Below are 71,600 nucleotides of genomic sequence, written 5' to 3'. Positions count from 1 at the left end.
TGGGTGACAGAGTGAGACCCTGTCTCAAAAAAAAATAATAAATAAACAAACAAATAAATGAATAAATAAACAGAAAATAAATTTTTGTTGTTTAAGCTACCCAATCTGTAGTATTGTGTTAGGGCAGCCTTAGCAGACACTAACACTGATTATTTCTCTTGGGAAAACTGAGGAAGTTTCCCAACTCCTTGCTCAAGCTCCGGATCTCAGTTTAGCTGGAGGTTCTTTCTTAGGGATGGCTGGCCTGAGGCCAATGGCTGTGGCCAAGGAGAGCCAAGCCACAGCAATTTCCACGTTTGGAACGCTTGTGGTTTGGGAAATACATTTCCTGTAAGCCTCATTTGAGCCAAATACACAGCAATGTGCCATTAATATATTTAGCTAACTGTTTAATTGGGCTATTGGCAACAGTTTCAAAGGAGTCAGATTGAATAACAACAGAATATGTCTAACTATCAAAAAAATTATAATGTGTCAGCATGCAGGCACTGCGAGGGTGCTGCCAAGTCTGTCATCAACATGCGTCTATCTGAATTGCTTTCTTTAGGTGGGGACCTTGTTTTGTTTTTCTAAAAGAATGCTGCTTTTAATTATGTTCAGTTTTAAAGCACTGCGAAATATCAAGGAGAGATCTCAAATATACTAACATTTCTGCCCTTAAGCTCTCCTCCTACACAGTTGGCTGTTCTGCCATTTGGACGGGCAGCTCAGTCTTGCAGGAAGATCAATTAGGGGTCTATTTATTGCTTCTATGTACCCTCTCTCACAGCAGGCATCAGGGCCCAAAGTGTGTCCCCTAGAGCTGGCTAGCTCAGCCCTGGAGACATCGCCTGCATAACCTTTGGCCATCTCATTCCTAGCACCCCTGTGGTATGGTTTGAAAGTTTGTTCTCCTCCAAAACTCATGTTGAAACTCATGTTAAATTGCTAATGTAACCGTATTAAGAAGTGGGCCTTTTGGAGGTGATCGAGTCATGAGGGTGGAGCCCTCTTGAATGGGATTAGGTGCCCTTATAAAAGGGCTTGGTGGAGGGAGTCTTTTACTTCTCACTTTCTGCCATTCGAGGACACAGCATTCCTTTCCTCTGGAGGATGCAGTGTCAAGGTGCCATCTTGGAAGCAGAAAGCGGCCCTCACCAGATATCAAACCTGCTGGTGCTGTGATCTTGGACTTTCCAGCCTCCAAAACTGTGAGAAAGTAACTTTCTGTCCTTTAAAAATTGCCCGGTCCTAGGTATTTTTGTTATAGCAGCGCAAAACAGACTAACACAACTTACCTGGAGACACTCACCCCTATATCCAGTGAAACACCAAGTCATGTTGATTCTCCCTCTCTTTGTGCCAGTCTCCCACTCCCCAGCCCCTTGGCCCTCCAGATTTAGCATGGCTACGGTGGACACTTCCCTGTCCCTGCTAGCACTCTATTTCATAAGTGCACAGCAAGGTCTCTGCTTTGCTTTCTCCAAAGCTGTGCTATGCAGCATAGTGGCCACTACCACATATGATTATATAAATTAGAACAAATGAAAGTGAGATATAAATGAAAAATTGAGTTCCCCAGTGGCATCGGCCACATTCCAAGTGCTGAGTAGAAACATGTGGCTAGTGGGGATCATATCAAACAACACAAAACATTTCTATCATCACAGAAAGTTCTATTAGACAGTGCTGCTTTTAAATCTCCAAGGTCACTCAGCTATGTGCACATGCAACCCAGATATGCATCGGGTCTCACACCCCTGGGGGCTCCCTTCAGCCAGTGGGGGATGGGAGTTGGTGGTAAATTCCTCATGCTCCCTGTCCTCCAGTGGGCAGTTCTGTTTGGTTGCTTAGATGCTCCTCAGTGGGATTGAGCTCCAGGGACCCCCAGGAGTAACTTGCTCCATGGCACACCCTTTATTGGCTCATCTCCCTTCCCTGTCACTCTTTCCCTGCGTCTTCACTTGTGCTTCCTGAGATCACCTCCCAAATGAGCTATGTGCATCCAAGTCCTTGTCTGTGGTCTGCTTTTAGGGGAGCCCTGGCTAGGACACCCCTGAATTTGTAGGTTTTTCTCTACCTGCAATGCCTCTGCCTCAGTGTGGACCCCTACCTTCCTATCTGGGAGATGGTGACAGCCTCCTAATGGGTCTCCCTGCCTCCTCTCTTACCTTCCACCAGTTTCCATAGCAAAACCAGAGGACAACAAATAACACAAATGTGAACCACCTCTACCCCATGCTTCCAGTTCATATATTGAAGTCCTAATGTCCAGTACCTTGGATTGTGACTGTATTTGGAGGAATGGCCTTTATGGAGGTGATTAAAGTTAAATGAGGTCATTGGAGGTGGGCCCTCATCCACTATGACTTGTGTCCTTATAAGAAGAAGAGATTTAGGACAGACATGAGCAGAGAGAAGACCACTGAGGGCACAGGGAGAAGGCAGCCATCTACAAGCCAGGGAGAGAGGCCTCAGGAGAAACCAACTCTGCTGGCACCTTGATCTTGGACTTCCAGCCCCCAGAACTGTGACAAAATAAATGTCTGTTGCTGAAGCTTCCCAGCCTGTGGTACTTGGTTATGGCAGCCCTAGCAAAATGATGCATGCCCATTGCCCTGAAGACAGTGGCCAGATTCCTTAAAATGGTTTTTGAGGCCTGGGTCATATTCAGTTCTAACTTACACCCAGCCTCTTCCCTCCTACCTCTGAGCAACTGGGAGCAACTAATCCACAGCCAAATTATCAAAAGCAATTAGCCAAAAATCACTCATCTGTCTAATGGTCAATTTGCCCAAATCACAAGATCTTAAACAGAGCCTTGGGCAGTTCATGCAAGAACCAGGACTAGAGTGAGGTAGGGGATTTGTAGTTTTCAGTAAAAAAGTCCTATATGTGTTTTGTTAGATTTATCCTTAAGTATTTCATTTTTCAATGGGAAGGCAATTGTAAATGGTATCATATTTTTAATTTCAATGTCCATGTGTTCATTACTAGCATGCAGAAATGCAAAAGATTTTTGTATATTTATCTTGTATCCTGCAAACTTGCTGAACTTACTTATTCTAGGAGCTTCCTTTTTTTTGAAGATTCCTTGGGATTTTCTAAATGTAAACAAAATCATGTTATCTGCAAATAGGGACTGTTTTATTTCTTTCTTTCTGATCTGTATGACTTTTATTTTCTTTTCTTGCTTAATTGCTCTTGCTATACATTTCAGTACTCTGTTGAATAAGAGTGGTGAGAGCAGACATCCTTGACTTTTTCCCAATCTTAGGGAGACAGTATTTGGTCTTGCACCATTATGTATAATGGCAGTTGTAGGTATATTGTACATGTTCTTTATCAAGTTGAGGAAGTTCCTCTCTACTTCTAGTTCTATGAGAGTTTTTTTTTTTCTAATATGAATGAATGTTGTATTTTGCTAGATACTTTTTCTCTATCAATTGATATGACCATGTGACTTTTTTCATTGTTAGCCTGTTAATATGGTGGATTTCACTGACTGATTTGCCAATGTCGAGTCAGCCTTACATATCTGGAGTAAACTGCTAAGTCAAAGTGTATTTTTAAAAATATATTGCTAAATTCTATTTGCTAATATTTTATTAAAGAAGATTTTTGCCCTCATATCTATGAGGGTTATTGATCTGTAGTTTTCTTTTTGTTGTACTGTATTTGTCTGATATTGGTAACAGTGAAATATTAGCTTAATAAAATGAATTGGGAAGTGCCCTTCTCTTCTATTTTCTGGAAGATATTATATAGATTTCATAGTATTTTCAAATGTATTTTCTTTAAACTTTTGATAGAATTCTTCAGTGAAACCATCTGGGCCTGGAAACTTCTTTTTTTGGAAGGTTTTAAATTACAAATTCAATTTTATTAATAGTTAAAGGGTTATTCAAATTACCTATTTCACATTGTTTGAGGTGTGACAGTCTGCACTTTTTAAGAAATTGGTTAAATTTGTGTATATAGAGTTGTTCGTAGTATTCCTTTATTATCATTCGTTTGATGTCTGCAATGTCTGCAGTGACTCTTTGATTCACCTTTGATGTTGGCAATTTGTGTCCTTTTTTTTTTTGAGATGGAGTTTCACTCTTGTTGCCCAAGCTGGAGTGCAATGGTGCAATATTGGCTCACTGCAACATCTGCCTCCCGGGTTCAAGCAATTCTCCTGCCTTAGCCTCCTGAGTAGTTGGGATCACAGGTGTGCACCACCATGCCCAGCTAATTTTTTTGTATTTTTAGTTGAAACGGGGTTTCACCATGTTAGCCAGGCTGGTCTTGAGCTCCTGACCTCAGATGATCCGCCCGCCTTGGCATCCCAAAGTGCTGGGATTACACGTATGAGCCACTGTGACTGGCTTGTGTCTTTTTTTGTTTTTCTCAGTCTTCCTAGAAGTTTGTCAATTTTATTGATCTTTTCAAAATACTAGCTTTTGTTTAATTGATTTTCTCTATTGCTTTCCTTTCAATTTTATTGATTTCTATTTGCATCTTTCTTCTGCTTTCTTCAGTTTTATTTTACTCTTTTTTTCCCCAGGTTTTTGAGATAGTAGCTTGGACTATTATTTGAGAATTTTCCTTTTTTCTCATGCAAGGATTTAGTGCTAAAATTATCCCTTTCAACATTGCTTAACTGTGTGCACTGATTTTATTATATTGTATTTTCATTTTTGTTGAGTTCAATGCATTTTAAAATTTCCCTTGAGACTTCCTCTTTGACCTATGATTTTTTAGAAGCGTGTTATTTAGTTTCCAAATATTTGGAGATTTTACTGTTTTCTTTCTGTTATTGATTTCTACTTTGATTCCACTGTCATCAGAGGACACACTCTCTATGGTTTAAATTCGTTTAAATTTATTGAAGTTTGTTTTATGGCATAAGATATAGTCTATTCGGGTATATATTTTGGGGACACTTGAATGTATATTCTGCTGATGTTGGATGGAGTGTTCTATAAATGTCGATTAAATCCTACTGGTGGATTTCTCAATAAGTGGTACTGTTGAGTTCTTCTAAACCTTTGCTGATTTTTCTGACTAGTTGTTTTATCAATTGTTGAGAGAAGGTGCTAACATCTCCAACTAGAATGGTGTATTTGTCTTTCTCCTTTCAGTTCTAGCAGTTTTTGCTCCACATATTTTATAGCTCTGTTGTTTGCTTTATACACATCTAGGATTGCTATGTCTTCTTGGTAAATTGACCGTTTAATATTTATGTGGTGTTCTTTTCTGTCTCTAGTAATTATTTTTGCTCTGAAGCCTACCTTATCTAATATTAATATATAAGATATATTGCTTTTTTGGTTCATATTTGCAGGATACATATTGATCAATTCTTGTACTTTTAACTTACCTACATTGTTATATTTGATGAGAGTTTCTGTAGAGAGCAAATAGCTGTGTTTCTATGCCAGTCTCTGTCTTTTAATTGACATATTTAGACTACTTATATTTAATTTGACTATTTATATGTTAGGGCTTAAGTGTGCCATTTTATTTTTCACGTTTGTCCTCTCTGCTTTTCATTTATCTGTTTTCTTTTTCCTGCCTTCCTCAGGGTTACCTGAACAATTTTTAGATTTCCATTTTAATTATCTACAGTGTTTTTGAGTGTATCTCTTTGTATGGCTTTTTTAGAAATTGGTCTGGATATTACATTACATACACCTAATTTATAACAATCTACTGGTGTAAACATTTCACCAGTTCAAGTGAAATGCAGAAACCTTTCCTCCCTTTTTGTCCCTTCAGCCACGCACTTTATAATACAATTGTCATAAATATTTCTTCTATGTACAATTAGAAACACATAAGATAGCATTATAATTTTTGAATTGGCCATTATTCATAATTTAGAAAACTCAAGAGGAGAAGAAAAACATTGTGAACCTACTCATATTTTTACTCTCTGTTTTGTTTTTTCTTCCCATTGTTTCAGATTGCCTCCTTTTATGAGTTTCTTTCTGTTGAGGGAACTTCCTTTAGCCATGCTTTCAAAGTGGCTCTGCTCTTGGCAAATTATTTCAGTATTCCTTCACCTGCTAATGTCTTGATTTTCCTTCACCCTGAAGGATAATTTCTGCTGTAGAATTTTTGCTATAGAATTTTGCATTGACAGTTCTTTTCTTACAGCACCAGAAAAATGTTGTGGCTACTTCCTTCTGGGTTTCATGGCTTCTGATGAGAAATCCAAGGTCATCTGAATTGTTTTTCTCCATGGGCAAAATCTTGTTTCTCTCACTGCTTTCAATATATTTTTCTTGGCAGTCTCAAAGAAAGAAAGAAAGAAAAAAAAAGGGCCGGGCACAGTGGCTCATGCCTGTAATCCCAACACTATGGGAGGCAGAGACGGGCGGATCACTTGAGGCCAGGAGTTCAAGACCAGCCTGGCCAACATGGTGAAACCCCAGCTTTACTAAAAATACAAAAGTTAGCCGGGCTTGGTGGTGTGTGTCTGTAATTCCAGCTACTAGAGAGGCTGAGGCAGGAGAATCGCTTGAACCTGGGAGGCGGAGGTTGCAGTGAGCTGAGATCACGACATTGCACTCCAGCCTGGGTGACAGAGCAAGACTCTATCTCAAAAAAAAAAAAAAAATTTTTTTTTCTTTTCCTTTAGTTTTCAGAAGTGGATTGTGATGTGTCTTGGTGTGGATTTATTTGGTTCTATTCTCTTTGCAGTTTGCTGAGCTTGTTGACTCTGTAGGTTTATGTTTTTTGCCAAATTTGGGAAGTTTTCTACCCTGATATCCTTGAGTGACTTTTCAGCCCCATCCTCTTTCTTCTTTTCTTCTGTGACTTTAATGTTAGATTTTTTGCTGCAGTCCCAGAGGTCCTTGAAGTTTTGCTCCAGTTTTGAGAAGTCAATTTTCTCTCTGATATTCAGATGAGGTAGTTTATATTATTCTGTCTTCAAGTTCACTTACTCTTTCCTCTGTCCTCTCCTGTATGTGGTTGAGCCCAACCATTGAGTTCTTTAATTTCACGTATTGCATGTTTCAGTACGAACATTTGCAGTGGGTTGTCTTTGATATTTTCTGTATCTTTGTGAAGACTCCATTTCTTTGTGGAGAACTTTTTAAAAAATTTTTTATTTCCATAGGTTTTTGGGGAACAGGTGGTGTTTGGTTACATGAGTAAGTTCTTTATTGGTGATTTGTGAGATGTTGGTGCAACCATCACCCGAGTAGTATACACTGCACCTAATTTGTAGTCTTTTATTCCTCACCCCCTTCCCACCCTTTCCCCGCTGAGTCCCCAAAGTCCATTGTGTCATTCTTACGCCTTTGCATCTTTGTAGCTTAGCTCCCACTTATGAGCAAGAACATATGATGTTTGGTTTTCCATTCCTGAGTTACTTCACTTAGAATAATAGTCTCCAATCCCAGTTCCTGCGAATGCCATTAGTTCATTCCTTTTTATGGCTGAGTAGTATCCCAGCATATATATACACCACAGTTTCTTTATCTACTTGTTGGTTGATGGGCATTGGGTTTGGTTCCAAATTTTTGCAATTGCAAATTGTGCTGCTATAAACATGCGTGTGAAAGTATCTTTTTCATATAATGACTTCTTTTCCTCTGGGTAGACACCCAGTAGTGGGATTGCTGGATCAAATGGTAGTTCTACTTTGAATTCTTTAAGGAATCTCCACACTGTTTTCTTTCTGGAGAACTTCTATTTATTCATTTGTTTCAAGTGTATAATTGTTTGGGGAAGTGTTTTTATGATGGCTGCCTTGAAATCTTTCAGTGACTTTTAGTTTTTTGCCAGGGCTTCTTGGTAGATAATTCTAATATCTCTGTCATTTCAGTGTTGTCATCTACTGATTATCTTTTTTACATTCAAGTTGAGATCTTCCTAGATTTTGGTATACTAGGTGATTTTTGATTGAAATCTGGACATTTTTGTATTATGTTATGAGATTCCGTATCTTATTTGAATCTTCTGTTTTGGCTGGCTTCCTCTGATCCTATTCCAGTAGGGGATGGGAGGGTACCACCTCACTATTTCCAGGTGGGGTGGAAGGCTAGGTTCCCCATTTGATCTCTGTTGATACTCAAGAGGGGAGGGGCTCCTTGTTACTGCTGGGCAGGAGGTCAGGGGGCAGCCCCTCGCTAGGCCTCCACTGATACCTCCCTGGCTGGGAGGGGAGGAGTGCCTCATCTTTGTTCTATACTTGGTCTCCAATGACACCATGGGCTTGGTGGCCTCATTATCACAGGACAGTGGTGAAATTTCTGACTCTGAGATAGTGGGAGGTGCCTCATGACTGTCTGATGAAGTCCAGGCTCTCTATGTAGTTTCTCTTTTTTTGAGACAGGGTCTCACTCTATCACCCAGGCTGGAGTGCAGTGGCATGATCTCAGCTCACTGCAACCTCTGGGCCCCCCAGGTTCAAGTGATTCTCTTGCCTCAGCCTCCCAAGTAGTTGGGATTACAGGCGTGTGCCACCATGCTTAGCTAATTATTTTTTTTTGTAGAGATGGAGTTTCACTATGTTGGCTAGACTGGTCTCGAACTCCTGGCCTCAAGTGATCCACCTGCCTTAGCCTCTCTAAGTGCTGGGATTACAGCCGTGAGCCACCGCACCTGGCCTCCATGTAGTTTCTATTGATGCTGTAGGTGATGGGGGCTGTTTCCCACCCTGGAGGGGATGAATTCCATATTTGACCTCCTCCGCTATCACCCTAGGAGAGGGTGGGTGCCTCATTACAGCCTGGTAGAGATGATGGTGTAGTCACCCCACTCACCCTTGGCTGACATGAGTGGGGAAGGACATAGTGCTGTTCTCTGGTGTTTGGATGGAGGAGAGTGGCTATTGTTAAAACGATTCTGCCTCGCCCGGTTGTCCTTTTCCTATTCCTTTGGTGGAAAGAACCAGCTTTTGTTGGTGATTTTTTGTCTCTGCCTAGTGGTGTTTCTGGATTGCTGGCTTCTTCAGTTCCAAGTCCAGGATATATGAGGCAAAAAGAAAATGTAGAAAACCCACCACTATGTACCTTGGGTCCCAATGTCCTTGGCCACCCTACCTTCTTCTCTCCACCCTTCAGAATCTCATGATTATTTTATGTATAATCGCCAGGGTTTTTAGTCGTGTTTATGGGAACAATAGGAAAAAGCATGTCTACTATATTTTCCTGGGTATGTAAGTTCATAAATAATATTTCAATGTAATATTAAAAAAATCCAAGTTAATGCAAAAAAAAAAAAATCCAGAGTGAGCAAAATGCATTTTAAATAAAGACAGAAACAGGATTATTGATTTTTCCTTTTCCCTCATGCTCCAATATGGCTCGTCACAGCATTGTTACTGATCATGACTCTATTTAAAACATTTTCGGCCAGGTGCAGTGGCTCACACCTGTAATCCCAGCACTTTGGGAGGCCGAGGTGGGCGGATCACCTGAGGTTGGGAGTTCGAGACCAGCCTGACTAACATGGAGAAACCTCATCTCTACTAAAAATACAAAATTAGCCAGGCATGGTGGTACGTGCCTGTAATCCCAGCTACTCAGGGGGCTGAGGCAGGAGAATCGTTTGAACCTGGGAGGTGGAGGTTGCGGTGAGCCGAGATTGTGCCATTGCACTCCAGCCTAGGCAACAAGAGTGAAACTCTGTCTCAAACAAACAAACAAACAAACAAATAAAAAAAGAAAAAAACATTGTCATTTTGTATATCATGAATTTTTTGCATTAATTTTGATTTAAAACACATTGCATTAAAACACTTCTCATGATTTTTGTGTGTGCCCCCTAAACTTCATATCCGAGGCAAATACCTCACTTCCCTCACTTGAACTTCTCTGGTTTATGCGGCCTTTGAAATGACCCAGTCTGGCACGGCAATGGCCTGGGCCTGGCTGGGAGCATGTGTTTGTGATGGGTCCAGCTACCCAAATGCTGGTCAGGAGGCCTCCCTTCCGATGCCCTGCCTGAGGGCTGTGGCCATAGCAGCCATGTTACAGGAGGCTTTGGGGGCACATTCCCAGTTGTTTTGAAGGCAGAAGGCAGGCACGTGGAGGCGGCACAGGGATGGCCCCTCCCTCTGGCTACAATGAGACCCAAACTTCAAAAAAAAAAAAAAAAAAAAAAAAATCCTCAAAGCCTGCCAAAACGATTTGCAACACAAATTGCTGAAACTTCCTAAGTAGAATAGAAACAAATATTTAGTGAATCAATTACCTGGTAAATTGGTCATTTGGCGAGTTGATTTTCTATGCATTTGTGAGTTCCCCTAGAGAGGGCATTGTGGACAGAAGCCCGAGGTCATCTTCAAGGACCTCGCTGTCCTCCAAATGGCACCCTTCCTGAGCCTCTGTCATTTCACCTACACCCGGACAGGCAGGCAGCAGGTAACTTCAGAATGTCCAGTGGGTCGTGAAGGAAATGAAGGGACACAGTGACAGTAACAGAGAAGCAGGGAGGTCAGGGAAGCCTCTCCAAGGAGCTGACTTTGAGCTGGAGATGGAGCCAGCCACGAGAAGAGCTTTCCCGGAGGAAGGAGCCGCAGGTGCGAGTGAAAGAGGTGGCGTGGGGAAACCCAACCTAATGTGAACTCTGCCTTGGCCACTGGTGAGCTGTGTGCCCTTGGCCAGGGCATCCAGCCTTCGGGATTCTCAGTTTTCTCATCTGTTAAATGGGGATAATAATACCCACCTGTAAGGGCTGATGTGAGGAGAAAAGTGTTATGGGTCAAGCATGAGCTGTTATTCATTATTTTTTATTTTTATTTGTTTGAGATGGAGTCTTATTCACACCCAGGCTGGAGTGCAGCGGTGCTATCCCAGCTCACTGCAACCTCCACCTCCTGCGTTCAAGAAGTTCTCCTGCCTCAGCCTCCCAAGTAGCTGGGATTACAGGCACCCACCACCATGCCTGGCTAATTTTTTTATTTTTAGTAGAGATGGGGTTTCACCAAATTGGCCAGGCTGGTCTTGAACTCCTAACCCTTAGGTGATCTGCCCACCTCAGCCTCCCAAAGTGCTGGGATTACAGGTGTGAGCCATCATGCCCAGGCTGTCATTCATTTTTAAATTCATGCAATCAATAAATATTGAACTTTCCTACTAAGCACGAGGTAGCATTCTAGTTACTGAACAAAAAAGGCAAAAATCTCTGCTCCCATGAAGATAAAGGGAAAGACAAACAATGAATAAAATAAACAAGGAAAATATGTGACCTGTCAGGCATCAACTCATGAAGGGAGGAAATGGACCAGGGCAGAGCGATGGGAGAGGTGGTGAGAGTCTGCAAGTCAAAACAGGGCAGTCAAGGCTGGGTGCGGTGACTCATGCCTGTAATCCCAGCACTTTGGGAGGCCGAAGTGGGCGGATCACCCGAGGTCAGGAGTTTGAGACCAGCCTGGCCAACATGGTGAAACCCGTCTCTACTAAAAATACAGAAATTAGCTGGGAATGGTGGCACATCCCTGTAATCCCAACTACTCAGGAGGCTGAGGCACAAGAGTCACTTGAACCCGGGAGGCAGAGGTTGCAGTGAGCCAAGATCACGCCACTGCACCCCAGCCCGGGCGACAGAGCGAGACTTCATCTCAAAAATAAAATAAGGTGGTCAGGGAGAGCCTTGCTAAAGAGATGATATCAGAATGGCAGTCTGCAGGAGGTGGGGCTGTAAAAATACTCCAGGATGGAGGAAAAGCAAGCGCAAAGGTCCTGGGGCAGGAATGTGCCTGTTGAGTTTGAAGGAGGCAATTGTGAAGGGAGCAGAATGAGCGAGCGGAAGGGAAGCAGAAATGAGCCCAGAAAGGCCATGGTATTGGTTTGTATGGGTTTTTCTCAGAGTGAGGTGGGGGCCACAGCACGATTTTGAGCAGAGGATATACATCATCTGACTTAGGTTTTTTTTTTTTTTTTTTTTTTTTTTTTTTTGAGACGGAGTTTTGCTCTTGTCTCCCAGGCTGGAGTGCATTGGCGCCATCTTGGCTTACTGCAACCTCCACCTCCTGGATTCAAGGGATTCTCCTGCCTCAGCCTCCTGAGTAGCTGGGATTACAGGCATCCACCACCTCACCTAGCTAATTTTTGTATTTTTAGTAGAGACGGGGTTTCGTCATGTTGGCCAGGCTCATCTCGAACTCCTGACCTCAGGTGATCTGCCTGCCTCGGCGTCCCAAAGTGTTGGGATTACAGGCGTGAGCCATGCGCTCAGCTCATTTTCTTACTTAAATATTCTTTTTACTTCAATAGCTTTTGGGGTACAAGAGGTTTTTTGTTACATGGATGAATTATGTAGTGATGAATTCTGAGATTTTAGTGCACCCATCACCCAAGTAGTGTACATTGTACCCAATACATAGTTTTTATTTCCTGCTCCCCTCCCACCCTCCACCTTCTGAGTCTCCAGTTTCCATTATACCACTCTGTAGGCCTTTGCATACTCCTAGCTTAGCTCCTACTTACAAGTGAGAACATAATGGTATTTGGTTTTCCATTCTTAAGTTACTTAGAATAATGGTCTCCAACTCCATCCAAGTTGTTGCAAAAGACATGATTTCATTCCTCGTTATGGCTAGTATTATTCCATGGTGTGTATGTACCACATTTTAAAAATCCACTCATTGGCCAGTGGGCACTTAGGTTGGTTCTCTGTCTTTGCAAGTTTGAGTTGTGCTGCAATAAACATACGTGTGCATGTGTCTTTTTCACAGAATGAGTTTTTCCACCTTTGGGGTAGATACCCAGTCGTGGGATTGCTGGATCAGTCTGGCTGCTGTGCTGTAGTGAGGTAAGGATGAGCAGAAGCAGGGAAATTTGAGGAGGTAGCTGTGGTGGTCAGGTGAGAGATGCTGCAGGCTTGGACCAAGGTGGTCAAGGAGGTGGTGAGAAATCGAATCCTAGATGTACCCTGAAGGCAGATCCAGTAGGATTTGCTAGTGAATCAGCTGCGGGGTGTGAGAGAGCCTCTGGGGAGAGAACTTGTCCAGCCCTTGGGAGGCAGCCCCCGGCCCTGTGAGCCCCCGGTGGTGGGTTCTTGTGCCCCTGGTGGTGATGATGACAACTTGTCCTGATGCTCCAGAGATAAGCCACAGAACAGAAAATGTGGTAACAAGTGACTCTAATTGCTTCTGGTGTTTGCATCAAAGGAAAACCCAGCTCTATTTATAAAAAATACATTAGAAGGAGCCGCTCTGTGGGCACAGCGAGCAGCGTGGGAGAGCAAAGAGCACGCCGTCATCTCGGTGCCTGGCTAATGCAGGTGAGGGGTCGAGCTGCAGGCTGATCCTCACAGCACCCCCAGCCCTCCAGGGAGCCAGAATGGGATGCAGATTGGAAATAGGGCAGGGGCTTAACCCGCATTGCTCCTTCCAGGCCAACTTCCTAAGCTTCTGGGACTACAAGCTGCAGACCGTCAGCTGCACTGCTAGCTGGAGACTGTCCTCGGCCACAGGGAACTGCTCTGCCCAGGTGTATCCACTCTGGGAGGCAGCCTGGGCTGATGTGGATCTACAAAAGCTGGGGCCCTTAGTCTCAATTCAGGGCAACCCTGAACTGCCGTCCAACTCTGGGACTTAACACACGACTGACAGCAGCCTCGTGTGCAGTCACACTGCAGGCCAGCGTCTCCCTCCCAGACTTCCTCACTTCTGTGCGGAGTCATTCCTGACAACATTCCCCATAAACCTCACCCAACCCCCTGGCTCAGAATCTGTTCCAGAGCACCCAATTTAAGGTAGCAGGAGTGCCATGGTTTCTGCTATTTCCACTTGGGGGTCCTCTGGGCAGTTCTTACCCCACCTGGCCAGGACTGAGTCCATTGATCTCCCTACCCCTCCTCTGGACTTTCTTACATCATCTGCCCAGTGACCCAAGCCAGAGGCGGCTGTTGACCTGAGACATTGTTTCCTGGCCACGTGGGACTCTTAATGCAAAGCGCCTGACATGGCAGCTGGCTTCAAGTGAGCAGGAGAGAAAGCAAGAGAGACAGGAGAAGGCCAGCATGAGGGAAGCCAGGGGCTTTTCTAACCTCATCTTGGAAGTGACATCCCATCCCTTTTGCAATGTTCTATTTATTAGTAGTGAATCCCTGGGCCAGCCTACGTGCAAGGCTGGGGGGCATATAAGGGCACAAACGCCTGGAGACAGGGTTATTGGGGGTCACCCTGGAGGCCAGCCACTGCACGTAAGCACTGCCCTTGCCCTGGACATAGCCCCCGCAGCCACCTTTACTCAGTGAGCCCTGTATACTCAGTGAGCCCACCCCCGGCCCGTCTGATTGGTCCAGGATGCATCCCTGACAGTAAGCTGGGCCAATCAGACTTCAGAATGATGCTGTTCGGACCCCTGAGCACTTGAATAAAGACTTGAACCCCAGGGAGCCCTGCCGTGCACATGTGGCCCCATGGAGAAGCAGGGAACGCCAGTTTGCAGAAAGGAGCCAGAAGCCGACACAGGAAGGGCAGGGAAGTAAGGCATTGGAGTTCAGAGAGGGATGGAGACACCACCAGAAACAGTTCTGACCCGGGCCTATGTCCCCTGAGATGCTCTGTTCTCACGGGAAGCTACTACTTTTGTCCCAGATATTTTGAGTGGATTTTATTCCTTGCAATCTTGCCCGGTGGTCCTTTTCCTATTCCTTTGGCTGGAAAGAACCAGCTTTTGTTGGTGCTTTTTTGTCTGTGCCTGGTGGTGTTTCTGGATTGCTGGCTTCTTTGGTTCCAAGTCTGGGATATATGAGGCAAAAAGAAAATGTAGAAAACCCGCCACCACTATGTGGCAATGAAACAGCCTTGAGAAAGAATGATATTTTCTCTGTTTGTTCCCTTTCTGCCCTTCTCCTTGTGCTTTGGCAAGACTTTTTCTGAAAATGTCAGCCCCTGGCTCAGCTGAGCAAAGGGAAAGGCAGGCTGGCATTTGTGGGCCTCTCACTGTGTACCAGGCTGGCCACGGGCATTATCTCAGATGATGAGGCAGGGCTGGTGTTGCTCCATTTCACAGAGATGGCAAAGTGAGGCTCAGAGGGCTTAAGGGACTGGCTCAGAGGTGGTTGAGCTGGGACACCTTCCCAGGATGGTCTGACTCACAAGCCTGGGTCATTTTATTCTGCCAGACTCTAGCACTACCACGGTGCCATCTGTCTATGATTGGGGCTGGGTGTTACAGGCGGCACAAAGAAGTGTTTGTCACTGCTTAAGGGGGTTGTCTTCTACCCCTTCCCTCCATAATAAAGGAGAATAGTCACTCCCAGGGGCTCCAGGCTTCTCTGAGGTCCACCACCCTCACCCCCAGAATTTTGTCTCATTCATATCTCCCCTCAGTCAATGCCTTGCTCCAAATGCCCTTTGGGAATAATACGTTTCCAGAAAGTGATTTCTTGTATCTACTTTACCTCTCTCATGATGCAACTGAAATTTCAGGCAACACCACTGGGTCAAGGTGGAGAATGTACTGGCCCTGGAGTCATATATTAATGGAAATGAGTCTAAGCCTTGTTCTCACCTATTGTAACCGCCCAACGGGTTCTTCCTGCCCTCTGCACAAACAAAATCAATTCACAGCATTGCAGTAGAGAAAGAGTGTAATTAATGTGAGGCCAGCAACACCACGTGGGAGACAGAGTTATCACTCAAACCAACCTCCTGGAAGGTTCCTGGTTTAGGGGTTTTTCAGAGGTAGTTTGAGGGAAGAAGTGGGGGTGGCTATGCAGTGGGTGCCCACTACCGATTGGCTGGGATGGAGATGAAATCTTAGGGAGTCGCAGCGTACCGAGGCGGGCCGATCACTTGAGGTTGGGAGTTCGAGACCAGCCTGACCAACATGGAGAAACCCCGTCTCTACTAAAAATACAAAATTAGCCTGGCACGGTGGCACATGCCTGTAATCCCAGCTACTCGGGAGGCTGAGGCAGGAGAATCGTTTGAACCCGGGAGGCAGAGGTTACAGTGAGCTGAGATTGCACCTTGCACCCCAGCCTGGGCAACAAGAGTGAAACTCTGTCTCAGAAAAAAAAAAAATCCCAAAAGGCCAATCATAGGTTCTGCGATAGCGACGTTTTCTGCAGGAATAATTGAGGAAGTTGTGTATCTTGTGACGTCCGGAATAATGGCTGGCAATCGTTCATGTCTACACCTTAACAGAATTCAGGTTTCTCTATCCTCCTGGCCTGGTGGTCTTTCATTAGCTTTATAAAGACGGTCGAGTTCTGGGGAATGGCTAGTATCATTTAAACTATAAACTAAACGTCTGGCCTCTTGAAGGCTAAAGGCATGAGGGGGTTGACAACATCAGATCTCCCCCACTGCCATAATTTTCTCACTAATACAATTTTTGTAAAGGTGGTTTCTCTGTGAGCTGTGGAACTATGATCTAAGATCTCACCTTGCTGAGTCTCGCTTTTCTCATCTGTAAAATGGGAATATATGTCTTACCCACAAAGTTTTTTAAGAAATAAGTAATAAGTAAAAATAAACTGCATGCATGGAACATATACATGGCAGTTGCTTTTGCTATTATTATAGTTTCTTCTGCCCTGGGGGTTCCTGATCTGGGGACCCCTGTGCCTGTCTCTGTGTGGACCTGATGTTCTCAGTCTGGCTGCTGCAGCCGAACAGACCCCTGACCCCTTTGAAACACCTCCTCAGCAAGTTGAACCTCTCTCTGGGAATTTCAGAGTGGGTTCACTAGCTATGAGGCCTCTGCTTGTTGCTAGATGCAGAGAAAACAAATATTGTTTTAGAAACATTAATAATTGAGAAGTTTTCAGCAGAGAATTGGCCAGCATTAGGGGAATTGAAAATTAAGACTAAGACACTACCTCAAGCTGATTTCCTGATGAATAATTCATGGAGCCGATGCCCATGAAGACCTGGAGGAGAAAATACCTTCTGTGCCTGTCCTTCCCACCACTGCCACCACACCATCACCTCGACGTTTCCCTGACTCCTCCATGGGGAAGGGGAGATCTGGGGAGTAGGAAGAGCTGGCAACACAGCAGAGCTTTGATTTGAATTCTCATCACCATTTTGCCTGCATGTGGCTGTGTGGTCATTGATACTCAGTCTCTCTGATTTGGAATCCTGCCTCTGAGTGTCACTGACTGTGACTCTTTGAGATTCAAATGATGGAAGGGACCTTGAGCAGCCACTGAGGCCTCGGTTCCCACGGAGAACTGTACCCTAGAGTATAGAATGGTGGTCCATTCCGTTTTTCAGACCTCCTCCTTCCTTCCTGACTTCAGCACACATTCCTTGCCTGTCTGCTCTGTGCTGAGTACCGGGGGTATTTTCTCCCCTAGTGGAGAAAATGGTGAAGGACATGGACAATTACAATCCAGGGTGACTTGGACAAAGGTAGAGATAAGAAGGTGGTACAGTGAGAGTGCAGAGAATAGGATCCTAAATTCAACCTGGGGTGTAATCAGGGAGGGCTTCCTGTGGGAAGTGACATTTGCATTGAGTCCTATGGAGAGAGACAAGTTGGAAGAGAAGGGAAGAAGAAGAGTGTTACAGGTAGAGAGAACAATGTGTAAAACACCCCTGAAGAGAGATAAGGAAAAGGGACTGTACTGGGACCCGGGGCATGTGTGGGAGGACCTGGATAAGGGGCCGACTCCTGCAATGCCTTAAAATCAAGTTAAAGTATTTGCATTTGGACTTTACCCCGAGGGCAATGGGGAGCCATTGAAGGATTAAGCAGGGTGCTGGTAACACCACTGGATTTGTTTTAGATAGATCCTGAAACTGTTGTGTGGAGGGAGAACTTGGTAGTTCTTGTTTTCTGGTATAAAGCTCCAGGGTGTTGGTTTAAACCTTTCTCAACCTATTCAAGCTGATTGCATATCATCTTTTCGGAGAATATCATTTTTCATGTTTCTGAAGTCCATCCAGTCTCAAGCTGCTTTCTTGTTTCTGTTCATCCGTCACATCTATTTTCTCTAGAGAGCAAGAGTGAGCTTGTGGGAGGCTTCCAAGAAGAATACCCCAACTCACCTCTTTTCCTAGTTGTCAGCTCAAACTTATTTTGCCAGTTTGGGGGTAGGAAGACAGATAGTCTACATGAGAACTGGCTTCACAGGCCAGACTTACTAGGTCTCAAACTGGTAGCCCCTGTGACGAATCTGGACCTATGGATATGTTTTCCTGGAACAAAACAATGTTTTGTTTAGGAAAAAAGTTGGAAATAATCATTGCTGTGGACCTAATTGTGTCCCTCTGAATTCCTATGTGGAAGGCCCAACCAGAAATGTGATGGTATTTGGAGAGGGGGATTTAGGGAGGTAATTAGATTTAGATGAGTTATGAGGGTGCGGTCCTCATGATGGGGTTAGTGCCCTTATAAGAAGAGACACCAGAGAACTTGTACTCTCAAGCTCTTTCTCTCTCTCTCTCCCCCTCAACTCACCACCATATGAGGACATAGTGAGAAGGTGACCGTCTGCAAACCAAAACAAAGAGGCCTCACCAGAGACCAACCCTGCTGTGCTGGCACCTTGATCTTGGACTTCTCACCTCTAGAATGGAGAGAAAATCAGTTTCTTTTGTTTATTTAAATCACCTAGCTGTTATAGCAACCCAAGCTGACTGTTACAATAATCACTACCTAAAAATCAGGAGATTTCTCATAACAAGCCTAGATTTCTGCTTTCCTGGAAATAGCAGACATGACAACACTGATAGTATCTTTCTGTGCTGGGTGGTAGCTGCCCCTTTGACAAAGCCTGCATGTTCCAGTTCACCACAGTCCCCACCACTCCCTGTTGCCTCCCTGTCCTTAGGCTGCTGGCAGCTGCTGTCTGTCATCATCCTCGCACCACCATTTTTCTTCTACAAAGCAAAGAGGAAAGCGGACCATTTCTTGATGTCCACATCTCTATCAAAAGCAGAAAATTGAAAGATAGACCAAGAAAGCCACCTATTTCAAGACAAAAAGGAGAGTGCATATTTCTTGGTGGAAATAAAGAATAGTCAGAGTTTAATATGTAAACCAAATGTGACTAGGTTGAAAGAATGCAACTGAAGGTGCTTTTCTGAGTCTATCTGGCTGGGGTCATCACTCACTCATGTTACCTGCTTGGGCCTGGGTGCTTGTGAGTTTTTGGGATCTGGGTTTGAGCCTCAGTTGGGACTGATGGAATGTGGTTTCAGAATGCCAAGTGGCAGAGCCATCTTTTCCAAAGGGTTTCCCTAGATCTCTGCAGCTCAGGGAGGTGGCCTGGGGCTCCATGAGGGGAACACATGTGGGGAGTGGAGGTGTGATTGGCTCTGCTCCCAGTCTCACCTGCCCCCAGGTAACTCTGCTTCTGTCTGGGTCTGCTTTCATTTATGGCAGTGGTAGGGAGATGGCTCAATACTTTAAAAAATGCTTAAAGTCTGTTGATCTACTAAAACCTCTTCATGCACCTCTGGGGATAACTAAAGTCCAGGGAAAGGGACTGACCTACCCATCATGACTGTGTGTGTCCAGTGTGGAAACAGAGCCTGTCTCTGCTCTTTCCTGCCCTCCTCTTTGCTCCCTTCTCTGCCCAGGCTGGGTAAGATGCTCCTCCCCTTGGTGCTCATGTCCTTCCTGGAGCTGCAGGATCTCACTTACTGCCCTAATTACCCAACTTCCTCTTCCTCCAGACCGGGGTTGCAACTCTAAGGCTTCCAGGACACACAAAAATTAGGTAGTTGGGAAAGAGAGCTCAGCTCCAGCTGCTGTTGCCAGGGAGAATGGGAAGGGAGTCTCCAGATTTCAGTCAGCTAGCAGTTTAGATCCTTAGGTGAAATCTCTTATGAGCTGATGCATTTGGACTTCTGGCCCAGGCTTTAAGCAACTTGAGGGCAGAGATACTATAATTCTTATTTGGTTCTTGCCATCTGGCACACAGTGCACAGGGTTATACACTCAGTGAGTGCTGAATGAGTGAAGGAGCTGAATTCCTTCATTTCTCAAGTTCCCATTTCTTCACTCAACAAACATTCATTGACCTTCACTTTGTGCCAGGCCCTAAGCTAGAGGCTGGGGGTTGGGGAAGGGACAGAAAGACAAGTTAACAACCTGAGCTATGAGCTGCCCCTGCGGAGATTCATGCCAGTCTGGGATCCATTGTAACAATGGCTGCCATTGGTTGCAGGTCTACTATGTGCATTGAGTCAAGCATTTTGGACAAATGATCTTGTTTACTCCTCACAACCCTAGGAGATACTATTATCATCCCCATTTTATAGATGATGACACTGAGGCTTAGAAAGGTTGGTTAAGACACACGTTCCAAGGCATACAGCTAGTGTGTGGCAGATCCAAGATTGTGCTGAGGGATTCTGAACCCAAAGTCTATTCTATTTGACCACTGTGAATTCCAGGATTAGAACGAGACTATGCTTTGCTCATGTGGTTAATGTGATATGTATGTGAAAGGTTTCCACCAGAAAGAAAGAGACTCTAAACTTGGGCACAGTGGCTCATGCCTGTAATCCCAGCTACTTGGGCAGGAGGATTGCTTGAGGCCAGGAGTTCAAGACCAGCCTGGGAAGCATCGGGACACCCTGTCTCTACAAAAAATAAAAACAAATTAACCGTGCATGATGGTGCATTCCTGAAGTCCCAGCCACTCTAGACGCTGAAGTGGGAGGATCGCTTGAGCACTGGAGTTTGAGGCTGCAGTGAGTTATGATTGCACCACTTCACTCCAGCCTGGGTGACAGAGTGAGACCCTGTCTCTATTAGAAAAAAGAAAGAAGGCTGGGCATGATGGCTCACGCCTCTAATCCCAGCACTTTGGGAGGCTGAGGTGGATGGATTGCTTGAGTCCAGTAGTTCGAGACCAGCCTGGGCAACATGACGAAACCTAGTCTCTACAAAAAATACAAAAATTAGCTGGGAGTGGTAGTGGATACCTGTAGTCCCAGCTACTTGGGAGGCTGGTGTGGGAGGATCACTTCAGCCTGGGAGGTAGAGGTTGCAGTGAGCTATGATTGTGCTACTGTACTCCAGCCTGGGTGAAAGAGTGAGACCCTGAAAAGAAAGAAAGAAAGAAAGAAAGAAAGAAAGAAAGAAAGAAAGAAAGAAAGAAAGAAAGAAAGAAAGAAAAGAAAGAAAGGAGCCGGGTGTGGTGGCTCACACCTGTAATCCCAGCACTTTGGGAGGCTGAGGCAGGCAGATCACAAGGTCAGGAGATTGAGACCATCCTGGCTAACACAGTGTAACCCTGTTTCTACTAAAAATACAAAAAATTAGCTGGGCATGGTGGCATACACCTGTAGTCCCAGATACTTGGGAGGCTAAGGCAGGAGAATTGCTTGAATCTGGGAGGTAGAGGTTGTAGTGAGCTGAGAATGCGCCACTGCACTCCTGGGCGCAGAGCGAGACTCCGTCTCAAAAAGAAAAAAAAAAAGAAAGAAAAGAAGGCAAGAAAGAAAGAGAAAGAAAGAAAGAAAGGAAAGAAGGAAAGAAGAGAGAAAGAAAGAGAGAAAGAAGGAAAGAAGAGAGAAAGAAGGAGAGAAAGAAAGAAAGAGAGAGAGAGATTCTGGGCAGGTTTCCACAAACCACAACTGACAATCCATTAAGAGCAGGTGGCCCTAGGGAATTCTAGTGAGCCCAAGTGCTAAGTCTGTCAACAGTCATTTTATGACCTTTGGAAGTCATCAAGTTGCTAAACTTAGAGTGTGTACGTGTGTGTGTGACAATTCCAACTTCCACTGGCTCTCATTTGATCATCTTTTGTGTTTTAAGAACTAACATTACAATCAAGGTTTGACTAGTCTCTATTGGATAGCCTTTGCAATGTTCAGATTCAGCTCATTCATTCAAAGGTGTTTATTGAGCATCTACTGTATGCAAGGCGTGGTTCCAGATGCTTGGGACACAATGATGCCCCTATGGTGAAAAGCCATAATTCTGTGTTTTAGGGGTACAGAGTGAGCAAAAGAGGCACAGTTCCTGCCCTTGTAGAGTTAAAGGCTCCTTAGAGAGGCAGGTTTTAATCAAAGAATCACACCAATAAGTGTAAAGTTATAACTATAATGAAGTGCTATGGGAGAGAGGGTCGTGGTACTCTGAGAATGTATTCAGGGGGATTGGATCTATCTGGGGGGAAGGGACATGGGAGTTGAGGTCTGAGTCCAAGAGACATGGGAGTTGAGTTGAGGAAGAGTAGGAAGTAACCAGGTGAAGACGGCAGAGCATATTCTAGCTAGGTGAACTGCTGGTGCAAATGCTCTGGGGTGAGTGGGTCTGAGGAGATGATGAAACCACAGAGAGTGAAAGGAACATGTTTGTGATGAGGCCAGAATGGCCATTGTCTTAGGTTATTTTGTGATGCAATAACAGAAAATCTGAGATGGCTAAAGAAAAGTGATTAATTTAGCTCACGATTCTGCAGGCTGGGGAGTTCAAGGGCATGACCCTGGCTTCTGGTGAGGGCTTTTGTGCTGCCTCACAATATGGTGGAGGAGGTTAAAGGGGAAGTAGACACGTGTGAAGAGACAAAGCCTAAGTGGCATCCTGGCTTTATAATAACCTACTCTTGAGGGAACTGATCCAGTCCCACAGGAATTAATCCAGTCTTGCCAGAGCAAGAAGTCACTTACTACCAGAGAGCAGCACCAAGCCATTAATGAAGAATCTGCTCCCATGACCAAAACATCTTCCACCTGGACCCACCTCTTAACATTGCCACACAGGGGATCAAATTTCAACATGAGCTTTGGTGGGAATAAACAAACTATATCCAAATCATAGCAGTCACTGAAGGCTGGAACCTTGGTGGTCATGGTGAGAATTTTGTTCTTTTACCCTGAGAGCAAGGGAAGGCCATCAGAGCCTTATCAGTCAGCTTTGGCTGTGTAACAAAAATCCCAAAACACAGTGGCTTAAAACAACCACCTCTTATTTAGCTCAGGAGCCTGTAGTTCAGCAGTTGGGGCTTGGCTCAATTGGTGGTTCTTCTGGTCTGGGTCATGCTCAGCTGACCTTAACTGGTTTTTGTCCATTTGTCCATGGTCAGCTGGTGGGTCATTTGGGTTGGCTGGTTTATGATGACCTTGACAGGAATAGGTTGGTAGTTTGGGGGTGGGACTGGGGTCTCTCTCCATGTGGCTTTTCATCATTTAACTGGCTGGCCCCGGCTTGTTCTCAAAATGGTTGCAGAGTTGGAAGACTGTGGAAGCAGAAGCTGCAAGGTCTCTTAAAGGATAAACTCAGAACTGTAGAGCATCACTTCTGCCACTTTCTATTAGTCAAAGCAAATCACAAGATCGGCTGAGATTCAAGGGATGGGGAAATAGACTCCTCTTCATGGGAGGAGTTGGTGGGTATTGGGGCCATTTTTGCTAGCTACCCCAAAGGTTTTACGTAAAAGGGTGATTTTATTAGAGGCTAAAAAAGTCCCTTTAGATCCTGTGGGAGAATGAATTGGAGCAGTGTTTATAGCAGATACTGTAATTGCCTCCCTCAGTATCCATTTCTTCCTCCATTATTAGTTACGGAATGGCAACTTTAATTCCTACACATTGTTTCCTAGAATAAAGACCAATGTTTCTTACCTCCCTTATAGCTAGGTATAGCTGTGTTGTGTGGGACTTTTAGGATGTCTCCCTAAAAAAGGACAGTCAAGATTTTCTTATCCTTTTCCTCCTCACGCTTGTCTTGAAAACAGATGTCTCGGATGGAGCTTAGGCAGCCATTTTATACTACACGGAAGAGGACTTCATCCTCAGGATGGTGGAATGGAGAGTTGGAAGGAGCTGGGTTCCTGATCATCTTGTGGAGCCATCATGCTACCTTGGACTGCCTGGCCAGGATTGCTGCTAGTGGCTCACAGCTGCCCCTTCTCTAGAGAATTGCTCCTGGCTGGATGGGAGCCATTTTACCTGGGAGGTTATGGTTCCTCCACCCAGGGCATGAGGGCACGAATGGCTGTCTCTTTTGACTGAAGGTAGAATCAGCTCTGTGGGCAATTCACACCCCGGAGATCCTGTGGAATCAGGCTGAGGCCAGGGTCCAGCCAAGACCACAACATTGCTTAACCCCTTTTCTTTCCCATCCTGCTTGCCTCCCTGCCCTTCTCCTGGGAACCCTCCCTCAATAACTCTCCCAAGAATCCCCACCTCAGGTTCTGCTTCTAGGAGACTCAACCGAAGATACCCTCCTCCTGCTTCCCTGCCATGATGAGACATTGAAAAAGAACCTGGCATAGCCAGCAAGCTCCTGGCTCACAATAGGCCGTATTTGGCAGACTCCATCTATTTCATCCACTGGTTTTGGAGTGGGGACAAGAGGAGAGGTCAAGAACCCGAATCCAACAGAAATCAAGCACTGCAGTGTGAAGAATATGAAAGATAAGCCCCTTCCCAGGTGGCGATGCAGGCCAAGAGACCACTTGGGAAGAGGCCTCTGATTCATTAAGCATGGGAGATCCATCGGCCAAATCCCTCTCTTTCCTGCCTGCCTGCTCCAGGCCTGTTTGAAGTCCAAGGCTGCTGCGGTCCTCTGGATGGACAGCATTGATAAGCAACTCTCTCCCCAGCCCAGTTAATAATCCAGGAGCAGGTGCCTGCAGCCAACCCATCATTCCAGCCCTCCTGCCACCCCGAACGCCAAGCTAGTGGACAGGAAAGAAAAAATCGCCACGCCGGCTTGAAAAATGGTCCTTACTTCGAGTTCTTGCTGGGTCCTCTGTGCTGCCATGGGAGAGAGCCAGGCTGAGATGTATCTGCTGGGTGCACAGCCAGGGGAGGATAGAGAGGCCCTGGGGCTTGCCGGCATGCACACTGAGCATTGTTTAACCTTTATTTTGGGGTAGTGGGCTGTAGCCAATGAAGAGCAAGCCCAGGAGGACCCGGCTGTCTTCCTCTGATGCAGCTATTGATCCTTCACTCATGTGCTCACTCATTCATCCATTCGGGAATCACTGATGCTGCTGACACAGAAGTGGGCCTCCACCCCTCAGGGAGGCGGACACATACACCCTCATGTACCAGGCAGTGAGAGCCACTACACTTGGCCTGAGACAGGAAACGGTTAACTGGGGACTCTGGGTCTGGGCGTGACCTATTCCCTGGGTGTGCTGGGGACCTTAAGTGCCCAAAGCAGAGAGGGAGGGTAGAGACGATAATGGCTAAGATCATGGACTCTGGGGCCAGGCTGCCTGGGTTCAAATCCCAGCCCTGCCACTTACACAGAATTAGCCTCTCTGTGCCTCAGTTTCTCTATGTAAAAGGGAGACTGATACAAATCACCCTCATATATGGTTAAAACAAAAACCAGAGCCAAGTGTGTGGCTCACACCTGTAGTCTCAACACTTTGGGAGGCCCAGGCAGTAAGATGGCTGGAAGCCAGGGGTTTGAGACTAGCCTGGGCAACATAGGAAGACAAAATAAACCATATACAAAATTAGCCAGATGTGGAGGCATGCACCTATAGTCCTAGCTACTTGGGGAGGCTAAGGTGGGAGGATTGCCTGAGTCCAGGAGTTCGAGGTTGCAGTGAGCTGTGATCACACTGCTGCACTCCAGCCTGAGTGACAGAGTAGGACCCTATCTGGAAAAAAAGAAAAAGAAAAAGAAAAACAAACAAAAAAACCCAAAAAACACCAGAAGTCTGAAAAATACATAGTGTAGGCAACTAACGTTACAGCCAACTTTAGAAAGTGATTCGGCAGTTTCCTGTAAAGTTAAACATACCACGCCACCCAGAATTCGCACTCCTAGGTATTTCTCCAAATGAAATGAAAAATCTGTTTGCACAAAAACCTGTTCGTGAATGTTTGCAGCAGCTTCATCATCTCCCCAAACTGGAAACAACCCAAATGCCTTCCAACTGGAGAATGGATACACTATGGAACACCACGCAGCCAGGCACGTAAACAATATGCGTGAGTCACAGATGCATTATGTACGCTAAGTGAAAAAAGCCAGGCTCAAGCGGCTCCGTCTATACTGGATGAGTCCATGTATATGACATTCTGAGTCAGAAAACTGGTCCATGGTTACAGAGATGGGAGGAAGGCTAATTATAGAGGGGCATGAGGGAATTTATGGGGAGTGATGGAACTGTTTGGTATTCTGATCGTGGTGGGGGATACATGACTGTATGTGTGCGTGTGTCAAGAATTATAGGCCTAGGCCGGGTGCAGTGGCTGACACCTGTAATCCCAGCACTTTGGGAGGCCGAGGCAGGTGGATCACCTGAGGTCTGGAGTTCGAGACCAGACTGGCCAACATGGTGAGACCCCGTCTCTACTAAAAATACAAAAATAAGCCAGGTATGGTGGCGGGCGCCTATAATCCCAGCTACTCGAGGGGCTGAGACAAGAGTATTGCTTGGACCCGGGAGGTGGAGGTTGCAGTGAGGTGAGATCATGCCACCACACTCCAGCCTGGGCGACAGAGCGAGACTCTGTCTCAGAAACAAACAAACAAAAAATCATAGAACTGTACATGAAGAGGTGAATCTTACTGTGTGTAAATTATGCCAGGCAGAGGAAATAGCATGTGCAAAGGGCACAGAGGTTTGAAATCAGGTTTGAGATGGTGCATGGGAGCAAGTGGCAGGAAGTGAGGCAGGGAAAACTTGCTTGGGTCTGTTTGGGGAGGACCTTGAATGCCATGTCAATGCTGCTTTGGATGGTGGGAAAATGTTGGAAGTTTTTAAGCAGTCGAGGAATATAAGCAGATATTTGCTTCAGAGAGATGGCTCTGTTCTCTGTTTAGAAGCAGAAGCCAGGTCAGGCACAGTGGCTCACGCCTGTAATCCCAACACTTTGGGAGGCAGAGGCAGGTGGATCACCTGTGGTCAGGAGTTTGAGACCAGCCTGGCCAACATGGTGAAACCCCATCTCTACCAAAAATACAAAAATTAGCTGAGTGTGGTGGCAGGAGCCTGTAATCCCAGCTACCAGCTACTAGGGAGGCTGAGGCAGGAGAATTGCTTGAACCTGGGAGGCAGAGGTTGCAGTGAGCCTAGATCGCACCACTGCACTCCAGCCAGAACAACAGAGTGAGACTTTGTCTCAAAAAAAAAAAAAAAGCAGAAGCCGTTGGGCACATGGGTCTGACCCTGCCTTTAGAAATGTTTTTATTTGTGTTATAATTTTTTTGAAAGAATTTGAATTTGTGGCCAGTATTTTAGAACCAGGAGATTTTACTCAGAATTCTGGATTTTTGGCCTCTCTTTAGAGAAGACATGGGCTTCCCAATTTGCCACCTCCACTTCCTCCTCATTCTCTGTCCCCTTCCAGGCCCTGCAGGGGTGTTGGTTTTGACCCCTGGGATTGAAAGTGAATTCCAGGAGGAAGAGATCAAAGTCAGTGACATCTCTCAGTCCTGGTCTGAACACTTTCATCACCTGGGGAATTTTATTAAAGACCGGTGCACAGGCCAAGTTGCTGGGAGGAGGCTGTGCACTTGTACTTTGTAAATGCTCCCCTCCACCCCTGGTGACCCTGATGCACAGCCGGGGTTGAGAACCACTGTTCTAGGGGGAGGCTAAGGCGGGCTGGGGGTCAGCAGTGGAGGTGGAGGGGTGTTTAGGGATTGATGGGACATTGGGCTGAGGCAGGGGGAGGAGGACTCAGGCATGATGTCCTGGCTTGGACAAATGCAGCCTGATGGTGCCATCTGCTGAGAAGGGACATGAAAGAGGCAGTCAGGGGAAGGTGGTCAACTCAGTTTTGGCCATGCTGTGTCTGAAGAGCCCATCGCCTCCAGGCTGAGGGGGTCCAGCGTGCAGGTGCCCAACACCGCTCTGCCCATAACTTCGCCTCTGTGTGTTCTCCTTTCTCCTCTGAGATGGGGAAGCTAGGGGAGGTTCTTAGGGAAGGGAAGGGCTATGTTGGGGGGAGATGAGGTGGCCAAGCTTCCCCCAGAGCTGCCTACAGAACACAGGGGTTCCTTTGGTGTTAGGGACTGAACTTTTGTGTCCCCATAAAATTCCTATGTTGAAATCTATTCCCTCAAGCTGATGGTATGAACAGTTGGGGCTTTTAGGAGGTGATCAGGTCATGGGGGTGGAGCCCCTGTGAATGGGATTAGTGCCCTCACAAAAGAGGCCCCAGAGAGCTCCCTCACCCCTTCCACCATGCGAGGGCATGGTGCAAAGATGGCAGTCTAGGAGCACAGCTGGGCCCTCACCAGACACCGAATCCACTAGCACCTTGATCTTGGACTTCCCAGCTTCCAGAACTGTGAACAATGAATTTCTGTTAGTAAGCAACCCAGTTTATCGTATTTTGTTGTAGCTACCCCACATGACTAAGGCTCTTGGGTGGAGGTGGGAGGCCTTTCTCGACTGCCCTGGGTCATGGGTGCTCAGGCCTTGCTGAGTGACTTTGTCTGGAGGAAAGTGGGGGAGAATGTTCTCAAAAGGGGTGCTTTTATTTGAGAAGCAGAGACTCGCCACACCAGACATGTGGCACCCTCACACCCAGAACCAGCAACTCCTTCCTCAAACCACAACTCTCTGCCAAAACATCTTACCTCCCAGCAGATACAGTGGCTATTTTTTCTTTGCTTTGGTCAATAACTTTTTCTCCATTATTAGCAGTGACTAGCCTTTCTGTGCTTGTGAGTGAAGCAAGACAGAAACCATTGTGCCCATTTTACCCATAAGCAAGAAAAATGATACACCATGGAATATTATGCAGCCATAAAAAAGAGATCATGCCCTTTGCAGGGACAGGGATGGAGGTGGAGGCCATTATCCTTAGTAAACTAAGGCAGGAACAGAAAACCAAATACCGCATATTCTCACTTAGAAGTGGGAGCTAAATAATGAGAACACATAGACACATAGAGGGGAACAGCACACACTGGGGTCTATCGGAGGGTGGGGAGTGGGAGGAGGGAGAGGATCAGGAAAAATAACTAATGGATACTACACTTAATCCCTGGGTTATAAAATAATCTGTATAACAAACCCCCATGACACACATTCACCTCTGTAACAAACCTGCACATCCTGTACATGTGCCCCTGAACTTAAAAGTTAAAAAATAAAAAGGAAAAAAAAAGAAAAGGGAAAGAAATACATTACATTAGTACTTATCCCTTGCTGGGTACTTGATATACATTTTCATGTAATCCACATAACCATCCTAGGTATGAAATAGGGGTTACTGTCCCCATTTTCCAGATGAGGAAACTGAGGCTCTGAAAGTTTAAATATTTTGCCCAGATGGCCAGCACAGCAGTGGCAGAGTTGGTAGCCATGCCCAACTCTCTCCATGGTTCTTTAGTGTGTTTGTGGCCCACCCCTCCTGTGAGCTCGGCCGAGAATGCACACACAGACCCACACACCTATGACCTCTCTAGACACCTTTTATTGTCTTTGCTGCCCCCTCAGCTTTCCTTCTGGTACCTAGTGGATGTCTTCACGACAGTCTCTGGCCTCTTTTCCTTTGTGGGCAGACTCACTTCAATGCCTGTGAGGTCAACCCAGGGAGGGGGTTTAGTGCCTCCAGTAAGAGACGGGCAGAGACTTCGGCTTTCCCATCCACCGAGACGGTGCTCACAAAATGCTCCAGAGCTTCCCCATCGCAGCCGTTCCCGGCTGGGTTGGGCTCTGTCACCATGCAGTGCTTCTCACGGCATTGTCCTGCCATCGTAGTCACTGTCTCAGCCATCTAAACACAGGATGGCTCCTGGCCTCCTTTCTTGACATGAATGAGGCATCAGGAAGCCTTTGCTCCTGAGAAGATTCTGGGCTGAAGATGTCCAGAGACAGCGCTCAAAGGAAAAAAAAAAAAAGGACGCTTGGAGCTCTCTGGGATGGTGCCTCCCAAGTAGTTGGGATTACAGGTGTCCAGGCATGGGGCTCCATTTACACCGCCCTCTAATGTTCTCGCTAGACCTAGTCCCTGTGTGCCGGGGGCATCCCTGGCCGCTCCTGATGATCCTTCTCTGGTGACAGTCACTTAGTCTGGGCTCCTTGGGGGAGCTGAGAGTCGTGAAGGTGCTCCGTGTGCACCGTGGCTGTCTTGCTAGTGCTTCTGCAGGCAGTGACAATGGTGGACAGAATGTGGTGCTGCTTGGCCAGGACCAAGTTTCCTGTGGATGTGGCTCTCCACGCATGGCGCTCACTGCAGACGGTTCTTGATATGGACAGTCCCAACCATGGTTGCAGCTTGTTTCTTCTGAGCTCATCGTGGCTGGTGTTGGTTGCAGATGGCATTCATCATTTAGGATGGTTTCATCATGGAAGGTTCTAACTCGTGACGGTTCTTAATATCGTCAGCGTTTGCCATTGAGAACATCTGTCGCCAGTGATGAGTTTTGGTACAGGGGGTCCCACCAGGATGCTGCTGACTACAGATGGTTTTGCCATTGATGGATCTTGTTATAGATGGCTTATCGCTGAAGTTCACAGTCTTGATATCATTACCCTTCGCTGTTTTGACACAGATGGACTCAGCATTGGTGAATCTTGACACTACAGCTCTTCCTAGCAACAGTGGTTCTCAGTATAGACAGTCTCCTCACTGACTGTGTTCTCAGGATAGGCGGTGCTCAGCATAGATCCTTCCTGCTACATGTGGCCTGCCCACTGATGCTTGTTGCTACAAATGGGATTACCCACTGATGGTCGACACAGTCAGTGTGTGCTTTCGAAAACACCTTTCCTACTTGTTTTGGGAATATCCACTCTGGGTGCAGCCTGTGTTTGCTGGGCCTGTGTGCTGTTTTCCGAGAGACTCTGGCTGCTGGAGAGGATTCTCACAAAGGCATGCACACCTGGGCAGGCTGCTCCCCCGTGGTGACCTGCTCACTGGTTTTCACGTTGCCGCCCGTCTTGTCCTCCTGCACGCTGGTGTGGCTGCTCTGCCTGTTTTGGGCACTGCCGTCCAGCCCGACGCTCTGATGGCTGCTGGCCTGGGTGGAGGGAAGGCTGGCTGTGGAAGTCAGCAGCCCGCTGCTCACCTGGTAGGTGAGGGCACTGCTGCCCAAGCTGATGAAGCTGGTGCTGGACAGGCTGCTGCTGCCCGGCAGGCTGGCCTCACTCTTTCCCTCCAGTCTGCTTGGTGCTGTGGGCGGGGCCAGTCAGCCGGCTCTTTAGAGAGCTGGGAGGGTCTGTGGAGCCCAGCTGGCTGGTTTGGTTACTGGCCGCCTGGGTGTTGAGCCTTCTGTTCAGCCGCACTCTCCGGTGGCTGCCCACCAAGCTGATGTCACTGCCCTCCTTGTCCCCTGCGTACCCGCTGCTCAGGCTGGCATGGCTGCCCTCCTCCGGCCTGGGGTGCTGCACGCTGGAAACATGACTCTCGCTGCTCTGGGTGTCACTGAGGTAGCTGCTGGACACTTTCAGGGGCTCCTGAGCCGCTCCTGCATGGCGTGGCCACGCAGGGGACTGGAGCTCTAAGCTGGGTGACTGTAGGCTTGGCTCTCCTTCCTGCTCATTCTGGACAGAGGATTCCCCTTTTTCTCCCTCGAGAAAAATCGGGGGCAGCTGAAGTGGTTTATCCAGGGAGAGGGGGCCCTGGGAGGCCTCTGAATGTTGGCTGTGACCTCTCTGGGGAGAGGTGACTCCGTATATAAGGCTGCCCTTTGAAAACTCTGTGTTCTGAGTGGCTGGCTCCGTTCCCATGGTGATGGGGCTTGTGAGGTGAAGGCGGGTGTGGGAGGGAGAACAATGCTGTCCTGGCACCAGTGACATCAGTGGCCTGGCCTGGAGGGTAGGAGTGGGGCAGAAAGGGGCTCATGGCCAGAGGGGTTGGGTGTCACCCTCTCGGGAGCCTTTCTGAGGAGTCTGTGGCCAGACATCAGGTCAGGGGCCTCAGGCGTGTGTCCCAGCCGAGATCCTATGAGCCGAGTTTCTTCTCCCCCAAGTCTCTGCCTGCTTGCTGAGTGTTTCATTTTTTAATTTTTATTTATTTTTTATTTTTTGTTTGTTTGTTTTTTGAGATGGAGTCTCACTCTGTCATCCAGGCCGGAGTACAGTGGTGAGATCTGGGCTCACTCCAAGCTCTGCCTCCTGGGTTCAAGTGATTCTCCTGCCTCAGCCTCACAAGTAGCTGGGATTACAGGCACCCGCCACCACGCCTGGCTAATTTTTGTATTTTTAGTAGAGATGGGGTTTCACCATGTTGCCTAGGATGATCTTCAACTCCTGACCTCGAGCTATCTGCTCGCCTCGGCCTCCCAAAGTGCTGGGATTATAGGCGTGAGCCACCGCACCCGGCCTGCTGAGTGGTTTTGAGGACAGAAGGGAATACAGCAGGCCGGATCATCAAGGCCCTGGCCTGGTCTGGATCTCCCAACTTCATCACACACCACGCCCTGCCCCTTTCTCACCTTGGATGCCTGACCAGGCTGAGCACTCTCTTATTGCAAAAGGGACTCACAGCTGGATGCACTGGACCCCAACATTATGAAACTGGGTTTCTGAGAAAAGCTTTTTATTGCAAGTTGGCTCAGAAGGAGGCAGGAGTCAGCTCAAATCTCTCTCCCTGTGCTGGCTTTAAGGCAGTAATTTTATTAGAAAAGGTTTAGGGAGTGGATTCTGAGATTAGTAGGTTATTGGTGCAAGGAGAAGTGAGGTCTGCAAAGATGTTGGGCATGCGCAGTTACCTCTTCATGCTTCCTCATGGGTCCCATGTGCAAATTTGGAAGGAGTGAGTGTGAAACATGCAGTGGAAATTCAGGCTGTGACATCAGCAAGCTGGTCTTGCCCTAACTCCAGTCGGCCATATTGGTTCCAGCTGATTGCAGCTGGTTTTGTTATACGTGAAAGGAGTTTCAAATTGTTTCTTTTTTTATTTGCCTTCCTGCAAATTCAAGAATTTCTGTTAGTGGTTTCTTTAGCTCTTTGGAGCATGGTCTCATGATTTCATGATTTCATGCTCTTACCTGCTGCAGGGCCTTGGCACTGGCTGTTTACACCCCCCAGGGTGCTTTTTTCCCCTCTGGCATCCTCTTTTTTTTTGAGACAGAGTGATCTCGGCTCACTGCAAGCTCCACTCTTGTTACCCAGGCTGGAGTGCAATGGCATGCCTCCCGGGTTCAAGTGATTCTCCTGCCTCAGCCTCCTGAGTAGCTGAGATTACAGGCATGTGCCACCACGCCCAGCTAATTTTGTATTTTCAGTAGAGACGATTTCTCCATGTTGGTCAGGCTGGTCTCGAACTCCCGACCTCAGGTGATCCGCCTGCCTCAGTCTCCCAAAGTGCTGGGATTACAGGTGTGAGCCACCGTGCCTGGCCTCCCCCACTCCCACTTTTTTTTTTGAGACAGAGTCTCATTCTGTTGCCCAGGCTGGAGTGCAATGGCGTAATTTCCACTCACTGCAACCTCCGCCTCCCAGGTTCAAGCAATTCTCCTGCCTCAGCCTCCTGAGTAGTTGGGATTATGGGCATGTGCCACCTCAGCCAGATAATCTTTGTATTTTTAGTAGAGATGGAATTTCACCATGTTGGCCAGGCTGGTCTCGAACTCCTGACCCCAGGTCATAGGCTTGCCTCGGCCTCCTAAAGTGCTGGGATTACAAGCATGAGGCACTGCACCTGGCCCCCTCTGTCATCCTTTATGCCACTTCCTAATTGATGTTCCTTGTGACATGAATGAATTATGTACTGGTTATTTATTGCCAGGTCCTCAGCCAGAATATAAACTTAATGAGGGCAGAGATTCTGATTTCTTATTCTCTGCTCTGCCCTTAAGGCCCAGCACACTGCCTGATGCTCACTAGATGTTGATTTAGTGAATAAATGAATGACCCTGAGGTGTGCATCACCACCTAGGCAACTTCTAAAAAACATGTTTTAATTTTCTTTTTATTTTTTCACTTGAAAATACTTTTTTTTTTTATAACAACGGAGTCTTGCTGTGTTGCCCAGGCTGGTCTCAGATGCCTGGCCTCAAGGAGTCCTCCTTGCCTTGGCCTCCCAAAGTGCAGGGATGACAAGTAGGAGCCACTGCATCTGACCAAGATTTTCTAAGACAGTGGTTTTTGCCCTTGGCTACATACTGGATTCACCTGGGGATGCCTGGGTTCTACCCCCAGAGGTTCAGAGTTAATTGGCCTAAGGTGAGGCTTTGGCAATAGAATTTTAAAAAGCTCTCCAGGTAATTCTAACATGCAGTCAGCGTTGAAAATTGTGCTACCTTGGCCACAGGTGATATTTTTGTAAATGATTCTGATGTTCAACCCTGACGAAGAAGTTAACTACAGATGAAAACACTCAGCATGCCACTTATTAGTAGACATAATAGATGTTTATTGAGTGATGGAATAAATTAATATATTCATTGACTCCTAAAGAGTTCATGTGTGGATTTTTAAAACCTTGAGAAGTCATTGAAATTGTACACAAAATCTGCAATGAGCTACACGTTTGCTTTCTTTCCCCTAGGCAGGGAGTCATAGCGTCCATAAAATTCCCAAGGGTATCCACGATCCCCAGAAGATCAAGAAGCATAAAGATCAGGCACAACTCCTGCCTCAGTGCGAGACGGGTGGTCCCGGTGCTTAGCCTGACCCTAAGAGGTCTGGAGAGGGCTGGCCTGCCCCTTTTGGGGTGCAGGGTGAGAGAAGAAGGAGGGCACTGCTCAGAGAGGGCACTGCTAAGTCCCTTGACAGTCATCATCACTATCATTGCTAATCATCACTGTTATTGTTGTCATGAATTCCTTTCCCATTGTCCGGGGCAGCTCGGCATCCCTTTGCTGCACACAGCAGCATCCCTTTTGCTCTGAAAATTGTGATCCTTTAGGGGTGAGTGGGGCATCTCCTTGTTGTCTAACTTCTATCCCCAGCGCTATGCTCCCCATGAGGACTGGCAAGGAAGAGACAGGCACAGTGGCTTATTGGCGATGTTCAGAGTGAAGGGTGTGGTAGGAGCCAACTTTTATGGGAAGCAGGGACAAGGTCTGGCCCTTTAGGGGACTGGCTGGTGAGAGGCAGGAGGTTGGGCACCAGGCAGGTAGGCTGGGACTCAGGACTGGCTCTGTCCCTGCACAAAACCAAAAGAGGGCAGATACCCCAGTGCTGGGATTAATGATGAGCCTGTTGGAACACATCTTTTCTCCTCTTGTCTTCCGCCTCACCTGCTCTGGGCACATTACATGACAGGCCTGAGGACTGCAGTGAACACTTGGGCTTGTTCAGGATAAATGGCAGAGGCCATGCAGTAATCAGAGTTCCCTTCCCATCTAGTGCATTGAACACCAAGACTGTAGCCTGTGGATACAGTGACGCCTTGTAAACAGCCATGGCTCAGCTTAGCATTTACCTTTTTTTTTTTTTGGAGATGGAGTTTTGCTCTTGTTGCCCAGACTGGAGTGCAGTGGCACGATCTCAGCTCACTGCGACCTCTGCCTCCTGGTTTCAAGCGATTCTCCTGCCTCACCCTCCGGAGTAGATGGGATTACAGGCATGCAACACCATGCTCGGCTAATTTTGTATTTTTAGTAGAGATGGGGTTTCTCCATGTTGGTCAGTCTGATCTCAAACTCCCGACCTCAGGTGATCCACCTACCTTGGCCTCCCAAAGTGCAGGGATTACAGGCGTGAGCCACCGTGCCTGGCCCAGCATTTACCTTTTAAGTCTCTGTGGGCTACTCTGGTAGTCTTGGGGAAAGCATTTCATGGAGCTTCTGTGGTTTCATTCTAGCCTTCTCATTCCTGCCTCACCTGTGCAGCCACCTGAGGGCAGTGCTCTTACTTGGTCCCTGCCCTAGCTGCCCTTGTGCGTAAGACCAGAGCTGTCCTGCCCAGGCACTGCTTCCAGCGACCTCCAGAGACGCAGGTCCTCAAGGCTCACATGGAGCAGCATCCTTCTGAGCTCAGAGTACCAAACCCCTGAGAGATCCAGGGAGAAGTGGGTAGAAGACATTTTCTACAGTGGGACGTGGCATCTCATTCTGGAACCATGCTCTGGGCTGCCTTTCCTGTCCCCAGTCCCTTGTTGTTTGCCCCCAAGAAACCCTCCTCTCAGCCAAACACACATTTCAGCCTCTGTCTCCAGGTTCCCTTTCTCTCATGCATGTCAATTTCTTCACCCAGGAGACTGGCACCCACCGGACCAGCAGCTCAGCAGATAGAGCCGGACTCGGAGTCCCAGGCAAGGCTCTCACAGGAAACCTGGTTATAATCACATCGTCTGTGGCTCCTGGAGACCAAGTGTCCCACCCTTCCTTGGTGTGGCACAGACAATGCTATATGCTCATGAGACCATCTCATTTCTCTTCTGGGCTTGTAGGAAAAGTACATTTCCAACTCCATGTAGGTAGGGCTAATAGAATGTGGGCAGAAGGGATGTTTACTACCTAGGCTTGGGCCATTAAATATCTCCCATGCATGGTCCTTCTCTTTCTTCCCTTTCTGTAGGGACCTTGAAAGCCATTCTTTGGACCCAGCAGAGCCCCACCATGGTTGGAACCTGGGTCTCTGAGTGACTGCGTGGAGAAGAACCACTACCCTCTGCCCAATGTATTGGTGACATCAGTGAGCGGTAAACTGTTATTGGACTAAGCCATCAAGATTGGGGGGTTTGTTTGTTACCACAGCAACACCTGCTTTGCACGGACTAATACATCATGTTCACAGACACTGCTGATGTGTTTCACCAGATTTAGTTTTCTCCTGATGGTTTCTGCAGCGGGTTCTGGAGCTGTGTTCCTACCTCAATACCTACCCTAGCATCAAAGTCCCTGGTGGGAAAGCAATGCTTTCTCACATTATGAAGATGGAAAAGAATATCGTCAGGGAGAACATCACCAGCCCAGAAAATTGGCTGTCAGCCCCAGGCCTCCAACCCTAATATTTATTCCTGGGAAACCCTTGCTAAGTTAGGCATTGATTCTCTGCATGTGACACGCCATAATAACTTCTAACTTGGAGAGTTGGCTTGTTTTCACCCATTCATTCAACAAATGTTTCCTGAACTCATATTCTGTCTGGGCTTCCACCAATATTGATTGGGATCCTGCTCTGTGTTAGGCAGTGTTCAGCCCTGCCCTCAGAGAGTTTCCATGCATGGAGGGAGACAGACAAAAGGAAGTAGGATGTGTTGTGTGATAATCAATGTTAGGGGCAAATAAAGCAGAGCCGGGGAGTAGAGAATGATGGCGAGTGTGTGCGCGCGCGCGTGTGTGTACCTACAGGGACACTGTCCCTCAATCAAAACCAGCAAATGCCGGGGGAGGAGGTCACTGAGGGAGCCCTGGGGAGGGTGGGCCCTGTGGGCCGTGGAAAGGGCTCTGCATTTTACTCTGAGTGCGTTAGGAGCCACGGGAGAGTTTTCAGCAGGGAGTGAGATGAGTGGATTGGAGTTTGAACAGACTGCTGTGTAAAGAACAGGAGGCTCCTGTAATCCCAGCACTTTGGGAGGCTGAGGTGGGTGGATCACTTGAGGCCAGGAATTTGAGACCAGCCTGGCCAACATGGTGAAACCTTGTCTTTACTAAAAATACAAAAAAATTAGCCAGTCGTGGTGGTGCGTGCCTATAGTCCCAGTTACTCGGGAGGCTGAGGCACGAGAATCGCTTGAACCTGGGAGAAGGTTGCAGTCAGCCAAGATCGCGCCACTGCACTGCACACTAGTCTGGGCAACAGAGTGGGACTCTGTCAAAAAACAAAAACAAAAAACAAACAAACAAACAAAAAACAGGAAGGCAGGGAGGTGCAGGGCTTGAGTCCGTCTGGTGCCATAGCCTAGGGGTGCGATGGGGATGGCTTGGGCCAGGACAGAGCAGTAGAGATGGAGAAGCTAGTTGGATTCTGAAAATATTTTGAAGGGAGAGCGTCAGGATTTGCTGAGGGATTGCATGGGGGATGAGAGGAAGCAAGGGCTCAAGGCCAGCTGTGGGGTCCAGGAAGCCCAGAGTCAGAGGCTGCATGGGCTTCCGGAAATGGCTCAGCCTCCTCTTGGAGCTGGAGCACGTGGGGGAGTGCGTAGGTGGGAGGAGGCGCAGAGAAGTCAGACCCACTCAGGCTCCAGTCTCAGCCTTTGGAACTGTGCTTAACACCACCGGAAATAGGTGGGAGGATTAAATGCTGCACGAACATGAATTGAGAATAAATAAATGGGAGGTGGCCTTTTGGACTCTGGAGAACAGCCACGGAGAAGACAGACAAGCCCCTCCTTCTTGGGCCTCAGTTTAGATTGGGGACAAACAGACTGGGGACAGATTTCAGAGAGTGAGAAGTGCTGCAGATAAAATAAAATGAGGGAGGGGAGGAAGAGGGAGGGTAGACAGAGCAGGCACAGTGCTCCGGAGTTAGGATAACTACCCCTTGCCATCTTAGAGTATAGCCAGAGAAAGGACTCTGGCCTGCCGTGGTTCAAATCCTGTGACCACCACCGAGGTGACATTGTGTGATCCACTTAACCTCTCTGAACCATAGCTATTCCTCCTTGGAAATGGAGGAATGATCGTGATAATGTCACTCCGCAAGGGGATACTCTGAGCACTGACGGGACGCACCCAAGACAGGGTCTGCCCCGAAGCGGGCCTGCAGGGTGCTGCCCGACCCTAATGGAACCTTCTGCTTTAAAAGAGACTATACATGTATGTATGTGTGTATATGAATACATATATTAGTACATGTGACTGTATACACAAGTATATTTGTATATATGTGAGTGCATACAGAAGTATATGCATGAATACATGTATAAGCATATATACATGAAGACACACACAAATACACATATGTGTACTTTTTTTTTTGAAACAGGGTCTAGCTGTGTCACCCAGGCTAGAGTGCAGTGGCGGGACCTTGGCTTACTGCAACCTCCCTCTTCGGGACTCAGGCAATCCTCCCAGTCAGCCTCCCAAGCAGCTGGGACTATAGCAGTGTGCCAGCAGGCCTGGCTATTTTTTTTTTATTCTTAGTAGAGATGAGATCTTGCTATGTTGCCCAGGCTGGTCTCAAACTCTTGAGCTCAAGCAATCTGTCTGCCTTGGCCTCCCAAAGTGCTGGGATTACAGGTGTGAGCCAGTGTGCTCTGCCTCACATGTATGTACTTTATTATTTTTTATTATTATTATTTTTGAGATGGGGTCTCATCTCTGTCACCCAGGCTGAAGTGCAGTGGCTCAATCTCGGCTCACTGCAACCTCCATCTCGCGGGTTCAAGCGATTCTCCTGCCTCAGCCTCCCGAGTAGCTGGGATTACAGGCATGCGCCACCATGCCTGGCTAATTTTTGTATATTTAATAGAGACGGTCTTCACCATGTTGGCCAGGCTGGTCTTGAATTCCTGACCTCAGGTGATCCACCCGCCTCGGCCTCCCAAAGTGCTGGGATTACAGGCATGAGCCATCGTGCCCGGCCATATATATGTACTTTTAAATCACAAAACCCTCTTGCCCTCAGCATCCCCCACTGGGGCCTTACTCTTCCCCAAGGGTCTCCCCACAGAGCACTCTTATCTGAGCCTCCCCTGCCATCCTTTGATGGATACCTCTATCTTTTCCCAGGATTCCTCATTGTCAAGCTCCCATATGGATAAAGACTCTCACTTGTTCACTTTAGAGAGTCCCTGAGCACCTACTAGGTCCTCACTTGCAGGGTGGTCAGTGCTCTGCTAAGAAGAGTCTTGGCCGGGCGCGGTGGCTCATGCCTATAATCCCAGCACTTTGGGAGGCCGAGGTGGGTGGATCACGAGTTCAAGAGATTGAGACCATCCTGGCCAACATGGTGAAAACCCATCTCTACTGAAAATACAAAAATTACCTGGGGATGGTGGCACACGCCTGTAGTCCCAGTTACTTGGGAGGCTGAGGCAGGAGAATCGCTAGAACCTGGGAGGCAGGGGTTGCAATGAGCTGAGATTGTGCCACTGCACTCCAGCCTGGCGACAGAGGGAGATTCCATCTCAACATAAAAAAATAAAAATAAAAAAGAGTTTCATGCACAATGGGTTGGCACCTGACTGGTGCTGGAACGCAGGCCCCTGACTACCAGCCTGGGGGTTCCTCCCTGCATGGGAGCTGGAGCAGTCGAGTAGAGTGACTGTTTCTGCAGGGCTGGCTGTGAGTCAGGCACTGTGTCAAATGCCTGCATGCGTGGTCTCATCCTCACAATCGCTTTATGAAGCAGCTTCTCTGGGCATCTCCATATCTGCCAGCTGTCTGCCCTAAGCCCATGCTCCTAATGAGTTGACTGGGCTGCAAGACAGGGCTGGTCACGGGGGCAGTGAGAGTCATTCCTGGGGGGCCCAGAGTTGTGGGTACCTCCATACTCAGGCACATTTAGCATGCAATCAAGAACAGGAGGACTCTCGGGTGGACCTGGCACTCCCTGGAGTCAGAACCTGGGACTGTATGCCTTCTCCAGGGAGAAACAGCTCAGCCATGGCTTGGAAGAGTGATCTGTCCAGGAAGAAAGGTCATTCCTCCTCTGGGTGGCCATGTGATCGATTTTTCGCTCCAATTTTTGATTACTTAAGAAATACCAAAAAAGAAAAAAGGGAACAATAAAACTCATCTCTCACCATTCAATGGAAGAGATAGGATACTACTGGTCTACCCAAGATCCATTTACCCCTTCATATCACCTCTCCTTATGGCAGCCCTGAATGTAATGTTCACCATTGCCATGAACATCTTTATACTTGAAATATAAAAGGGTATAACCCAGCCAGGCACGGTGGCTCACGCCTGTAATCCCAGCACTTTGGAGGCCGAGGTGGGTGGATCACCTGAGGTCAGGAGTTCGAGACCAGCCTGGCCAACATGGTGAAACACCATCTCTACTAAAAATACAAAAATCAGCAAGGCGTGGTGACACATGCCTGTTGTCCCAGCTACTTGGGAGGTTGAGGCACAAGAATTGCTTGAACCTGGGAGGCAGAAGTTGCAGTGAGCTGAGATTGCACCACTGCACTCCAGCCTGGGCCACAGAGCAAGACTCTGTCTCAAAACAAACAAACAAACAAACAAACGAAAATAAAAAACAAAGACCAATGTAACCCTAAGCCTACACATAGTTGTTTTGTGTGCTATTAATCTTGACATAGGCCAGGTGCAGTGGCTCACGCCTGTAATCCCAGCACTTTGGGAGGCTGAGACGGGTGGATCACTTGAGGTCAGGAGTTCGAGACCTGCCTGGCCAACATGGTGAAATCCCGTTTCTACTAAAAATACAAAAATTAGCTGGGTGTGGTGATGGGCACCTGTAGTCCTAGCTACTGGGGAGGCTGAGGCAGGAGAATCGCTCGAACCTGGGAGGTGGAGGTTGCAGTGAGCCCAGATAGCACCACTGCACTCCAACCTGAGTGATAGAGCTAGACTCTGTCTCAAGAAAAATAAAAACATCTTGACATAAATGGCGTCCTTTATCTATCCTCCTATAATTTATGTTCTGTTATATTTGTGATATGCATTTGTGCTTATATGTGTAGCTCAAGTTCATTTTCACTACAGTAGCATATTCTATGGATGGATGTCATAATTTACCCATTCTATTAATGGCTATTTTCCTTGCAGTAAACATTCGTTTAAGTGTCTCCTTCATATGACATTTCTCCTGAGGATTTCTCAGAAAATTCCCCCAAACAGACTATGAAAGCTTCAACTTTTTATTTATTTATTATCACAGTGGAGGCTCTTAGGATTTAACTTGTTTTAGTTGCACATAACATATATAAAAGACACTTCTCTGCATCCCTTGGGCCCTGTTCTCTGAGTGTGTGTATGAGGTTCAATTTAGGGATGGGGTAAATCACAGGCATATCTGTCATCTATGTTATTTGGTCATAAAACACGGCCATTCCAGAATGTCATGGACAGGTTCTTCATCTTTAACTTTAAACTTCAGCTGAAGATGAAGTCACAGAGTTAACCCACTTGAGTAGGGTAAGGAGTGAGGGGAGCAGGATCTTGGAGGAGGCTGGGGTGGCTGAAAGGGGGTGAGTCTTTCCGAGGGCTGAGTGCCACCAGGAATGCACTCCTCCTTCTGTTCAGACCTCCTCATGCAGCTTCGTGTGGCCTGCAAAACAATTGTCTGGTATTCTTAATTGTGGACTCCTTGTGTGATGGATGGGGATGGGAAGTGTATTAGTATGTGTCCACACTACTGATAAAGACATACCTGAGACTGTGAAGAAAAAGAGGTTTAATTGGACTTACAGTTCCACATGGCTGGAGAGGCCTCAGAATCATGGCAGGAAGAGAAAGTCACTTCTTACATGGTGGTAGCAAGAGAAAAATGAGAAAGAAGCAAAAGTGGGAACCCCTGATAAACCCATCAGATCTCGTGAGATTTATTCACTATCACGAGAATAGCATGGGAAAGGCCAGCCCCCATGATTCAATTACCTCCCGCTGGGTTCCTCCCACTCCACATGGGAATTCTGGGAGCTACAATTCAAGTTGAGATTTGGGTGGGGACACAGCCAAACCCTATCAGGAATGGAGGATGCAGGAGAAAGCTGCCTGAGCAGTGAGGAGGCCGTGAGTTTTCCCTAGGTCAAGGTGAGAACTGCAGAGCAAAGTGATTAAGCACTTGGTATACGAAGTCAGATGTCTGAGTTCAAATCCAGGATCTGCCATGTATTCGCCATGTGATCTTGGGCAAGTGACCTAACCTTTCTCAGTTTGGGTTTCCTCAAAAGCAGACCATAAAACGTGGACTTGGGTACCAGTCATTTATTTGGGAGGTGACCTCAAGATGCCCAGGTGAGTATATAGGCAGCAAGACCAGAAAAAAAGGACAGCTGGTGAGGGGGCCTTAAGGAGGAAGTGAGGTCTCTGCGAAGTGGTGTGGTTGCACCCCAGAAGCTTGGACATTTAGCCATTGCTGCCATCCCCACTGGGGCATCTATTGCACCTCTGGCTTCTCTCTGAGCTGGGCTGGGAAAACTTCCATGTGGCCAGAGAAAGCCCTGGGGTGAAGGAGAGACAGTCCAGAGGCAGACACAGTGCTGAGTGAGAAGCCATCTGCCAGCACACCAGGTCCCGTCTGTACCTGAGGCCAACTCCGGAGTGTGGAGAGGACATGGGTGGGGGCATCAGTGGAGGCTGCTGGTGCCTCGTCTGTAAAAGCGACAGCAGCTGCTCCATAGGTTGTAGCAAGGGTAACATGAGGTCAGTCCTGGCATACAGTAAGCACTCAGTGAATGCTAAATGTGCCCCCAAGGCTGTGGTAGGACCTGTTTGAAGAAATGGAAGCTTGGAGAGATAATGTAACATAGACCTGGTCACAGAACTATGAGATGACAAGGCTACGATTTAGACCCAAAGTTTGTGGGACCCCAAGGACACCAGGCCTTCTCAGAGAATATCGTGGGTCACACTCCAGGGGGCTTCAAGCTGCAGGGCCCAGAGATGTTAACACTCCTGGAGCTGGATGCAGCGTGGCTGTTTGCCTCGTTGGCCTCAGGCAGGGCACAACTACTGACCTGGAGTCTCAGGAGAGAACCAGAAGTAGACCAGTGCCCCGGCCAGGCCAGGAATCTCCTCTTGCCAGCAGAGGGCGCCAAGCACAGAACAGGCAGGGCAGGGCAGTAATCACTTAGGAGCAAGTGAATTTCTCAGAGATCCTGGGCGCGTTTAGGGTGGTAGAGAAAAGAGAACGCTCATACACTGCTGGTGGGAGTGTAAATCAGTTCGACCACTGTGGAAAGCAGTCTGGCAATTTCTCAAATAACTTAAAAAGTACTACCATTCGACCCAGCAATCCCATTACTGGGTATACACCCAAAGCAATATAAATCATTTTATTATAAAGAAACATCCATGCATATATTCATTGCAGCACTATTCACAATAGCAAAGACATGGAATCAACCTAAATGCCCATCAGTGGTGGATTGGATAATGAAAATGTGGTACATATATACCATGGAATACTATACAGCCATAAAAAAGAATGAGATCATGTCCTTTGTAGCAACATGGATGGAGCTGGAGACCATTATCCTAAGCAAACTAACACAGGAACATAAAATTAAATACCACATATTCTCACTTATAAGTGGGAGCTAAGCATTGAGAATACATGGACACAAAGAGGGGAACAACAGACCCCCGGCCTACTTGAGGGTGGAGAGTGGGAGGAGGAAGAGGATTGACAAACCACCTATAGGGTCTTATGCTCATTACCCGGGTGATGAAATAATCTGTACAACAAACCTGCACATGTATCCTCTGAACCTAAAATTAAAGTTGGAAAATAAAATAAAATGTGATTATGACTAAAACAAAAAAATTTCTCAATTCAGCACATGACCAAGGAGGCTTCTGGAATGTGGAATTTTCAGTTTTAAAATCAGACACTTCTGAGCAAACCAAAATGAGTTGGTTACCCTCATGTGAGTATGTAGTCAAAGGATGAAAAAAATGTCCTTTTTCAGATGCCCTAGAATACCAACATTTGTTTTTTGTTTTTTTTTTTTTGAGACAGGGTCTTGCTCTGTGGCTTAAGCTGGAGTGCAGTGGTGTGATCACAGCTCACTGCAGCCTCAAATTCCTGGGCCCAGGCAAGCGATCCTCCTGCCTCAGCCTCCGGAGTAGCTAAGACTACAGGCTTGTGCCACTGTGCCTGGCCCTGCCTTGGGCTTAAGTCCTTGGTGGTGGATCCTGGGCGGGGGTGGGGGGCTCACAGGTTTTTGTCCCTGGCAGGTGTTGCCATAGGCTCCTTCTTTTTTTCTTTTTCTTTTTTTTTTTGAGATGGATTCTCGCTCTGTCGCCCAGGCTGGAGTGCAGTGGCACAATCTTGGCTCACTGCAAGCTCCGCCTCCCTGGTTCACACCATTCTCCCGCCTCAGCCTCCAGAGTAGCTGGAACTACAGGCACCCGCCACCACACCCAGCTAATTTTTTGTATTTTTATTAGAGACGGGGTTTCACCATGTCAGCCAGGATGGTATCGATCTGCTGACCTTGTGATCCGCCCACCTCTGCCTCCCAAAGTGCTGGGATTACAGGCGTGAGCCACCGTGCCGGGCCGCCATAGGCTCCTTCTTACAGACTCTGGGGTCAGATGTAGGCTCTGCCTCCTGAGTGAGTTATCCAAGCCATCTCAGCCTCGGTTTCCTCCTCTGAAAAATGGGGCTAGTAGATGTGAGTTACTGATATCCTTGAGATGAGACAGTGTGTGTTTTGTTGCAGCTGTGTCCCCAGTGCCTAGACGTCCCCAGTGCTACGGTGTTCCAGGCAGTTTTGCTGAATAAGTACATGTGAAACACTTGCAGCGATGTGCTTTATTTACTGGAAAGTTACACATGCAAAGTTCGGTAGGCTTAAGTAATATTATCATTCTGTGTTGATATTAAGCCTTATAATCATCAATATAAGGCAAACCAAATGTGCTCATTTTGCGGGTGGATTAAATAAGAGTTGTATCTTACCCTGCTGCTGAGTTCTAAAGTTGGAAAGATGTTAAGTGCACGTTGGAAAGAATTTTGGTGGCAGGTGGGGTGCTAGAGGCAGAGGGGCCTTCGAGGAACACTCTGACTTTTTAAGTCCTGAATTACAATTGAGGAAACTGAGGCTCAGTGAGGGGAACAGATTTCTAAAATCTGCATGGATTGTAAGCAGCAGAGTTGGGATTCAAGCCAGGTCTGCTGACTCCCAGTCCAGCCTAACTCTTAAAGTGCACCCCTGAACTACAGGTTTGCAGATGGAGAGAGGCTCTCAGAGAGGGGGAGCAACTGGCTGGGCCAGGAATCAAGGAGGTGGCAGAGCACGAGGGACAGGCTGCTTGAGTCACGGAAGGGTGGGGTGAAGGTTTGTAGGAACTGTATGCTCAGAGAGACGTAAAGAGTGGGACAGAAGCAGGATTTGGGGGGTCCCGCGTCCTTTTGCACCCGGGTACGCTGGACCCATTGGTATGACCCCCCCCCCCCCCATGCACCCTGGACTCTGGAGCCTCAGTTTCCTCATTTGTAAAGGAAGGTAACAGTCAACTGTGCCCCTCCTCTGAGGGTTTTGGGGTGCTGATACGGAGCTCTCTTGAACTCCTGGAGGAGGAAACATTGCCAGGGGCAGTTAATGGACCCCCAGACCCACTTGGCTGCCAGCTCTGTCCCGTACCCACCCCCCGCACTCCAAGCTTCTAAATTAGCGCAACCCCCTAAGCCAGGGCAGGGCTGGCCCCAAGTCGTGGAATGTGAGCAGCCTTTTCATCAAGTTATTCCTCCACATTCTCAGAGAGGAGGAATTATTGGCAGAAAATGAGGACATAAAACTCCGCTGGAGCCTAGCACCTTTTGGGGGCGCTCAGCGCGGAGCACTTGGAAGCCGTCCAGCAGATTGGTTCATTTTTAATGGTCTAAGACTATAGTTCATCTGTTTAATTCAAACGAGGTGACATAATATCTTTCATTTGGACTTATTACCAGCACGGCAGTGATTCGGCTCCCGGCATTCTCCGGGCAGGACATTCTGTCATTACCGCATATTTTCTCTCTCTCTGGCCAAATTGAAAGTCCGCGGGAAGGGCAGCAGCCTCTGAAGGGAGAGATCAACAGAGAGTAGGTCACATCGGGTGTTAAGGAATGAAAATGAATTCATTCTTTTCTCCGTTGAATAAGCAGCTGTACTTGGGTCTCTGTGATCCATGAAATAGGCTGTCAAGAAAATAGGAAACGGTCTGCATTTGAACTTCTCCGTTGATTCTGCCTCTGTCGCCCTGAAGACTGGTATTGACCCCCGGGGCAGAGCAGAGGGAGGAGAGGGACGACGTAAGGGGTAGGACGGAAGCAGGACTTGGAGGGTCCCGCGTCCTTTTGCACCCAGGTACACTGGACCCATTGGTGTGACCCCCGTGCACCCTGGACTCTGGAGCCTCAGTTTCCTCAATTGTAAAGGAAGGCAACGGTCAACTGTGCCCCTCCTCTAGAGCTTTTAGGGGTGCAGGTGGGGAGCTCCCTTGAATTCCTGGAGGAGGAAACATTGCCAGGGGGCAGTTAATGGCCACCCAGACCCCCAGACCAACTTGGCTATCAGCTCTGTGCCCCCACCTCCCCACACTTCTAAATTAGCACACACAACCCCCTGAGCTGGGGCTGGGCTGGCCCCAAGTCATGGAATGTGAGGGGTACACACTCATGGGCACCTATCCCATGCCAGACCCCTGGCATTCAGCATGGTCGTTGGGGGGTGAGGCTGGAGCCCCATGTTGTAGATGATCATGACAGGCTCAGAAAGATGCAGAGACTTTCTCTCAAGGTCACTTACGGGCAGAACCTGGCTTCAGTTTACTATATAGAGCATTGCAGCTGGGAAGTTGGGCTGAAGCAGCTCAAAGCCTCATTCTCCATATTTACTGGCGTGAGAGGGTGGGCAAGCTGTTTGATCTCAAGTCTTAAGCTTCCCATGAGGGAGGGGTTTTGCCCAGTTCACTGCTGCATCCCTAGTGGCTAGGGCCACAGCTGGGACTGGAGTGAGGTGGGTGAGACATCTTGCAAGTGCAAGCTTGGATCCAGCCTTCAGTGAAAATTTTGATGTTTTGTTCATTGTGGATACTTCTGCATTAATTTTTCATTTTTTTTGAGATGGAGTCTAGCTCTGTTGCCTCAGTTGGAGTGCAGTGGTGCGATCTTGGCTCACTGCAACCTCTGCCTCCTGGGTTCAAGTGATTCTCATGCCTCCCAAGTAGCTGGAATTACAGATGTGAGCCACCATGCCCAGCTAATTTTTGTATTTTTAGTAGAGATGGGGTTTCACCATGTTGGCTAGGCTGGTCTCGAACTCCTGACCTCTGGTGATCCGCCAGCCTCGGCCTCCCAAAGTGCTGGGATTACAGGCATGAGCCACTGTGTCCAGCCTCTGCATTAATTTTTATTTTAATATTACTGTATTAAAATATTGATTACCGTAATTACAGTAGTTTGGTACCCTCTGAAATTTTGCTCTCCCCAGGCAAATGCCTAACCTGTCTCATCCTAGTCCCAGCCCTGCCTAGACCACATAGTATCAAGTGACATTCAATAAGGATTTGTAGGATGCATGCTGTCCTGTTATGTCAATTTCTGGGCCCCCAAAGTAGAGACTATTCCCCAATGGATGATCAATTCCCCTTGTATCTGAAGGAAGCTGAAACCCCAGACTGAGCTTTTATTTGGCTCCATAATTTGGGGGCAGCTGAGTATTTCTGACAGTGGTGAGCTAAAGATTGTGGAAAGATTCCAGGACCTGATTATGGAACCAATTAGAATTTGAATTTCTATAACGGCCTAATGGGAGAATGGAATGCAAGATATCCATGTGGCTCTGAAAACCTATGCAGAATTTCACTTCGTCATTAGAGACTGCAGCACCTTTCCCTCTCCTGGATGTTTCTTGCAATTAAAAGGCACACTGGGTTGTACTGACAATCATTAGTGTAATGAGACCTGGCTGTGCAATGCTACTAAGCCCCTTCCCTGTGGGGGGCACACCTGGGCTGAGACAGCTGGGTTTCTGCTGTGATGCCTCTGTTGTTCCATTTCAATGAAATGTCAGATCCTGCCTCCACCTTCGGCTTCATTTCCCTCCAAAGCTGAGGTTTCATTGAGAGGCATTCTTATAATTAGGGTGGGAGTGAGAAACAGCCTCCTATATGATTTAAAATGGTCAAATTATCGATACCTTTTCTAGCCTCAGCTTTAAAACTTAGCCACCAATGACTCCCCTATTAACGGGCCTAATTAAATCCATTTTTCAGGATGTCTTTGGCAAATTCCATTTTAGCAAAACTGGAGGAAGTTCAATTTGATTTGTCTCTGCTCCCCAATGCTTTTCTGTAAAAATGAGGACAAGGTGAATGCTCGTTTCTTGTGTCTAACATTTATTCATTCAGCCAACAAATATTTGTTGAGCACCTACTATGTGCACTAGCATGAAACTAGGGGAGGGAGATAGAGAAGCAAAAAGACACCAAAGTTCCAACCTTCATGGCTAGAGGAGAGTGACGATCATTCATTCATTCATTCATTCAGCAAACGGGAATTGAGTCATCTAATGGGTGACCCACTATGCTAGACCCTGGTGTTGTAATGATGAAATACCACCCCCACAATGTCACCTTCACAAGATTGCCACTTTTTTGAGGTGGTATAGATAGTTAATATTCAATGTGATAAATGCTCTGATAGGGTTAAGTGCAGGAGACTGTGTGATTTTGGAAGAAAGCTCCTAGCTCAGACTGGGAAGCTGGAGTCAGGGAAGATTCCCTGGAGTTGAGTTTTAAAGAATAAGTAGGTGTTTTCCATGTGAAGCGAGTCGAAGGGGAGGCGTTGCCAGAGCCAGGATGGGTGAGCACAGGAATGTGGGAGAACGTGGGAACTGGGCAGAACTCTAACCCGTTCAGTTGGGTTAGGGCAGTGCTCACAGCTGTGGCTGCAAATTAGAATCACTTGGGGGATTTGAAAAAATACAAATGCCCGCACCTAATCCCTGATTATGTACATCATAATTTTGGGGAGCAGGGTCAATTTATTGGTTTGTTTTTAAAGCTCTCCAAGTAATGCTAATGTTCAGCCAGGGTTGAGAGCCACTGAGCTAAGGCATGCAAGGTGGTGAGAGGTGAGGCTGGAGAGGTAGGAGGGGACTATATTGGGAAGGGTCCTGGAAGGCTGTTAAGGGGTTTGAACCTTACCTGAGGGTAGTGAGATCATTGAAGGGTTGTAAGCAGCGGGGAAGGAGGGGCTGATATTTGTGTTTCAGAAGGAATTGATTGGATTGTGGTTATTGGAGGCAGAGAAACTGGTAAAGAGGCTATGGCAGCAATCTGGACAAGAGATGACAGTGACCTGGGCCTGGGTCACGATGGAGAGGAGAGATGTTTGCAAGGACGAATCAACAAGATTGGGTGTTGAATTGGGTATCCTGGATAAAGCAGGGAAAAGAGTTTAAGATGACTCCAAGTGGCTTGGACGACTGTGTGGATGATTGTGACATAAACCAGAGAGGGGCAAGGAAAGATAGATAGTGGTTTGGGTTTAGGACATGCGGGAGGGATTCGATTGGCAGTTGGAGTCAAGGTCTGACATTTGGGATTGTACTCTGCATGGATTAAACAATTGGAAAGTCAACTATGACTCATAATTGGATGATGTCATCCAAGGAGGGTGTATAACCTCAGAGTAAGAGGAGAAAAAGGCCAAGGGTGGTGGAGCGTTTAGGAGTCTCAACATGTAAAGGGTGGTTGGAGTTTCAAAGAGCTGAGAAAGAACTTGACGAGGGATGGCAGAGAAGTACGAAGTTCAGGAAAGTGATGTCGTGAAGCCAAAGGAGAGAGATGTGAGAAGAGAATGGCAACATGTTGAAAGTCGCACGGAGGTCAAATAAAAGGGAAGACACCTCCATACATTTAGGAAAAAGCTGGAGGCAGAAACAAGACTGTAGTGGGTTGGAGAGTGAATGGGAGAGAGATGAACATAGTGTATATGCTGGCCTAAGAAAGGCAAGCAAGAGATTGGGCAGGACCCAGAGGAGATGTTGGATTGTGGGAGGTGTTTGCATTCCTTCAAAAGCAGACCTTGAAACAGAATTGAGTGCAAGTGGTTTATTTTGGAGATGATCCCAGGAAACACCAATATGGGTGGCGGGTGAAGAAATGAGATATCAGTAAAGAATATATCAGCAAGCAAGATGAATGTGGGAATATGGAGCTTAACTTTATTGGGTAACCCTGGAAGACAGTATGGACTGTGTATTCAAAGTTAATTCCCCATTAACTTTGGGGAGCTGGGATATATTTATTCACCAATTTTAGTCATTGGTTGAGTTTCCGTTCCTTGGGGATTGGGGAAGCATTAATTTCCCAGGCACCTTTAGCAGGCCATGTGCATGGGGAAAGGAGGCTCTGGCAGCCAGATAAAGTCCTCACGTAAAAAGACAGGAGATGGCAGTTGGAAATTGGATGAAAGTGATGAAAATGGTAAGAACTGAGGGGCTATAGATGGGGACACTGAGAGCATCTGTTGCAGGAGGGATTTAGTGTTTTTCTAGCCTGAAAAGAATGTATCATGAATTGAATGGTGAGGATGCGTGAGAGGGATGGGTTGAAGGTATAAGTGAGAGGGGGGATAAATGATGCAGAGTGGTTCAAGAGGAGGGGGAAGGGAGTGTGAGTAAGAATGCAATTGAAGGGCTTTGTTGAAATGATATGAGGTTGTGGTTGGTAAGTAGGAGGCTGGAATTTATACTCTAGCAGAAGTTCAGCATATCATGATCCTGGGGGTGGGTGGTTGAAATGGTAGGAAAGTGAACTCCATTGGAGCTGGCAAGTCAAGCACCAGGGAGGTGAAGATGTGGACATGGGCTCATTAACATTGGAAATCAAAGTCCCTAAGGACTTGAGGGTGGAGAGAAAGACTAAATCAGCTGCCAAAGTTATTAGTGTTATTAAAAGTCACAAGGTACCCCAGTGAGCCAAGAGTGTGTGTCAACCATTGGGTGCTGGACCAGGAAGGAGTCAGAAGAACAAATCAGTCTGAAGAGTCTGATTATTATTTAATGGGTGAGTCTAGCTGGAAGTTTTGAAAGGAGGTTAGAGGACAGAGCTGAAAAGTGGCAGCAAGAGTCAAATTCAAGGAGCAGGCAGGAGGCCAAGGACAAAAAATAGGATCAGGAACCAGAGAAATCAAATACAGTTTAGGAAGCCAAGTTCAAGATTGGTTCAAGTGTATGGTGTAGGTTGAAGGCTGTGGATAAGGAGAGAAAATAAGGACGCATGTTTTTTAGGGGGATCCACGTGGGCAAAGAGATGGACAGCAAGCCCAAAGCCCTGTCCCTACTTGGTTTTCCCTTATTCCCTGAGCCTTCACTCCTGCTGAAATCCAGGAGTCCATGGGATCCAGTTTGAAGGTCACTGAGGAATTGGAGTGAGTTCAGACTCTGGAGTCAGACTGACCTGGGTTCAGCTCTCTGCTCAGTCTCTTCTAGCTGTGAATCTTGAGGAAGTTTTTCACCTGCAAGTGTAATTGAACCTATACTGAAGGATTGTTCTGTGTTCTTGCTCAAAGAATGGTTTGCATCACTTTAAGATGACAATGATACACATTCATGAAGCAACATTACGTAGGGCTCTAAGAGTGTGTAATAGGGGCATTTTACCCAGTCAGGAGATCAAGGGAGGCTGCCCTGAGGAGGTGACATTTGAGCTAAGATGGGCGGAATGAAAAGGAGGTAGGTAAAAGTGGAAGTGGGAGCATTCTAGGAAGTGGAGACAGTACGTATAAAGACCGTGTGGTGGGAGGAAGCATGGCCCACTTTAGTAATCGAGTCAAGGGCAGTGTAGCTGCAATGGAGAAAGTAAGAAAGGGCATAGAGGGGCTTCTGTCAGCAGCCAGTCCATGCAGGACCTTGATCTGCATCATAAAAGCAATGAGAAGTCAGAATTTTAGCAGGAAGGTAACTTGGTCTGTTGGTCGTTTTGGCTGCTGGATGAAGGAGAGACAATGGGAGGGAGCAGAGGTTAAGGCAGGGGCCAGTGGGTGGTCATCGCCTTCATCCAGGGAAAGGATAAAATGGGCTTGGAATAGGTGCTAGAAGTGGAGCAAAAGACGAGAATGGATTTGAGAGATGTTAGGGAAGCAGAATACACAGGATTTGGTGAGGGATTAGGTTATAGGGAGATGGAGAGTTTGAGGATGAGAGCCTCATTTCCAGTGTGGCAGTCAGGCATACCTAGTTGCCCACCTCAGAGTCATTCCTCCTTTTTTCTTCAATGTCATATTCCATTTTTGGAGGATCACTGTGCTCAGGCTGGGTTTCCCGAGCACATTAATCCCCGGGAATCATGGACCATGATTAGTTTAAGCCAAACATCATAATCCTACTTCTGCTTAGTGACTGATTTAGAGGGAAGCCTGCATCCTAGGTTTAGCCAATGAATCCAAGGGTATGAATGAACTTACATTGGGAGATTTACAATGAGGAGAGATAAGGGCTGAGATCCAAATCTTGAGTAATTTCAATATTTCATGGCCAGACACTGAAGAATGAGCTGTAGAAAGAACAGAGAGTTAGAAGCTAGAAAAGTACATGGAGAACCATACAACTGTGGTGTCATAAAAGGTAAGGGAAGAAAGAGTTCCTGAAAAAGGAAGTGTGTATGGAGGTAGTGAATAGAATGATAGGTATGAGAGGCTGGGAAGAGTGTGCAGGTGGGAGGTGGGCATGAAGACAGGTTGGTAAACTGGACATACATACAGTTAGATAGAAGATATAAATTCTAATGTTGAATAGCAGAGTAGGGTGACTATAGTTGGCAGCAATGTAGTGTATATTTCAAAGCCACTAGAAGAGGAAACTTAAGTTGTTTCCAACACGTAGAAATGATAAACACTCCAAGTGACAGATACCCCAAATACTCCGACTTGTTCATTATACATTCTATATATGCCACAAATACTCACATGTACACCATAAATATGTAAAGGATTATGTATCAATAAAAAAAAGAAAAATGTGAGTGTATACCCATGCAGAATATTGTTGAAACATCAAAGCAAGTGAAAGACTAAAACTTTTCTGACTCTCTTGCTTTCCTGATAAGGAATTTGCAGACAGAGTAAATGTTTGTATTAGTTACACAGCAAGTTGGTAGCACAACCTTTGTATCAGTTAGCTATTGCTGTGTAAGAAAGAACTCCAAAATGAAGTGATATTTATTCTAAACCACTAATATTTATTCTAACAGTTTTGTTGGGTTGTTCTGCTGATCTGAGCCAGGTTTGTCCAATCTTTACTGGACTCATTCGTGGTCAGCTGGTAGATTGGCCAGAGCCTTGCTGGTATAGGATGGCTTTAGCCGGGACGGATTGTCAGTTTGTCTCTGCTCCATGTGGTGTCTCATTCTCCAGTAGGCTGGCCCAGGGGTATGGGCTCCAGGCAGATGGAACAGGAGGTACAAAGATTCTGAGGTGAGAACAAGCTTGAATACTTGAGGAAGAGGAGGAGGAAGGCCTGTGTGGCTGAGACCAGTGTGCATGGGGAAGAGCAGGAGCAGCTCAGAGTGGGATTGGGTTGGGAAGAATATAATGAGTGCCTCAAAGACCTCTGCAAGGATTTTTGCTTTTATTTTATTACTATTAGACTTATCTTCTGCTGTGTTACCCTGGTTGACTCCAGTTTGGCTTCTACTCCATGGAAGAGGTTTTACATTTCATCTGGCCCTGTGAATGTGGACTCCGTTTCTCCCCTCCCTGTGCTGACATTTCTTCCATTTTGTCCCCCTGAGTGGTGCAAGACAGGTCAGCATCCCCAGCTCAGAAATCACTCAGATTTAGGGAAAAAATACTTGCAAAATACCCATGTGACAAGGGATTCATAATCAGAATATATAAAGAGCTCAAACAACTCTATAGGAAAAAAATCTAATAGTCTGTTAAAAAATGGCAAAAGCATCAGTGACAGATTGGATAAAGAAAATGGGGTACTTATACATCATGGAATACTATGCAGCCATAACAAAAGAATGAAATCATGTCTTTGCAGGAACTTGGATGGAGCCAGAGGCCATTATCCTTAGCAAACTAACACAGGAACAGAAAACCAAATGCCACATGTTCTCACTTGTAAGTGGAAGCTAAATGATGAGAACACATGGACGCAAAGAAGACAAGAAGAGACACTGAGGCCTACTTAAGGGTGGAGGGTGGGAGGAGGGAGAGGATCAGAAAAAATAACTACTGGGTACTGGGCTTTAGTCCCTGGGTGATGAAATAATCTGTACAACAAACCCTTGTGACATAAGTTTACCTATATAGCAGACTTGCACATGCACCCCTGAACCTAAAATAAAAGTTTTGAAAAATGGGCAAATGATTTGAATAGATGTTTCTCAAAAGAAGACCTACAATGGCAAAAAGGCATACGAAAAGATGCTTAACATCATTGATCATCAGAGAAATGCAAATCAAAACTACAATGAGCAAATCCTGGCAAGGATGTGGAGAAAAGGGAACCCTCGTACACTGTTGGTGGGAATGTAAATTAGGACAAACACTATGGAGAACAGTGGTTCTCAAAAAACTAAAAACAGAGCTACCATATGATCCAGCAATTCCACTGCTGGGTGTATACTGAAAAGAAAGGAAATCCATATATCAAAGAGATATCTGCACTCCTATGTTTGTTGCAGCACTGTTCACAATAGCTAACGTTTGGAAGCAACCTAAGTGTCCATCAACAGATGAATGGATAAAGAAAATGTGGTACATGTACACAAGGGAGTACTATTCAGCCATAAAAAAGAATGAGATCCAGTTATTTGCAGCAACATGGATAAAACTGGAGATCATTATATGAAGTGAAATAAACCAAGCACAGAAAGAAAAACATTGTATGTTCTCACTTATTTGTGGTATCTAAAAATCAAAACAATTGACTCATGGAAATAGAGAATAGAAGGATAATTACCAAAGGCTGGGAAAGGTAGTGGGGGCCTGGGGACAAGGTGGGGATGGTTAATGGGTACAAAAAATAGTTAGAAACAATGACTAAGACCCACTATTTGGTCACACAACAGGGTGACTATAGCCAATAATAACTTGATTGTACATTTTAGAATGACTGAAACAGTGTGATTGGATTGTTTGTAACACAAAGGCTACATGCTTGAGGGGATGGATACCCCTTTCCCCATGATGTGTTTATTTCATATCGTATGCCTGTATCAAAAAATCTCATGTACCACACAAATATAAACACTGCTATGTACACATAAAAATTAAAAATTAAAAAAATTTTTAAAAAGGAAATCACTAAAAGGTAGTCTCATCCTAAAGTCCCATCCTCCAGGTTAAGAGGATATGACCCACAGACCAAATCCAGCCCACTGCCTGTTTTTGTAACCAAAATTTGTTCCAATTTTATTGGAACACAGCCATGCCCAATTGTCTACCTATTGTCTGTGGTCACTTTTGTGCTACAAAGGCAGAGATGAGTAGTTTTGAAGGAGACTGTATGGCCCACAAAGCCTTAAGTATTTATTATCTGCTGCTTTAGAGATAAAGTTAAACCTTCCGGAACTTCAGAAGAAATACATTGAATTCTTTCCTGCCTGGGAGGGTGGGGAAGTTCGGGTCTGTGGCATCGTCTATGGGCAAAGGAGATGCAAGTGTGCACAACTACACACTCTGCTTGGTTTCTAGTATCTTGCCCCACTCATCTCTGCTTCTTTGGGTTGACTTCCAACCCTGCTCCAGGCAATAGGGACACTCCTGATGTCTTAATCTGCTCTTGCTGTTATAACAAAATGCCACAGAGCAAGTGGCTTAAATAAAGCACATTTGTCTCTCAGTTTTGGAGGACAGGAAGTCCAATATCAGGGTGTCAGCATAATCGCTTTCTGAAGAGGGCTCCATTCCTGGCTTGCAGACGGCCACCTTCTCACTGTGTCCTCACATGACAGAGAGAGATAGAAGACATTGGATTCTTCTTATAAGGACACTAATTCCATAATGGGGCCCCACCCTCATGACCTCATATAAACCTAATTACCTATCAAAGCCCCACAAATTATTTTGACCTCAGTAATTTCTGCAACTCTGGCCAATATACCTAGTTTTAGAAAAGCAGGAAAAAAAGTCTTGGAAGCCTGCAACCAATAAAATATTGGTACATGGGGTTGGAGGGTGGTAGGTAGGAGTTAGGGCATCAGAATATGAATTCTGGGGGACACAAACATTCAATCCCTAACACCTGACATCTCTTATATTTTTGCCTGCTCCCTCAATCAGAATGAATGGTGGGTAGCAGGGCAGTATAGTTAGTGCCTGAAGGACAGTCTCTGGAGTTAGGCACACCTGAGTTCAAGTTACCTGTTATCTTGGGGAAATCTTAGAACATTTCCTCATTGAAAGAGTGAATGATGGCTGGACGCAGTGGCTCACGCCTGTAATCCCAAAATTTTGGGAAGCCGAGGCGGGAGGATGGTTTGAACTCAGGAGTTCAAGACCAGCCTGGCCAACATGGTGAAACTCTGCCTATACAGAAAATACTGAAAAGTAGCCGGACGTGGTGGTGTGGGCCTGTAGTCCCAGCTACTCTGGAGGCTGAGGTGGGAGGATTGCTTGGGCCTGGGAGGTCGAGGCTGCAGTGAGCTGAGATAGTGCCACTGCACTCCAGCCTGGACAACAGTGAGACCCTGTCTAAAAGAAAAGAAAAAGAAAGAAAGAGAAAGAAAGAAAAGAAAAAGAGTAAATGATAGGCTGAGGCTGGAGGATTGCTTGAGGCCAGGAGTTGGAGATCAGCCTGAGCAACACAGCCAGACCCCGCCCCCACAAAATAAATAAAAAGAGACAGCCAATGATAGTTTGCAGCCCTTTGGGTTAGTGTAAGGACTGAGGATCGCTTGTATGATGCTTAGTTGACAAATAGTAAGTGCCCAATTTTAAACTGTAACTATAACATAAATTTCAGGAAACCACCTTTCTCCCCTTTGGAGGAAAACAAGAAGAGCCTCTGGCAAGTGGTGTGGATAGAATCAGCAAGTCCGTATTCAGCCTTCATCTCAATAATTTCTGCAACTCTGGACAATATACCTGATTTTAGGAAAGCAGTGGGAAAATCAATATCTTGAAGCTTGCCACCAATAAAATATCAGAAGTGGCAATTTCATCCTCTCGGTGTCTGCCGGCATCACTAACGGTGTACTCAACACCGGGGTGGTGAGGAGTTCGGGGTAAGGCAGGCTCGTAAAAATGACCGATGCAGATATTAATGATTTAATCTGCTAACGTGGCGTGGCTGCTGCCGAGAATCCTATTCGTCAGCGTCCGGGAACCCATTACCAGGAGCCTGGGCGAGAAGCGCCGGGGATAGCGCGCGGATGTGGCGCGAATGAAGATGAATCGCGGAGCACAATATTGATTTGCTTTGCCTGGAACCGTCGCGTTCTGTTTGGAAATATGGAAAACAAATTAATGAATAAATGAGCTGGCTTGGTGAACTGTGCCCCTCTGGGATCCCAGGTATTTAAGTCACATATGCCAAGCTGACTCTTAGCTAAATAAGGGGGAGAAGAGGGTTTGCTAAGAGGGGAGTGTGGCTGTGAGCCTTAGCCTGAGGACTGCGCCCCCAGGGCTTCAGAAAGCAGTAGCAGGTGTCCTGGGGTCAGACAGGTTTTTCTTTCTTTCTTTCTTTCTTTCTTTCTTTCTTTCTTTCTTTCTTTCTTTCTTTCTTTCTTTCTATCTTTCTATCTTTCCTTTCTTTCTTTCCTTTCTTTTTTTCTTAAGAGACAGAGTCTGGCTTTGTTGCCCAGGCTGGAGTGCAGTGGTAAGATCATAGCTGACTGCAGCCTTGAACCCCTGGGCTCAAACGATCCTTCCACCTCAGCCGCAGGTTTAGCTGGTGCATGCCACCATGCCTGGCTAATTTTATTTTTATTTTTTCATTTTGTATTTTTTTGAGACAGTCTTGCTTTGTTGCCCAGGCTGGAGTACAGTGGCGCCATCTTGGCTCACTGCAACTTCCACCTCCTGGGTTCAAGCAATTCTTGTGCCTCAGCCTCCCGAGTAGCTGGGACTACAGTCATGTACCACGACGCCAGGCTAATTTTTGTATTTTTGGTAGAGATGGGGTTCTGCCATGTTGGCCAGGCTGGTCTCCAACTCCTGGTCTGAAGGGATCCACCTGCCTCGGACTCCCAAAATGCTGGGATGACAGGCATGAGCCACTGCGCCTGGCCTAATTTTAATTTTGTTGTTGTTGTTGTTGAGATGGGGTCTTGCTCTATTGCCCAGGCTGGTCTCCAACTCCTGGCCTCAGGTGATCCTCCCACCTTGGCCTCCTAAAGTGCTGGGATTTACAGGCATGAGTCATTGGGCAGGCTGCAGAGAGATTCTTTTTTTGAGACAGGTTCTTGTTCTGTTGCCTGGGCTGAATATAGTGAAGGATCATAGGTCACTGTAGCCTCGAGCAGCCTCGAACTCCTGGGCTCAAGTGATCCTCCTGCCTCAGCCTCCCAAGTAGCTGGAACTACAGGTGTGCACCACTATGCCTGGCTAATTTCTAAATTTTTTTAAAAGATGGGGACTGGCTGCATTGCCCAGGCTGGTCTCAAACTCATGGCCTCAAGTGATCTCACTTCAGCTTCCCAAAGTACTGGGATTAGAGGCATGAGCCACCACACCCAGCTGCAGACAGGTGCTTGATGGAACTTTGGTTCTGTCCCTGTTAGCTGTGGGCCTCCAAAATTCATGCAATCTCTCTGAACTTGAGTTTCTTTATCAGAAGAAAGGGGTCATGTACCCACCCAAAGGAGGATTCAGTCTTATCAGGCATTTAGGGTGGTGTAAAAGTAATTGTGGTTTTGGCCATTAAAAGTAATGATCTCTATTGGCTCTACCTCTTATATGCTGATATATTGGACAAATTATTTGACCTCTCTGTGCTTCAAAATCCCCTTGATATGGTTTGGCTGTGTCCCCACCCAAATCTCATGTTGAATTGTAGCTCCCACAATTCCCATCTATCATGGGAGGGACCCAGTGGAAGGTAATTGAATCATGGGGGTGGGTCTTTCCTGTGCTGTTCTCGTGATAGTAAATAAGTCTCATGAGATCTGATGGTTTTATAAAAAGGAGTTCTCCTGCACAAGCTCTTTCTTCCTTGCCACCATGTAAAATGTGACTTGCTCCTCCTTGCCTTCCACCATGATTGTGAGGCCTCCCCAGCCACGTGGAACTGTGAGCCAATTAAATCTCTTGTCTTTATAAATTATCCAGTCTTGGGTATGTCTTTATCAGCAGTGTGAAAACAAACTAATACACCCCTTCTATCTCATGGGGAAAATAATAAGACCCATCCCATTGGGTTGTTAAAATTAACGGAGTCAAGCATTTAGAATAGTGCCTGAGACACAGACAGTGCTAAAAAGTGGTAGTTTTTAAAACTGTTCAACATTCAAGAATTATTTATCAAGCACTTATTAAGTGCCAATTACTCTTCTAGGTGCCCAGAGTAGAGTTGTGAACAGAGTAAAATCCCTTCTTTCATATAATTTTATTGCTATTTTTTCCCTATGGATGTCCAAATGTTTCGGCATTGTTTGTTGAAAGGACTATCCTTCCTCCATTGAATTACATTTATACCTTCATCAAAAATTAGCTGCCCATACTTGCAGGGGGATATTTCTGGGTTTTCTGTGCTATTCCATTGATCTGTGTGTCTGTCTTTCTGCCTATATCACACTATCTTGAATACTGTAGCTCTAGAATAAATCTTAGAAGTGAGTAGTATGATTTTCTCACTTTAGTCTTTTTTTCAAAATTATTTTAAGTTTTCTAGTTTGCTTCCCTTTTCATATAAATTTTAGAGTAGTTTGTCCATATCTACAAATGTCTTTCAGAAATTTTGATAGGGACTGTATTAAACCTGTATATCCATTTGAGGAGAACTGACATCTTTACTATGTTGAATCTTCCAATCTATGAACATGGTATGTCTCTCCATTTATTTAGATCTTCTTTGATTTCTTTCATCCACACTTTGTAGTTTTTGCCACACCAGCCCTGTAATATTTTGCTAGATTTATTCCTAAGCATTTCATTTTTATGAACAATTATAAATGGTATTATGCTTTAAATTTTAGTTTATACTTGCACATTGTTAGTATACAGAAATAAGATTGATCTGTATGTGTTAATCTTGTATCCTACAACCTTGCTGAACTCACATATTAGTTCTAGGGGTTTTATTTGTATATGTTTAGGTTCCTTGGAATGGTCTACCTATATACTCGTGCCATATACAAATAGGAACAATTTTATTTCTCCCTTTCTAATATGTACAGATAATATAGATATTTGGAATTGGTTATTATTACATCAAGAAACACTAATGCCCAAAGAGGCCAGTCTGGTGGAAACTGTGACAAATGGGAGCCCAGGCTGGCCAAAGGGGGCTGCAGCTAGCTGGCTATGAGGGAGTTTAAATCCAATCTTTAGATTGTTAAAACAGATCAATGTGAGATTTTCTGATATGTAAATGTTGGTGAGTTACTCAAATATTTAAACACCTCTTAGGCCAAGCAAAACACACCTGTAAGCAGGACTGAGCTTGCACCAGTTTGCAACCTGGCACAAAATGGGCATTCTGTAGACAGAAGCAGTGGCTCCTCCTGCCAGATGTCACAGGTGGGCACTGCTCAAGGGATGTGTTGGGGAGCACTTGCTGCTGATTTTCCCCGGGGTTCCCAGGGTGGACAAGAAGGCCTATGGAGATGAAGGTTAAACTGCATCCGTAAGGCTGTCTCTGGAATTCCCATGGCTCAGAACTAGCTGGCTGGGTGCTTCACTTTCTCCTCAGCAGCAAAGCAGCTGTGTCTCAGGTGGCTGGGCCAGGGTGTGTAACTCCAGGGTAATCCATGACAGGGGCTGATAAGGAGGGGTAGAGTCAGGATTGGACAGTGGAAAAAACTTGGGAAAATTACAGAAAGTGGCTGAGTTGTCTATGTGCAAAATGGGAGATGCGGGGGGAAGGAGGGAGTAAATGAATATTGAGTAAATATGCTGATCACCATGCTAGTTTTCTCCCACCCTCCCTTCCTTTTTATCTTCCTTCCTTTCATGCAGCATGTATTTATTCAGGGCCTTCTCCGTGCCAGGCACCGTGCTGGGCTCCGTGCCAGACACTGTGCTAGGCACTCGCCTCTCATTCTTTACATTTTCCTATAATGTAGGCATCATTCCCTCCATTTCACAAATGAGGAAACTAAATGACCACACCTGTGGTCCCAGATCTGTCTGACTTCAATGATGGTGCCCTTTGTACCACGTGCACTTTGATATCTCACAAAGGGTGCAACAAACACCTCGGGCATCTCCTGGCAATCTTTGGTTCCAGGAGCTCTAATCTGGTAGGAGGAATGTAGCAGAAGCAGAATCCAGGTGACTGCTGAATCCATAAATCAGGCAGACCATGACCTGCATTGTCCATAAAGTGGCATGAGGCATCAGCAGGAGGATGACCTGGGACCAATAGTCTTCTGTAAATCCATCTGTGAAGGGGCAAGGAGGAATCCAGCAGTGCCCTTCGGTCTTAACTGCAGTTTCATTCACTGTAAAATATTTAAAGAGGCTTATTCTGAATCTGTGTGATTGACCATGGCTCTGGGAACAGTCTCGAAAGGTCCTGAAAAAGTGTACCTAGGTGGTTGGGTTAGAGTTTGGTTTTATACATATCAGGGAGACAGGAATTGTAGGTAAAAGCATAAGTCAATACATGAAAGGTGTACATTGGTTCAGCCTAAAGAGATGGGATATTTTGAGGTGGAGGCTTACAGATCATAAGTGGCTTCAAAGATTTTCTGCCTGGCAATTGGTTGAAAGAGTTAAATTGTGTCTAAAGACTTGAAGTCAGTAGAAAGAAATGCCTGAGTTAAGATAAGGGGAGTTGTGGAGACTGAGGTTCTTGCTATGTAGATGGAGCCTCCAGGTAATGGTTTCAGACCTTAAAAGCTGTGAGACTCTTAGTTAATCTCTCCTAGATCCGGGAAAGTCCTGCAGTTATCTCTCCTAGATCTGGGAAAGTCCTGCTGTATTAAGGGAGATTCTCTACAGATGTAAATTTTCTCCACAAAATAGCTTTGCAGGGCCATTTCAAAATATGTCAAACAAATAGATTTTGGGGCAAAATATTTTGATTTCCTTCAGGATCTGCTATCTATTATGTGATGCTATACTAGAGTCAGTTTGGAATTTGCTATCTTATTGCCGAAGAGTCTGTTTTGTCAAGTCCTATAATCTCTACTTTAATGTTAATGTTGGCCGGGCTGCGATGGCTCACGCCTGTAATCCCAGCACTTCAGGAGGCTGAGGCAGGTGGATCACCTGAGGTCAGGAGTTTGAGACCAGCTGGGCCAACATGACGAAACCCCGTCTCTACTAAAAATACAAAAATTACCCATGGCGTGGTGGCATGTGCCTGTAATACCAGCTACTCAGGAGGCTGAGGCAGGAGAATCACTTGAACCTGGGAGTTGGAGGTTGCAGTGAGCCAAGATCGCGCACTACCCTCCAGCCTGGATGACAAAGTGAGACTTCATCTAAAAAAATATATATATATATGTAAAATATGAAAATATATATATTTATATTTTATATATATAAACAATATAAATATATATATTTTTAAAAATATATATTATATATATATATATGTTAATGTTGATCCATTGTGCCTAAATTCCAAAAGGGAGGGGGTATAATGAAGCATGTCCATCCTCCTCTATTAGTCCTTTCTTTCATAGCTATAAAGAAATATCTGAGACTGTGTAATTTATTAAAAAAAGAGGTTTAATTGGCTGGTTCTGCAGGCTGTACAGGAAGCATGATGCAGGCATCTGCTCAGCTTCTGGGGAGGCCTCAGGAAACTCACAATTATGGCATTAGGCAAATGGGGAGCAGCCTTTCACATGGCTAGAGAAAAAGAAAGAGAGAGTGAGGGGAGGCGCCACACACTTAAACAACCAGATCTTGTGAGAACTCTATCAGAAGAACAACATCAAAGGGATGGTACTAAATCATTCATGAAGGACCACCCCCATGATCCACTCACCTCCCACCAGGCCCCAACTCTGACACTGGGGATTGCAACTGAACATGAGATTTAGGTGGGGACACACATCCAAACCATAGCACCTCCTTTCCTGTCATGGCTGAGAATTCAAATTTTCAGGTTTCTCTGGGGTCCCTTTGGCCCAAAGAGAGCTGTTCAGTAGGTTGAGGGGCTTAGGAATTCTATGTTTGGTTTATAAAAGTCAGAACAGGGTCTCAATAACATTTTTTTCTGAGCATCTGGATCCAGCTATGCCTGAAGCTCTTTCCTTCTAGAGTTCATTCACATTAGCAATTACCTTCTCATTTAGCTTAAGCAGTTTGAGTTGCAAGTAGGAGTCCGCATGAAAACAGAAAGAGGGTTGGATTGACCTACTTTCATTGGCTTATGTGCCTGTGTGTCAGAGTCATGTGGTATAATATGGTGATGGATAGAAGGACAGTTTTTAGGGAGTAGTCCTGTGGGCTGAGCCAGGCTTGCTGGTTTTGGCAATTGTGAGTGGCTCAGGGTGTCGCTATGTTGAGAAGGTCAAGGAATGGCTAGGGAGGTGGCAGTAGGGAAGCCGAGGGGGGAACTCAGAGAAGCACAGCTGGGTACACCAGTCTGGGGTTTAGAGAGGCTGGGGTCCTCTGGGTGTCAGCTGTCATGGTCTCCTAGAGGCACATATGATGCTCAATGAGGGGCAGCCAGACTCCTCCCACTGGAGAAATGTCAGGCCTGGAAATGTGCCTGCACTGTGAAAACACGAGGCTTGGAGGAGCACGACACAGCTCTAGAATCCAACATCTCCCTGCAAATGCAGCACCAAGCTCAGAGAACACTTGGCAGGTAAGGTCGCTGCATCCCAGTGTCACCTCAGACACACCCATGCATGGGAGGGTCCCTGGGACATTTCCTCAGCCTGAGGGGCTCCATAGTGGACATAAATCTGGTTTTCATTGCAGTGACTGGACAGCTTCGTGTGTCGCCCCAAAACAGCTCACCACTGGCAATGTGACATTAATAGTCTTGTCATTCTGTCCCTTTCTCCTTCTGCCTGTGCATCTGTATGGACAATTAGGAAAAGACAATTTAATGCTGAAGAAATTAATTGCATTTGCCAAATGGGCTTGAAACCCTCTACAGGCTGTTTCTCTGTCAAAACAACAGATTATGGTGCTCAGAAAGTGAGCACTGTTGACTGTTGACACAATCATGTCTGGCTGTGGATCAGCTGTGATTTTTTTTTGGAGAGGTGGTGCAGTGGAGAGGGTGAAGTGCAGTGGACACATGTGGTGATCCTGGAAAGAAGCTTTGCCTCATTCTTGCATACTCACTGTGGGCCACTATTTCTAGGAACACAAGTTACTCACTGTTGAGCGCTTGCCCTGTGCCAGCTGTGTAGTAGGATACATTACCTTGAATCTTCATAACATTTGTATAAGGAATAGCATTCGTATATTCACATATTCATATCCCCATTTCACAGATGAGGAAACCCAGGAGCAGAGATGGGAAGTAATTTTGTCTCCCTGAGCATTCGGGGAGCAGAGTTTTTAAGGACAACTTGGTGGGTGGGAGAAAGCCAGTGAGCCGGGAGTGCTGATTGGTCAGCGATGAAATCACTGGGAGTCAGAGCTGTCTTCTTGCTGAGTCAGTTCCTGGGTGGGGGCCACAAGATCAGATGAACCAGTTTATCTATCTGGGTGGTGCCGGCTGATCCATCAAGTGCAGGGTCTGCAAAATATCTCAAGCACTGGTCTTAGGGGCAGCTTAGGGAGGGTCAGAATCTTATAGCCTCCAGCTGCATGACTCCTAAACCATAATTTCTAATCTTGTGGCTAATGTTAGTCCTACAGAGGCAGTGTAGCCCCCAGGCAAGAAAGAGATCTGCTTTGGGAAAGGACTATTATCATCTTTGTTTTAAACTATGAACTATAAGCTAAGTTTCTCCCAAAGTTAGTTCGGCCTATGCCCAGGAATGAACAAGGACAGCTTGGAGGTTAGAAGCAAGATGGAGTCGATTAAGTTAAATCTCTTTCACTGTCTCAGTCTTAATTTTGCAAAGGCAGTTTCAATTTGCCTGTGCTTACCCAGCAAAATAAAACCCATGCATCTTCCCAAATGCCCACTGTAGAATGTTGTAGACCCTGGATCCTTGGAGGTAGTGAGGCAGGAGGAAACACCAAGGTCTTCTGGTGTGGCGAATCTGAGGCCAATGCATGCTGACTTCCCAAAGCTGGATCCAAAGGAAAACACCTGGGTCCGGGGGCTGGGAACCTGAGGTCAATTAACGCCAACTTCCTAAAGCTAAACCAAAAGGGAAAACTCCATCCATCTCCCTTTGCCAAGTAACAAAGGATGAAAGGCTATGCTCCCTACAGCCCTCCGCCTTCCGCCATGTCTCAGATGGAAAGGGAGAGTGACTTGGTTGGGCCACAGGCCATGCAAGGACCATCCTTTCATCTGCCTAGGACGTCAGTTCACTTCAGCCTTTAATTAGCCACAGACTAAATCCTTCATCCAGATAAGGGGTAGCTGATAAGAACCTCACACCGAGTACTTAAAACCCAGAAAACGGCCTGGCGCAGTGGCTCACACCTGTAATCCCAGCACTTTGGGAGGCTGAGGCGGGTGGATCATCAGGTCAGGAGATTGAGACCAGCCTGGCCAACATGGTAAAACCATGTCTCTACTAAAAATACCAAAAAAAAAAAAAAAAAAAAAAAAAAAGCTGAGCATGGTGGCACATGCCTGTAGTCCCATCTGCTCGGGAGGCTGAGGCAGGAGAATCACTTGAACCCTGGAGGTGGAGGTTGCAGTGAGCCGAGATCTTGCCACTGCACTCTAGCCTGGGTGACAGAGCGAGACTCCTTCTCAAAAAAAAAAAAAAAAAAAAAATCCAGAAAACTTTGTAATTGGACCCTTGAGCCGCTTGCTGGGGCCCACTCCCTGCGGAGTGCTTTCTCGCTTTAGTATATCCCTGCTTTCACTGCTTTTCATTCCTGCACTTCATTCCTCTGCTACTTTGTGCGTTTTGTACAATTCTTTGTTCAGAACGCCAAGGACCTGGACCACTCGCAGTCAAGGCCCTCCACTGGTAACAGCCAATCCTGTGTCCTAAAATTGTGCATCAGATCAGGGGAAGCAGAAGAGTGTGACTGGTTAATATCCCAGACCCTAGAGTCCGCGTTTCTGGGTTCCAATCCTGGCTCTGATACTACCTGTGTGTTATCTTGGGTAAATCATGTCGCCTCTCTGAATTTCAGTTTCCTCATCTGTAATATGGAGAAAAGCTATTGTCCTAGAATTGTTACGAGGATTAAAGGAAGTAATTTATTTAAATCACTTAACAACTGGTAAATGCTTAACAAGTGTTAACTTTTATTACCATTGAGCAGGAGGTGAATGGCTGCTTCGGGAAGGGACTTCCTGGGGTAGGGGCCTAGCCTGAGGAGTGGGAGAGAGTAGCTAAGGATTGAGGAGCACTCGGGGGACTGGGGTGCATTAGAGTTGTTAAGAAAATGTTCAGGCCGGGTGCGGTAGCTCATGCCTGTAATCCCAGCACTTTGAGAGGCCGAGGTGGATGGATTAGCTGAGGTCAGGAGTTCCAGACCAGCCTGGCCAACATGGTGAAACCCTGTCTCTACTAAAAATGCAAAATTAGTTGGATGTGGTGATGCACGCCTGTAATCCCAGAGGCAGGAGAATTGCTTGAACGTGGGAGGTGGAGGTTGCGGTCAGCCGAGATGGCAGCATTGCACTCCAGTCTGGGCAACAAGAGCAAAACTCCACTCAAAAAAAAAAAAAAAAAAAAGAAGAGAAAAGAAAATATTCCCTTGATGTCAGGCTGGGTATGGATGTGTTTTGGCCAGTGAAATACAGGCAATGCAATGGAAGGGGCAGGTGCTCCCTTCAGAGCCTCCAGAATGAACACAGTCCTGTGGATACTTTGATGTTAGCTTAGTGAGACCCACATTAGACTTCCGGGCTCCAGAACTGACAGATAATATATTTGCATTGTTTTAAGCTACTAAGTTTGTGGTGATTCGTTACAAGGGCAATAGGAAATGAATACAGATTGTAGGTGCATCATGCAAAAGAAGACCACTCAGGCCCTCTTGTATTTTATTTTAAAAAATTATTTTTATTTTTATTTTTTTAAGGGACAGTCCCATGCTGTCACCCAGGCTGGAATGCAGTGGCGCGATCATAGCTCACTGCAGCCTTGACCTCCTGGGCTTAAGCAATCCTCCTGCCTCAGCTTCCCGAGTAGCTGAGACTACAGGTGTTTGCCATCACATCTGGCTAAGTTTTTATTTTTTGTAGAGGAAAGGTCTTGCTTGTTGCCCAGGCTGGTCTTAACTCCTGGCCTCAAGTGATCCTCCCTCCTTGGTCTCCCAAAGTGCTTGGATTATAGGTGTGAGCCACCAAGCCCAGTCTCCTTTTGCATTTTCCTATGAGCAGCAACGGGAAGCTGGGGTCACCTTCCAACAGTTTATTTATGGCCCAGTTCTTTGGGTGCATTTCCTGCTTTCCAAGTTCCTGAAGACAGGAGGGTTGCAGAACTTTTTGTCACTGACAAGAGACCCCCTTTCTCAATAACATGTTCTTTGTTTCCTCTTGAACCCTCACCTTCAGTGTCCTCACAGTCCAGATTGCAATAACAGCCTGTCCAAGGCAGGTTAGCGTTTCTGCAATACACTCCCTCCTGTCCTTCCAGCCCCTGCCTCTGCCTCCTTCCAAGGGCACGCTAGCATTTTTACATTTTTGTCATGACCATACCTCTCTTCTGGGCACCACAATCTGTATCAGGTATTAATTTCTGTATAATGAATTATCCTGAAACAGAGGCTTAAATCAACAAATACTAGCTTAGTCTGGGTCAGGAATTGGGGGTCCTCTGGCTGAGGGTCTCTCCTGAAGCTGCAATCAAGGTGTCATCCTGGGCTGCTGTCACCACGAGGTTGCTCACATGGCTGTTGGTTGGCAGGACCCAGGTCCTCAATGGCAGTTGGCTGGGGGCAGCTTTTCTTTTCCCCCAGTCTCTCCATGGGATATCCCACAACACAGCAACTTCCTCTTCCCAAGAGCTCCGGAGACAGAAACTGCTAGAAAGATGGAACTCACAGGCACTTGTAATGGAATCTCAGAAGTGGCATCCCATCACTCTTGCCACATTTGACATTGGTTAGAAGCCAGTCACTGCCTCTGGCCCCAACTTAGGATGCTGCATGAGGGCATGAACCCCAGGTAGTGGGGGTCACTGGGGGCCACCTCAGGGGCTTCCTATCACAAGAGGCATGCCAAGATGCTAGGGACCACCATCTAGGGGCCAGAGTTGGTGCTGTGTCTGTGTGTTGTCCCATTTTACAGATGAGAAAACTGAGGCTCAAAAAGGCTAAGGAAGAACATACCTGACGTCACTCAGTGGCAAAACCATGATGGTACCAGGTCGTCTAGTTCCTGAGCTCCGACTCTTCCACTGAACTCTTCGGGGTTGGTCCGGCCAGGTCATTACCCACTGCCTGCCAGCCTGATTCAGTTTACGTTCTGTTTCCTCTCTTCCTCCTCCTTTTCCACATCTGCCCATATCTGCCTTTTGGTTGGCCTTTCTCACTGTGTCCTCTCTGTTCCTGTGTTTGCCTGCCTCCGGTCAGTCTGTCCTTCTGTCTGTCTGTATATCTGCCAAGTCTGGTCACTCTTTTGTGCTTCTCTCATTATTTCCTCCTGTGTCTCTGTCTCAGTCTCATCTGTTCCTCATCTCCACATCTGCCTGGGTCTCCAGCTCTGCGTGTTTGTGGGCCTCTGTCTCTGTGTGTGTCTGTCTTGGGCTTTGCCGGCGTGCCTCTCTCTGCCTCTCTCTCATTTCCCCTGCACCTGTCTGCCTGGCACATGTCCCTGTCTCCCTGTCTCTTTTATACCTATTGATCCCCACACCCATGCATCCCTCTCTGCCTCTCCCTCTCTTTGTCTCCATGTTTTTCTATCTGCATTCCTCTGGACTCTGTCAACTCCCTTCATCTCAGGCCACAGTGAGCTGCCTTTGATTTTATCTAGCCTAGGAGGCGGTTTTGATTATTTATGATGCTATCACTTATTAATTTTTATCTTTATAATAACATAAAAACAACGGGCTTTAAGCCCCTACCTGCTGGCGGGTGGCAGCCCACCAGCCTAGTCCTCCTGCCTCACGGACCGATGGAACTGCCCTGCTCCTATTTATCAGACTTCGATATCCATCTCCTTTGGAGACTGTCGGCTCCAATGTTACAATCACAGCAATATTAGAATAACAACTTAAAACCAATCATTTTTATGGGGACACACACAGTATAAAAAGACCTGCCTATCTGAAGACACATATAACATCAGCAGCTATTGCTCCATAAACCTGTCAGTTAGAGAAACATCCCAGGGAGTCCTTGAACACCATTATCCAAGTTTAACCAGGGAGAGAGGGAGAGAGAGGGAAAGAAAGAGTGAGAGAGGGAGAGAGGACTTTGCAAATCATTGCTCATGGAGGTCTGGAAAAAAAAAATGTGAGCAATTGATTCCAGAGGGAGCCAATGGATTGAGTTCAATGGCCCAAGCCCAGCTCCAAGTGGTGCTTGGCATATGTCTCCTGAAATTATGGAGGAGGCTTAGAAAGGAGCTGGGGAGAGGGACACTCAGTATGCATGACCAGGCCAACTCCCTTTGGTTCCCATTCTAGATTTTATCCCCCTGAATCAGACCCTTAGAGGAAATTTCGTGTGTCGGATTTTTATTAGGAAGCATTTCCAGGGAAAATCTAAAGAGGAGTGAGGAACTGAGAAAGAGAAGGGAAACAGGAGGCTCTGCCAGGGTATGGTATCAAGTGAGGCTCCACGGAGCCAAGCTTGCGCTCAGTCCCAGGGGAAGCCCCAGCGACAGTGCACGTGACACCTCCTCATTGTCCCAGCCCCGGGGAAAGGCAGCCAGTCTATTGATTCCCCTGCACCCATTGGTTAAGGGATTTCGCGTGGCTTCCTGGCCACTTCTGGCTCTTTGTGTGCACAGGCAAATGGGGTTCCAGCAGCCTGAAGGCAGGCCCCCACCAGCAAAGAGGTGCAGGTGCTGGCTGTTGGGATGAGAGCACATTGGGAGCCAGTGTGCATAGCAATGGCAAAGAGGGCAGAGGAGATACAAATGGCAGGTTGACAGCATTTGCCACACATCCCTGGGCAGGGCTTGCATCCAGCTTCTATTCTGGGTCTCTGCTGCAATAACTCTACTTGAGATTGGGATGGATATAGCCAGAACTTGGATTTAGTTGGTTGGCCCTTGACTCTATTAACTGGGAAGTTTCTTCCCTCTGAGGACTCCAGTGCTTCTGGTTCTTCCTGAGGTTCCTGGGGGAGTGGTGAACATCTTCAGATGCAAACTATATTAGTCCTTTTTCACGCTGCTGATAAAGACATACCTGAGACTGGGTAATTTATAAAGAAAAAGATGTTTAGTGGACTCACAGTTCCACGTGGCTGGGGAGGCCTCACAATCATGGTGGAAGGCAAAAGGCACATCTTACATGGCAGCAGACAAGAGAGAAAAAGGGAACGAAGGGAAAGGGGTGTCCCCTTATAAAACCATCAGATCTCGTGAGACTTATTCACTACTGGGAGAACGGTATGGAGAAAACCGCCCCCATCATTCAATTATCTCCTATCCCACCGGGTTCCTGCCACATCACATGGGAATTATGGGAGCTACAATCCAGATGAGATTTGAGTAGGGACACAGCCAAACCATATCACAAACCCTCATGAAGAAGCGTTCACCATCCAGCAGTCTGCAAGAGCACCGGCTCATTGGAGCTAAGATGCAGCAGGTGTAATTCTTGGGCTCAAATAAAAAATTCTCCAATGACCTGACAATGGAATCAAGAGGCATTGTTTAGCAGCAGGTCTTCCAAAGACTAACCAACCAACCAAACCAGAACCTTGGCTTGTAAGTTGGAGGTGGGAGTGGAAGCAGCTTTCACAGGGTCATAGATTTTCCAGTATGGTGGCTTTGCGTAAATTAGAGAAAGCACCCTTTGCTGGTTGGATGGACACTGCTTGCACTGACACAACTTTGCCATAGAAGAAGACATCTTTTTGGACAGATTCAGCTCAGCGTCAGAGCATAGGATTTGATAAGGGGACTGAGGTGGTGGATTTCAGCCTTCCCTCACACCATCTGTTGGGTGCATTGTGCAGTGTGCACACTGTACAAAGTGCATGACAGCCCGGAGTTTTTCATA

The 71,600-nt window shown here is 46.5% G+C and overlaps 1 protein-coding gene and 1 long non-coding RNA gene across 2 annotated transcripts; one reads left to right on the top strand and one right to left on the bottom strand.

Moving 5' to 3' along the window:
- Nucleotides 1–29,225: 29,225 nt before the first annotated feature.
- Nucleotides 29,226–31,572, bottom strand: C18H16orf82 (chromosome 18 C16orf82 homolog). Its single transcript, XM_003315024.6, has one exon. The coding sequence runs from the start codon at nt 31,570–31,572 to the stop codon at nt 30,919–30,921; it is 654 nt and encodes a 217-aa protein (XP_003315072.1). The 3' UTR covers nt 29,226–30,918.
- An 18,375-nt stretch (nt 31,573–49,947) lies between these two features.
- LOC129137323 (uncharacterized) lies at nt 49,948–54,537 on the top strand. The gene is made up of 2 exons (XR_008539775.1): nt 49,948–50,729; nt 54,293–54,537. It is a non-coding gene; the product is annotated as an uncharacterized LOC129137323 (long non-coding RNA).
- Nucleotides 54,538–71,600: the final 17,063 nt, after the last annotated feature.

The sequence above is a fragment of the Pan troglodytes genome, chromosome 18 (genome assembly GCF_028858775.2).
Source record: "Pan troglodytes isolate AG18354 chromosome 18, NHGRI_mPanTro3-v2.0_pri, whole genome shotgun sequence".
NCBI lineage: Eukaryota > Metazoa > Chordata > Mammalia > Primates > Hominidae > Pan > Pan troglodytes.
Note: the sequence above shows the minus strand (reverse complement) of the source record. Positions and strands in the feature narration are given on the sequence as shown.

Bases quoted from the DNA above. Each gene is read 5' to 3' on its own strand.
- C18H16orf82 (XM_003315024.6), bottom strand. From the start codon at position 31,572: ATGTCACTGGTGCCAGGACAGCATTGTTCTCCCTCCCACACCCGCCTT.